The 72,089-nt window shown below is 29.5% G+C and overlaps 3 protein-coding genes and 1 long non-coding RNA gene across 4 annotated transcripts; all 4 read left to right on the top strand.

The window, feature by feature from the left end:
- Nucleotides 1-15,926: 15,926 nt before the first annotated feature.
- Nucleotides 15,927-20,011, top strand: LOC129286344 (agamous-like MADS-box protein AGL21). Its single transcript, XM_054922326.1, has 5 exons — nucleotides 15,927-16,006; nucleotides 16,185-16,415; nucleotides 18,937-19,015; nucleotides 19,471-19,532; nucleotides 19,903-20,011. The coding sequence occupies exons 2-5, from the start codon at nucleotides 16,234-16,236 to the stop codon at nucleotides 20,009-20,011; spliced, it is 432 nt and encodes a 143-aa protein (XP_054778301.1). The 5' UTR covers nucleotides 15,927-16,006; nucleotides 16,185-16,233.
- An 87-nt stretch (nucleotides 20,012-20,098) lies between these two features.
- Nucleotides 20,099-21,061, top strand: LOC129286580 (uncharacterized). The gene is made up of 4 exons (XR_008587486.1): nucleotides 20,099-20,142; nucleotides 20,234-20,314; nucleotides 20,672-20,763; nucleotides 20,875-21,061. It is a non-coding gene; the product is annotated as an uncharacterized LOC129286580 (long non-coding RNA).
- A 21,709-nt stretch (nucleotides 21,062-42,770) lies between these two features.
- Nucleotides 42,771-47,239, top strand: LOC129286579 (MADS-box transcription factor 23-like). Its single transcript, XM_054922525.1, has 4 exons — nucleotides 42,771-42,952; nucleotides 45,965-46,043; nucleotides 46,828-46,889; nucleotides 47,134-47,239. Exons 1-4 carry the CDS (start codon nucleotides 42,771-42,773, stop codon nucleotides 47,237-47,239), a joined length of 429 nt encoding a protein of 142 aa, XP_054778500.1.
- A 7,277-nt stretch (nucleotides 47,240-54,516) lies between these two features.
- LOC129286345 (MADS-box transcription factor 23-like) lies at nucleotides 54,517-59,423 on the top strand. Its single transcript, XM_054922327.1, has 7 exons — nucleotides 54,517-54,698; nucleotides 56,599-56,677; nucleotides 57,840-57,898; nucleotides 58,621-58,723; nucleotides 58,831-58,872; nucleotides 58,955-59,038; nucleotides 59,247-59,423. Exons 1-7 carry the CDS (start codon nucleotides 54,517-54,519, stop codon nucleotides 59,421-59,423), a joined length of 726 nt encoding a protein of 241 aa, XP_054778302.1.
- The last annotated feature ends 12,666 nt before the right edge of the window (nucleotides 59,424-72,089 follow it).

Here is a 72,089-nt window from a genome sequence, read left to right on the forward strand (position 1 = left end):
TAAATTTATTTTTGGCGAAAACTTTTAGCGTTTTACTTTTATTAGAGACTTCCAATTATTACCGCTAAAAGTAGACTTTTGATTGTGACTTTTTTGTTGTCACTAAAAATTGGTTTCAAAAGTCATTTTTTTGTAGTGTGTATTGTATCCTTGTACCACATTCAACATAGCATCAAGCCCTCAACATGCTGAGTCAGTTTCTAGCTGACATTCTAACTAAATTCTTTGTAACGGCTCAAGCAAAATTAGATCGCGCCTCAATAATTGACAAATTTCGACAACTTAAGTCAAAACATATCATTTCTAGCTAGTATTTAAAAAAAAAAAACATGTACTATTGACAGTCCCACATCAAGTAATTCGAGTGCTTAATATTTGACAATGTTGATAATTAAAGCCAACATCAATATGCCAAGCAATGAACCAAAGATTTTGACTTTAAATTAAATGTCAATAATTTTATTAGGAATATGTAGATAATCAAGCTTAATCACTTTGCCCAAAAAAAAAAAATTCAGTGTCGGTGTGAATGCTACTATGAATAAAGGGAAAATAGCAATCAAGGCCAACTAACTAAACTTTATATCAATCAACGAGTAATTGCTGTCAAAACCTGAATGAATAATTGCTAATTCAGGTTAATCTTTTATTAATAAGTATCTATTAAAGTTTTAATAATAACTCATTTTAAATTAATAATAGTTCATTCGGGCTTATTTATTAACAAGTATCTATTTGAATTTTAATAATAATTGATCCTTGACTGATATAAATTTTGGTTAGTGGTGTTCATTGCTATTTTACCATGAATAAATGAGGATGTATTTGACTAACAGTTTAGAAGGCCTAAACTGACCTTTGCAAAACTCAATTTTGATATTTGCTGTTTTGGATAAATCAAAAATTGACTTTTGCAATATGGAACGTTAACTTACAACTAGGCTTTGCAAATTTTTCATTTTTCTTTCTTTCTTTTTTTTTTGGGGGGGGAGGGGGGCTACTTTTAAAGAACAACATTTTCAAGTACACACAGTGGAGTAGTTAATTTATTAAACATAATTAAATAATGGAAAAATAACAAGTTGGCCGGCCGAGTGCAAAAAGTGTCTTGGAATAATAAAATAATGTGAATACATTATTAGAAATACCCATTTTCACAAATGACCAGTGTATAGGATCATTTGTTGATGATTATGCTTCATCGGAAACATTATACATGTAATGTTAATGCAGTGTTAATTCCGTGTTAACTCCGTGTTTTCTCTGTTCTGTTAACTAAAATATTTGATGTTTTCGATTGTTTAAGAAAACAAATCTTCGTCGTGCTGCTACAGCACAGTATCATGTGGACTTACAGGTATTAAACCCAAAAGAGTCGTCATTATTCAAATATAAAACTGCACGTTAGTTGGCTGAGGACTTATCATCAACTAACGTAAGTCATTAGAATTGTGTTTATTAAACGGTACAGTGAGTTATCAGAATTATTTATTTATTGATGGAAGTGAACCCCCGATTGCCTAAAAATTGCAGCCACCCTTTTTGGACCCTGCAAAATACAGTGTCCATGAACTTTATGAGCAGCATGCGGCCATACGGGCTTTTGCATAATGAAGAACAATTATACTTAATCTAATATTTTGGATTTGATTCTTATTAAGAGTTATTAAATGAACATTAATTAATTAAAGTATAACAATTCAAGGATAACGAAACTTTTGGTTCTTCAATTTTATCTAATTATTGATTTGATCTTTGAAGTTTAATCTTTATTTATCAAGATCATAAAGTTTCATAATCATATACAGCTAGTCCTTGTGATATTATTTTCCCTTCATAAGGTTATATTGGAGATTCGAACATTAGTTTATCATGTTATAAAGAGCTAATTCCTTCCACTAACCTAACAACTGTTGGTATATTAAGAGTTCTTTAATGAACAAAAATTAATCAAACTATAACAATTTAGTAAAAATGAAACCTTTGGCCCCTCAAATTTATTTTAGTTATTAATTTGGTCCTTCAAGTTTAATCTCTTTTAATTAAGTGCTTAAAGTTTCATAGTCATACAATTTTAATCCTTACAATATTATTTTCCTTTCATGAGAACTAATTGTGCATGGTTTGGTTGATAAAAATTAAATTTCGGGGACCAGATCAACAATTGAGACAAATTTAACAAACAAAAAATTTTATTATACCAACAATTTATTATACAAACATGATTTTAATTTATTTCAAACATTAACAATACCATGAACGGCTGAACTTCCTAAAAAAAAGAAAATGTGGAACTCTACAAAAGGATAGAAGTCATTACTCATTGGTAAAGAAAATGCAGAATTGCGGAAGGTATCATTAGATCATGTATTCATGTGCCTGTGCTGTTAATCTATTCGTTCATATGTACTTCTTCTATTCTAAATTATATAACACTTTTAGATTAAATCTCACATACTAACAAATCTCATTAATACACTTAACAATCTTTTTTTAAAAATAAAAATATAAACTTTCAAAAATATCCTTCATTTAATATATTAAAAAGAGAGAGCAATGATAATTAAATAGAGAGGGAGAAATAGTAATATTAGAATAAGCCAATTTAATGAAACATTAATCCTCTCAAAGTATTTTATATTTTCAAATGTTGAATCTCTTTCAAAGTGTCTTATAATTCAAAACAATGGAATATCATTTATAGTACCAAACATATATTTCAAATACCATTACCACAAAAATTTGATATAAGATGCCAACAAAAATGGTGGTTAAAAAAAATACGTCATATATAATACATCATATACAGGTGAGGTAGTTGATGGTTAAATAATAAATAATGGGTGTTTTAAAACACCCATCATTTATGTTAAGATAATATATGATGGATTTTTAAAAACCCATCATATAACGTTTTAGTTTCTGCGATTTAAAAAAAACTAAAATATTTTAAACTTTATATAATGGTGTTTATAGAATAATAAATGATGGGTGTTTTAAACCCATCATATAACATTTCAGATTCTAGATATTAAGAAAAAAATTAAACTTTAAATAACCATTGTTTTAGACACCCGTCATTAAGTCATGACAATAAATGACTGGTGTTTCAAACACTCATCATTTATTACAGAATAAATGATGGGCATTAAAATGCTTGTCATTTTTATTGTTTTAAAACTCTATTTCAATTTAATTTTCATTATCATGCCCAATAGTCTCTCTTCTTCTCTTTTTTTCTCCACTTGACACGAAAAAAAAACTCCCACAAAATACCTCCATTGTTGTCGTTGACCATCGTGCATTGCTCCAATGTGAAGCTGCTATTGCCTACACTGTCATTCATCGTCTTGAGTTCATTCTCTTTGGGTTTCAATTCTTTTAAGTTCAAGGTGTGTTTTCTTCCTTTTCTTTCAATATCCATTGATTTCTTAGTTGTGGGAATAACTTATTCATTGTTTTGGATAGTTTTATTGATTGATTTTACTTGTTTAACTTTTTTCTCATTTGTTGTTTGATTTTAAAATTATGGGTTGTCGGAAATGATAATGTTTGAGGTGTTCTTCACTCGACAATGCTAATGGATGATATGGGTAGCCTTAAGATGATTATGAGGATGAAAATGAGTGATCAAAATGGATATTCATGATGATGGTATTTTTCTACAAATTTTTTGAATAATTTTTATTTTAAATTACATGCCTTGTTTGATTAGAGTAATTTTATCTTGAAAACTACAGATTGAAATATACTATGTCAAATTTTATTACAACTAGAGTTGATTTGAGTAACTAAAACTGACAAGCGATTTCTCTAAAAATCATAGCTTTTGTTAAGATTTTGACATTTGCTAATGAATGATATTTTCTTGATTTGAGTAAACTTACAATGATCAATGAGACAAAAATTGATTGGAAATTATGTTTATGGTATTTTTTCTTTTTTCTATGATTTTTTAACAAATTTTAATATAATTTTATAATTTAAATTTCATATTTTATTTGACTTGGGTAATTGTATAGTTGAAAACTATATATTAAAATGTACTAGTGAGCTAAATTATATACTTCCTCCATTTCTATATATAAGAGAATAAAGCTGTATCATACAATTTAAGAAAGTTAGTTAACTATAAAAAGTATGTGTGAACATAAAAAAAATTAGACTAAAATACCCTATATTAATTAACATAAGTATGCATTAATTATTTCTCATTAATATAAATTATGAGGGGTAATTTAAAAAATATATAATAAATGCTTATTAAAATGGTTGATTTTGCTATAAAAAAAATACAACTAAAAGGTGGTAATTTTTCTAACAATAAAAAATAGAGAGACTAATAATTAGAGTTGATTTAAGCGACCGTAATTTACTCACGATTTCTTTGAAAATGCTATTTTATGGGGATTTTGTTATTAAAGATGAAGCTTTTTATATGAGAAATGATCACAGTAAAGATATTTATATTTCAAAGAAAAGAAATACGGTTGCATTCGGATGGGCGAATTTGGGTTGAGAATTTGGATTTGAAATTGCATATTTAAAATCTCACATTTAAAATTGATAGATTCTAAATTATTTATTTGAATGATATTAAAATTTTTAAATTATAATATTAAAATCCTTTGTTTGGATCTTAAGTAAAATTACAAATTTAAATTTCTATGTTTGAATTTAAAAGCAACTCGGATAACGTCGACAGTCTATATGACCGACTTACATTAGGGTCGGACCATTAGTGTCTATCGAGATTAAATGATAGACTTCTACCAAGACCATACCGCCAACAATGACTAAGACCAAACGATTGACTTCTACCAGGACTAAACTGTCAGCACAAACCGAGGCTTGACTGCTGGCGCTGACCAAGACAAGACTGCTAGTGCCAACTAAGATAGGAGTGGAGCCAACATTTAAGACCGAACAACCAACTCCCACTGGGACCAAACTTCTATCACTAACCTAAATTGGACTGCCAATACAGACCGAGACTAAAGTGTAGGCAAAGATGGAGACCAGATGGCTGCCTTCCACTAAAGCCAAACCGCTAATGCTAATTGAGATCAAAGTATAAGAGAAGATTGGGACCAAACAGCTAACTTCCATTAAGACCATGAGATTCTATCTAGAGTTAGGAATATGGATCGAGTTATGTAGGTTGGCCCAAATAACCTGTCATAAGGGTTAGGTTAGGTTAGAAAAAAATAATAATGAGTTTTTTCTTACCCATACCATATAAACAGTGAATCATATGGGTTAACCTTGATGAGTTAAGGTTGTGTCATTTAACCCATATTATTTTTAAAAAAATTGAAAAAAGAAAAAGAAGAAAAATTTATAGATATAAACCATATTAGGCATGATTTACTTAGCTGTATCAATTTATATATTTTGTACAAACATTATAAATTAGTATTTTGGTATATTTAGAATGAATCATGAAAAAAATATCAAATTGGAACTTACTATTTAGGTGTATTTTAAAAAAATTATAAAAAATAAGTTGGCAGGTTAGTCCATTTAACTCGAGGGTTGGGTTGGTTTGAAATTTTTTCAACCCATATAAAAATAGGTTGAACCCATACCGGACCCATATAGGACGAGTTAGGCCATATCCCTACCTTTAATCCTATCATCACCTACACTTTGGTCCTAGTTAACACCTGCAATCCTGTCCCAGTCAGTACCAATAATTTGGTCCCTATCATTGCCTGCACTCTAGTCCCTATCATCCCTGGTAGTATGGTCTCAGTGGAAGTTGGATGTCCGATCTCAGTTGATGATGTTAGCAACTCAATTTTAATATAAGTCAACCATCTGGTCTCGATCGTCTAATTCCAATAGGATCCTGGTCACCACTGGCAATTTGGTCCTATTCAACACCATTAATAAGCTAATCAAATTACAAAGAGATTGAGATAGGATTTGAAATTACAAGGGTTTAGAGAAGATTTTAAATTACAAAGAGATTAAGATAGAACTTGAATTTCTAAATCCATGCAATTTTAATTACTGAAATAATGAATTTGGCTCAAATTCAAAACTAAATCCAAATCTATATGCATCCAAACATAGTATAAAGGAATTCAAGTAAAGAAGGATAGAAAAGATGTAGAACATATAAGGAAAGGAAAAGGAACAACTTAAACATGTGGGTTACTTGTATTTGTGTGATTTAATTTGCTAGATTGCTGTTACTTATTATGTGCTTTGGTTTTCTAGATTATTATTACATATTATTTATTTTATTTTTCCATTTTTGTAATGAAATGGCTTCTGAGAAGTGTGTTAGTCCTAGTGGATCTAGCAATACTAATCCTAGTGTTAATATGAATTACTAGCAAATTCAACAAGAAGCAAATCAAATAATGAGAGAATTGACATTGATGACTAAGGTGAATAAAAGAAGGGCTGCTAAACAAAAATATAAATTTGAATGGAATTATAAAGGTCAACCTATCAAGACTAACAGAAATAAATTCATTATCTACATAGAGATTGTGGCAAAAGTAAATGTGCCTATTATAATTAGGGATTGGTGTAATATCCTCACTAGAACAGAAAAGGCTTTTTACATCAATTAAAAATCACTTTTTACATCGGTTCTAAAAGAAATATTGATGCAGGAGTTGTAAAAAATTAAGGCTTTTTACATCCGTTGTACAACCAATGTAAAATATTATGTTTTACACCAGGTATACAATTGATATAGAAAGATGAAAAAAAAACAAAAAAAAAACGATTCATTTTTTATGTCAGTTATAGTGATAACCGATATAAAAAATAAATTTTTTTCATCGATTATGTGTACAACTGATGTAAAAAATATAGACTTTTACATCAGTTGTGGTCACAATCGATGGAAAAAGTCTTTTTTTTAAAATATTTCATTTGCTTTTACAATTGTCCATCCCTATACATGAAAAATGCCACAACCAGACAGCAAATTTTATTTACAATAATCAAAGTTTTAGCTTAAATCACAATGTTGTTTAATTGTCTAAAAGTAACAACTATCTAATATAATTCATATAAAAGTATCCAAAACTTTATATCAACTATCAACACAACCAAAAAAAAAAACTTGCCTAAAAACTAACAAACATATTAAATTGTGTACAACTACTTATAAAGCTCACAAACTTTCCACAAATGAGTTGCCTAACGTATGTGGATATCTTCAATTTCATCTTCCAAAAATGGATCCACATTGTCGAACATCTAAAATATAATTTACAAAAAAGGTTTATTAACTAATCTCAAATATCATAATAAAATAAAATTTTCCAAAATACATTTACCTCTACTATAAATTCGGTCATGCCCAATGTGATGATGTTGAACATGTGTCTTATCACATATAAGCCACACAAGTTTGTCTTCAATGGTTGATCATAAGAAATCAATAAGAAATCTTAATAATTGAACAAATTCACAAAGTATAGGCTTACTTACCTTAAGCTCGAGCCACGTGGGATCTACGTGTTTTGATATGTTTTTATTTCCCTATGATCAAAATCACCAACTTAGTAACTAATATATTCAAAAAAAATTAAATTGGAATAGTTTTGTACAAGAATACTTATAAATCTATCATCTTCTTCATTTCTTTCCCAATTTTGTAATGGAAGGAGCATACAAAGACAATAGTGTTACTCTTTAATGAAAGAACCAATAGCTGCCAGTGATCCGTACAAAAATATGATGGGTTAGAGTAAATCCACATTAGAAAACTATTAATTGTAAATTGATCCTTACGAATGCACGTATGGATCAATTAAAATGTCCTTTTTGACTTCACATATTCTTTGCTGGAGGTATTCAACCCTTAACTCAGGAGTATTCCCTTTCTCTATCATATGATATGGGCAAAGGAATCCGAACTTATCACCTTTGCCTGATATGATATACAAACGATGGAGATACTTATAAGAACACAATCATCTTTTTTTTACCAAACTTGAAAATTAAGTTAATTATATTAAAGAAAAACATACTCACATCATAAATAGCTTAATGTTTGGTGTAGTAAGCTGACTTCTTGATAGAAGCTGAAGTAAATATTCCTACTCAATCATCATTATCTTGTTCTTCTTACCCACAACGTCCGAATCCATTTCAAAAACTTTGTCTTGGAATGATTTATCATATGCCATTAAGATCATTCGTTGGAGTGAAGACAAAAAGGGTTCTAGAAGTTTTAGTGAGGGATGTTTTAGGTCAGTGAAGGAAGCTATTAATAAAAAAAAGAGTAAGAAATAGTTAATAAAAACACATGTTAGGAGAGAAAATATGTAACAAAATGTAAGAAATTTCATACCCCAACTTGAATTATATTCACAAGTCTCTTAGGCCATAGGATAAAACTGCCAATTGCTTCAGCCATAGCCTTCACCTCATCAGTAGGGAATGGTACCAGTGTGTATGGCACTTTTGGATCGACTCTCATTTAATCATCTTGAATTTGCTTGTGATGAATGGTTGATCCCAAGTCATGAACACTTCTACAAGTGACTAACCATCTATCAAGGTCTTTCAAAAATATCTTGCATGGTTCACCAATATTTTCACCCGAATGACCCTCTAACACATGCTCAAGAACATTAATCCCTTTTGTGCTATGAAATCCAGGAGACGTATGAATTGTCACAGTTGTCTCCTATTGTGAGGTCATCATGCTCATCATCTCCTCTTTCATTTTTAAAAGTCGTGTTTCTATAAGGGCTTCAAATGAAGCTTTAATTTCTTCCTTAGTCTGCCCTCACATTAGATATCACAATATCAAGCTCCTCTCTAGTCACTATACCTCTTGATGAGTTGGGCCGTGTAGGTGTTCCAAAGTAGTCTCTGACGCCCACACCTTGTCCAACATCCCTTACACAATCCTCTCAACAATCTCACAAGCCGTCTTGCTTGTATAACCTCCTTTCTTATATTGATGTCCATATTACATCAAAGTTAGGACCTTCTACTAACCATTTAAGTGTATCAAAAACACTACTTTCATTTAACACTTTCTGTTTAAACCAATCTATAAAAGTTCTATTGTGTTTTTTCAACAACTTTTGTTCAATCATTTTCATCCGACTAATCAATACATGATCAACTCCAACTAATGAGATTGGATTAAGATAGTTAACATAATATCAAGTTTTAAATTATTAAAAAAGTTGGGATCTCAAGTTTACAAAAAAAAAACTATTTTTAAAGTCTTGAAAATGGACAAATTAGAGTTCGTAAGTATGTAAAAACATGGGATCATTACACACATAATTGCATTTGCTTAAGACTTTGAAATCAAGAAATTTTTGAAAAATTTTGCGGCATGTGTCTTAGCTCATCAAACATATGCTGCGGTGTGTTCGCCTCTGTAACATGAGCCACAGCTCGTGGCACCATGCGCTATAGCATAATTGCATGAATTTTGACAGTAAATTTTATTGTCAATTTAATAGCTTTTGAGGCAACTTCCAATATGCCCTAATTCTTTATCAGACATTCGATTGACATGAACTACGTGTTTACAGAAAGCTCTTTTTGAGCTTTAGCTAATGACTTTGATTTCATGATCAAATTATCATTCTAAAAATTTAGACACTCTTTTTCAAACTTGTACCTTTTCAACTCTTTTCACAAAACCAAGTGTCCAATCCATTTACCAAAAGCTAATAGCCATTGATATCAATTTGACCACATGCAAATTATCAATACTAACTTATGCAATGCACCATACTACATTAAATACTCAATAATCAAATTTTCAATACTCAACCCCTTAGTCTCAAAAACATACAAGGGGGAGTTAAGGCACATTTCCATCGAGTAATCCGTGATCAACACATAATACGCTCCAGTCTTACTTGCATTAGCATTTTGGCCCTATCACATATAGCACATATCATAAACTTACTCCTTGAGGCCCAAAATACACTTATAACTTCACAAATACATAATGCAAGTAAGACCAAAAAAAAAAATGGATAAAACCTAGTTCACAACTTAAATTGTCAAATACACATAATAATTTCAAAAATAAAGAAGCATACTAATTAGGATCACAGTCCTAAGCCTTTGGGTGCTTTCCTCTATCTGGATATCTTGAGCTATTTCCTAAAATATTAAAGATAGTGGGGTGAGTACAATCACTTAGTAACCAAGATCCAACTAACCCATACTAGTGCATGTCAATTAGTTTAAATGTAAGTGGCAAATAATGTCCATTCTCCAAGACCATGTAAATCATTTGAGAGTATAAATTCACACTTCCAAGCATAATAGCACACACTTGGGAAATGAAGCCTTTTAGCAATTTTTATATCAAAGGAGTTTTATCACATAATTCAATAACATATAATTGGGAGTGATTAAAACTTAACTCTTGAACATTCTCATTAGGGTCACAATACAGACAATCATGTACCCTTTCTCACTATATGCATGATCACACCTCCCTTATATCCTCCTTATTCCTTTAACATGAAATTTTGGGCTATAACATAATAGGATAGTTTATAATCAATGACTTTTCTAGACTAAATACTTGTGAGACTAAGGCACACCTAACTCACTTATGAAACACAATTTTCCCCATTTCTTACACTACAGGGTGTCATACACCCCAACTAACTTCATTGTTAAACCAGTGGATAGCTAGCTAGGTTCGAGTTCTTTGTCAAAATTATTTTTTTGTAATTTTATTTTCTAAAATACAGGAACTAATATCTTAAATTACTAAAATTATATCACTTGTACTAAGTTAAAGTTTCAAAAGTAAATTACAATCGAGTTAAAATTATAAGAACTAATAAATTACAATGAGTTAAAGTTCAAAACTAAGTTAATTATAACTGAGTCAAAATTATAGGGATTAAGTAATTAATTTTTCCTTAAATATTTTACAACTTTTCAATTATATCTATTAAATATCATATATGAGTGAAATAACAATTCAAATTCCAATGCAAGTTTTTCAAAAAAAAGTATTGAAGAAAATAAATGTAGAATTAAAAAATTATAAAATTACATTAATGCTCTATATTTTAGATGAAGTACAAAGATGTGAAAAAATAACAAGTCTACACATTCGAACAACTAGGGACAGCAGTTCTTTTCCACTTACAAGGATCATTTCGTGATGGATCAATCTTTAATTATTTCGTTTTGGGGCGAGGCATTGTTTGTGTCATGATCGAAAGCTTATCACGAAAGAATATCAATTTTATCGTAGATACTGTTTCTTCCGTCACTTATCAGTTATCACTTCATATGGATCGGGATTCGGGAATGACTATAGTGCTCTGAACTTAACGCAGCAAATTTATTAAATATATTTTTGCCAACAAAAAAATTTATTAAATATATACAACTTGAGAATAAAGAATTGAGAGTTTGTTTAAAATAAATTGAGAAGAGAGCCATACTCAACTTTCAAAACATCTTAAGAATAAAAATTTGGGGAAAAAGATTCTCACATTCAAGGGGGGCCCCATTTAACACAGTGAGATGAGGCTTGAAACTTGCGACTTGAGGGATTAGATCAAAGAGTAAAACTACTGTCTCAACCCGCCTGCCTCATTTTTCCACTTTTGATTTTGCCCCCTGTGACCAGTCTCTCTTAACTGTGCATTTCTTTCTCAATTTTTTTTCTTTCTCTTCTACTCCCTCCGTTTCTATGTATGTTAAAAAAAATTATATCATACAATTTAAAAAAATTTATTAACAATAATAATTATGTCTGAAAATAAAAAAATTAAATTAAAATATCCTATGTTAATCAATATAAGTATGCATTAATTATTCTTCATTAATGTAAATTATGAGAGGTGATTTAAGAAATATGTAATAAACACTTATTGAAATATGTAATTTTACTTATATAAAAAAAATATAAAAAGTGATAATTTCTTTTACAAATAAAAATGAAATAATACTTACACATGTCACCCCAATATGATATAATAAAGTCTTTGATCCTTTATCTTTTTCCCCTTTAGAATATTATGACTAATTTTGTGTGGTTATAAAATTTTAACTATGTGATTGATAGAGTTTGAACTTCAAAGATCAAATTGATAATTAAAATAAATTTAAAAAATTATAAGTTTTATTATCCCCAAAATTATTTTAAAGATATATTAATAATAGATGTTTAAAATAAAAAATAAATTAACATGTTTAGTCATGTAAAATTGGCCCCTTCCAACCTGGAGCTTTGTTTCCTCCCTTGCTCAATAATGCTAATCAAATACTCTGAATTTTCATGTTATCGAGTACACAAAATGCACTAAACTTTAAAATCCCTAGAATATAAATAAGTTTAGAAATGTTATGAAAAAAAAAAGTTTAAGAAAATAAGTGGGGTTGGGCGTTGGTTGATTTGGGGTGGGTTTAAAATACCTGGTTATATAAAAAGTTCATATAATCAAGTTTGATCCTAACATCTCAAGCTTTCAAGTTGATTCGAATACTCAAATTATTAAATTTTATTTTATTTTTAGCCAATTTCAATTTTATTTTGAAAAAAATAAGATTTTCATTTTTATATTATTTTAATTTTATTTTATTAATAATTTTAAAAAATTGGGCATTGAAGTTAAACCTATTTGAGTTCTTGTTTGATCTTTTCTTCAAGTTCATATGAGTGACCCCAGTGCATAAGCTCTTCTAAACTTTGAATCTCGATCTTAAAATTTTTTGAGTTTATTTGAGTTGGTGCAAATTCAACTATACTATTGAATTTTGACTACTGCCAACTGTCACCGCATAAGGCCCCCTCTCATGTAAGGTAGCTCCGCCACTCAGAAAGATTCCGAACTTGGGGGGAAAAATAAAAATGATCATGTGAGCATTATAATTTTGGTCACTTATCTCTTTTTATATGTTTCCAGAAAAGTAATATTTTAGATTACGTTCAAAATTTATAACAAAACAAGGTTTTTTAAATTTAATTCACAAATAATTTCTATAAAAATCCAGACATTGTATGTTTTTTTCAGCCTGACTTCTCCGCAGATCTATCCATGAATTGCTAATAAATTAAATTAAAAACCTTTTTATTTGGGTTCAGATTTGAAATTATTTTTCAAGTTACAAGCCAATATCCTAAGTTAAAAAAAATTACAACCAGTAAAATATTTCATGGTTTTTGTGATTCTCAATATACAAAACTGCAAACACACTTTAAATATTGAGAAATATGGATATACCTAAAAAAGTTAATTAGCTTTGTTTTACAATTTTATTCTAATTAACTATATCAAATGTATGATTAACTTCCAAGAACATATTATGGACTCACATTAAACAAAAAGCGTATGATTGAAAAGTTAACGTGGCAAGGTTATCATTGTCCTATTTTTTCCTTCCAATCTTATTTATAAGCCACTTCCAATATATTTTATTAGAATAAAAAAATCTTAAATCTCATTAATTATATCTAAAAATTCAACAAGCTTCCAACTTTATTCATATTAGATATAAATACTTTAATAAAAATAAAATACTCCAACATTTAATAACTTTACCTGCATTCAATAAAGATAAAAGGATAAAGATAAATACAACAATCATAAGGGTTCCTTACTGCCTTATAAATAGGATAAAAACTAATATTCTCTCTCTACCCTATAAATGAAACCAAAGGAGTATAAAAAAAATAAAAACCTTTGCTATGAAGCATTTATTATTAAAAAAAAGTGTAGTATTTTTTACCCAAAAAAATGCAGTATTTATTAATTATTAAAATCTATAGGTCCTGATCAATTATTAAATCAGGATATTTTAGAAAAAATTATTTTGGTGACATTTATTAAATCCAATTATTTCAATTGCTCATAGTTAGGTAACATCCTATTAAAAATAATTTTATTCGAAATACAATCAGGCACTAAATCCAACCATTTTAACTTTACATTTTTATCTTTGAGAATTAATTATTTCTCTCTTCTTAAAAATGACCGGAGCGAGTAATAATAACTTAGATTTTGGATCAAATATTATGCTTTTAAAAATATGCTTTTTATTTTGAAAATGTACTCATTTCTCCATTGCCATAGTTTCCAAACTGTCATTGCTCAAATTAACTACCAATCTTTTTTCAGATTCATGCTAACCCACTCAGCAAGGGAAGCATTGAAGAAAAATGGTTGATGCTTATGTCAGCTTTACACCAATCACAGAGAAAAGAACAATCAGAATCAGACCATTTACTCCTCCATAAATTGGTAGGGAGTTTAATTTAAAATGGAAGTATTTCTTCCAATCCTATATATAAATATTTTTTAGAAGAAAGTAGCAATTCTGTTTCTAAGTCACTTTTCATGAAAAAATATTAATCTTTACTTATTTTCTTTTAATTTTACCTTTGTATAATTTTCCATGAGTAAGATAAAAGGTTACATATAAAATACAAAGTATTTTTGATGACATGCATTTAACAAGGATGGATTAGAATTTTTTTAAAACAACATTAATAATTTAATTATTCTAGTCTTATTTATTTGGCAAAGAGAGAAGATTAATTTTGGTCTTATTTATAAAGTACTTCATTATTTTATATATTCATATTTACTTTTCTACCCTTATAAAATGCTAAAAAAATTATTAAAAATAGTTTTTTTTTATCTTTACTAGAGGATGGAGGTTAAAATTTATTAAATTTTTTCTTGACTCCGGTTAAATATACTAGAAGTAACTTATAATTAGTAGGATTAGAGAGAGTGTGTATCTTTGATTTTCATTAAATAGTTAGAAATGACTTAAACATGAGGAAGCATGACAAATAAATCTCTCTCGAATGAAAAAAATGACAATTTGGTCTTCCGATATGTGATAACAACAATGAGGTCTTGAGATATTTCTTTGAGATTAAATTTCTGTGTGAAATTACTTTAGTACCCCTTTGCAACTAATTATTTATAATTCACAAGTTTGGTATAAGTTTTTTTAAGTTGGGTGCCACCAATGACTAAAATAATTTAGGAAATTATAATTTCTTATAGTAATTTTTTTTAATCAACAAAGTCAACTAACTTTATATAATTTACAAGTTTGATATAAGTATCTATAAATTTAGTTCCAACAATGACTAAAATAATTTAGAAAATCACAATTTTCTATCAAAAATTTTCTTTAATCAGCAAATTAAAGTCCAACTAATTTTATACAGTTCACAAGTTCAGTATAAGTATTTGTAAGTTTGTTCCACCAATAACTAAAATAATTTAAAAAGATCACAACTTTTTATCAACAAAGTCCAACTAATTTTTTAGCGTTTATAAGTTTAATATAAGTATTCACAAATTTGATTCTACCAATGACTAAAATTATTTAAAAAATTACAATTTTTTTTAAATTTTAGAGGGATAATGAATTAATTTCATCTATAAATTTAATTTCAAAATAATCTCTTAAAATATTACTGTTATTATCACAGTTCATGAAATTAAATTATTAATTTTTTATTTGAGTCTATTATTTTCCCTGATCAATCACCTAGGCAAGACGGGATGGGATAACGCTGGTAAAAATGCAAGAATGACGTCACCATTCGCTGCTCATGGCCGACGGCCAGTCCATTACTCGAAATGTGTGAGGGCTCTCAGTTTTGATCATCCCACGTGTCGCCACGCCATACGTCAGATAATGCCAACCCTGCGTCACTTCTCAGGCCCCACCATTCGAGAATCCCGAGGACTCACTTGTCCACTCGCTGGCACTTCAAGCGACGAACACTCGCTCTCCCTGACAGGCACCTGTCCCTCGCCATCAGTCTACGATCAACCTACGTAACCCTCGAGAGTTTAGGTCAACATCTCGGCCAGAAAACCACTATCGGTTTTTCCACTGCCCAAAAAACCTGCTTTATGACCCCAAAAATCGAGTCAGACGGATCAAAACGGCTTGACAAGAATCTGAATAAAGTATTCAAAGCACATCAATCCTCCAAAGCCTCTCTAGTCAGGACCTGCGCCCAAATATACCTGTCTTCTTCTACAGTTGCTCTGTAAGTTCCAGCTTATCAAGCATATATATGAACTATTTATTACAATTTTTTGTTTTTATTTTATTGATGCTTATCAAGCATATATATGAACTATTTATTACAATTTTTTGTTTTTATTTTATTGATCTTTTAGTTATATGTATGTGTTTTGTTTAAGAGTTCATTTGATGAGTTTCAGCTTTGTTACTGATTTATGTGTGGCTGCTGATCTGAGAAGCCCTAGAGAGATGGGGAGAGCAAAGATTGCGATTAAGAGGATCAACGATTCAACAAACAGGCAAGTGACTTTCTCAAAGAGAAGAAGTGGATTGCTCAAGAAAGCGAGGGAGCTTTCGATCCTCTGCGATGCACAAGTTGGTGTTATCGTCTTCTCTAGCTCTGGCAAGCTCTATGAATATGGAAGCTCCAGGTTCCTTATTATTAAGTTCAATTCCCAGCTTAATTATGTTTCCTCTTTTCGTTGCTTTATCAGAAACTATTATAGTATCTATATAATTTTCAAACTGTTCTTCTGATCTCTCCTTTCATCTCAGTAATATGCCTTTACATAATCTTTTCTGGGTTTTTTTCCTCCCAAGATAAAATGTGATGATATTCTATCTGATACTATGCGGTTATGTTCCAATTTTAGCAACAATCCTGTGTTGTCGTTGGACGTCCTAGAAGAAATTAACATGTTTTCTTTCTTGTTTGTGTGTGTGTTTTGGGGGGGGGGGGGAGAGTAAATGCAAGCTTGATAATTGATGCTTTGGATTTGTATATCTGTTTGGCTATTTTTTCTCATCTTATTATATATACTTGTATATAGGTTTATTGATATATAAAAAAGCTGTGCATGAAATAGTGTATATGTAACATTATAAATAAAAGAAGTCAACTTTTTTGGTTAAAAGTACTTTTACATAGCAAATTTCGTAGGCATGCTCCAAACTCTGAAGAACACGTTAAAACGCTTTTATGCAGGCGTTCACATGCTTGCATGCATACATACATACAAATGTATAACTATATATACCATGATAAAGGTCTATATTAAATTATGATAAGGATGTGTCATGTGCTGATTGTGGAGTGCATATGAACCTGGTCTGGGTTAGTAGTACTTACAAACCTAAAGGGGGAGGGGAAAGAGAAAGGAGATAGAAGGACAGAGAAATGAAGATGGCGTGAAAGGTTTGGAATAGTTTATTCAATCAATTCAAAGTCTAGTAAATACTCTCTCCGGTCCCATTTATAAGTCCAATTTTAGAAGGTGTATTTGGTTCCATTTATAAGTCACGGTGCGTCTTTTTAGGTAATATTTGAGAGGTATTTCCAAAATTACCCTTTATGAGAGAGAAAAAGTAACAGGACATTACTTTTTAGATTTGTTATATAGGGGTATATTTGGAATTTTACTTACTTTTATTCCTTGTACTTTTATTGTATTGGTATTGATGAGGTTGGTAGAAATGATTTATAAATAGGACCGGAGGGAGTATATGGTATGTAAATTTGGGTCAACCCACTTGGTTGAACCTATAAATTGTTAAACCGGTGTTTTCGCTAGCTTTATAAAATAATTTATTTATAGCTAGTTGGATCATGATTCAACTATGGTTTTTATCATTTATTTTTTGAATCAGTGCTTTGACTAATCAGGTTTGCAATATCTTGAGTAAATAAATAGATTGTAGCCTTATTTATAGAGCTTTAACTCTAACATTAACTCTAACTAGCTAAAAATATATCATTTTTAAAAGTGGTGATAATATCTTGTTATCATAAAAAGTAAAGGAGAAACTATCCAAAAGAAAATACAACCTATCTAACATGCATAATGAACAATTATTCAAATAAGATATATACTCAGTATCACATGAATAGGATGAGAAATATATTTTGAACCACGAAGCCCTAGCTAGCACATCCCATGGCCTCAACCTTCTCCTAATTCAGCGTTAAAGTCGCTCATCAACTACTTAATATTATGACCAAATCTATAAAAGCTCTCCAGTTTATCGTTGAAATCCATCAACCTCTAGCTGTCTTAGTAAATGATCTTTGTGATGATGATACGTATCATTTTCCTTAATGCATTAAATAAGGGTAATATGGAAGATATATGTAATAAATATCTCATTTGTTGTCTTATTGAAGGGTCAAAATTAAATTCTCCCTGTAAATGTCTTACAAAAAAGATAGGAAGGAGTATATTATTAAAACAAGCAAAAAACATAGGAAGAATAATCCATTTTAGCTCAAAAACTAAACATGCGTGTTATTCTTTTAATATATGATAAATCAACTGAAAAATTATAAATTATCTTTCTAAATAGCATGAAAAATATTCTAAATAGCATTCAAATATAAGAGTTAAAAACATATAGTCCTTTCAATCCTTATTATAAGGTACTTTCAACCACCTTACTAAAACCAAGCAAGTGTGGTTAAATCATTAACTTTGTTTGAAAATAGAATAAACTTTTAATTTTAACCCTATTCAAATGAAAAAAATTAAATTTACATTATATTCTCACTCATAATAATGTGTTTAAATAGTGTAATATTTGACAACTCGTAATTAATATCTTATGAAGTGTTTTATATTAAAAACAAAAAATTCCTTCCAAAAGTTACCCTATAAAGGGTCGGGAGGGAGTGAGGATGGAGGGAAAATAAGAAGAGAGAGAAAGAGAAAGATCTATTAAATCCAATGCACCAAGCATTAATGCCTTCCCTTGCCTGTGAAAGTTTATCCCAACAATGTCCTCAGGGAGCTTGCCCTAATAATGTCAAGTTCAATAAATATTGTTTAATCTTCAAAGTTTATAATAAATATTGTTTCTCGCAAGTTGTAATTTCCACAACAATGATACGTACAAAGATTCTATAACATGCATTTATATATTTTCATCTTATTTTGATTGAGTTATCTCTGCTTACGGCAGCATGAAATCTATCATTGACCGCTACAACGAACAACAAGCAGATCAATGTCAGCTTCTAGATCCTGCTTCAGAAGTCAAGGTACAAGATCAAAGTAAATACCATTCCTCAACATATTTTTGAGTTTTCTTCATATAGTTCATGTTATAGTTACTCTAGCTAGTACAACAGTCCATCAAATTTTCATACTTCCATTGCCTTTTCAGTTCATCACCAAGCAATAATATTATTTCACAGAAAAATGGGTGAATTAGTTCTGCTGGCTAAGTGTGAAGCACCATGTCATATACATGATCTAATGATATTAACACTATATAACTAGAAACTAGCTATCTCCCATATATGGAGCCATGCATGTCTCTTGACATGACCTCATCGAAACTGCTAAATAATATTCTTGCATCTTCATATTTATATCTTGACTCAGAATTCATGTCTTCTTAATTCCTCATGATTGCATTACGCTTTATCCGACATAATGTTCAAGCTATATATGTAGATATATATTTGATGATATATGTTTTTCCATTTGGTAGTTTTGGCAAAGAGAAGCAACAGTCTTGAGGCAACAACTGCAACACTTGCAAGAATGCCACAGGTAACAAAACTTAATCACTACTCTATTATAAATAAGAAAATCAGATATTGGAAGGGGAGCATTATTATTTTTTTCTGGCAAAATTTTGGTCTCAACATGGGGGGAAAAGGCAAGTGATCGCATGTATTGAGAATGTTCCCCCGTTAGTGCCCAACAGTAACTACTAGAACATGACATAATATTTGTATGCAATCAAAAAAAAAAATGCAAATGAACAGAACAGTGCAATAGACTAACATACTCAACTATCATAAACTCTCTTTTCAATAGCAATTGTTTCTTTCCTTTTATATCCTCTGAATTTAAGAAACTGGAACTACTTAGTAAACCAGAACTCATTTCCTGTTTTGGAAATTAAATTAAAATGCAGGAAATTGATGGGTGAACAACTTTCTGGTTTGAGCATTAATGAATTGCGAAATTTGGAAAATCAACTTGGGATAAGTTTAGGAAGCGTCCGGATGAAAAAGGTTTCATAGATAAATTCAACTCAGATCTTCATTTAATTTAACATGTCTCGCCACTTTTACTGGACAAGCGTTTAATTTGATCATTAAATTATCCTCAGGAGCAATGTTTAAAGGATGAGATTAAAGAGATGCAACACAAGGTATTCAAGAATACTGTTTCTGATCTTGCCTTGTATGAAATGTGTTCTCGAAAATTCTGACTAATTTTATTGATGTGCTATTATATTGCAGGGATATCCAATTAGTCAAGAAAATGTAGAACTCTATAAAAGGATTGAAGTCATTAGTAATGAAAATGCAGAATTACGGAAGGTAATTAAGTTGATAAATTTTTTTTTATCAAATTAGGTCATGTACATGTGCTATTCATCTTTCCATTACATAATTTATCAGTCTCACAAGCGTATACCTGCTTATAAAATCAACAAGCTTGCCCTCAAAAGAGAAAGGATGGAAGATGATGATACCATTTACTGTGCCTACACTATTTATTAAAGTTAAATTAAATGTTTGCCAACACATGGTTGATCCTAGTGGAAGGAGTTACCTCCAATTAAACCTAATAATAATTGAACATGACCCAATCAGATAACCATATCAAAATAAAAAGTTAAACATTTCAAGTTTTCTTTCGAAGACTAAATGGAGTGTCATTTTTCTTTTAATTAGACTTGTGAAGGGTTGCATGCACCAACCTATCTGCGGCTGAGCCAGCCAGAGTCTCAATCTTGTGAGCCACCAACCAAAGCAACGGCACTGGGGTATGTCACTTAAACTGATGATGAATAAACTCACAGTTTGAAATCACACACCTTTTATATGTGTTGTTCATTCTGAAAATTACAACAAAGCACTTGATTCCTATATGACAGATTACAGCTGCTTTAGCAACAGCTCTTTCTTGTAGGAAGACCAAGTTTTCTGCAGAGGAGACAGTTAGAATCAAAACAGCATCAATTCCAAATATATGAAGTTCCATCAGGAATCAGTTATCTCAAGGTTCAGCACAGGGGATATAACAGGATATTTTTCCGTAAAATTGAGATGATAAAACTCTCAATCGTACCTAGTGTTGAATTATTTACTTTGTAGATCTGCTCTGATCAAATAAATGGAATTTGGAGAAATAATTGTTTACCTTTGATGAAATATAACCATTATAACAAACTTCTAGGATTGTCATTATGTTATATCTTCGTCAATCTTTGATCACGAGTCCAAAGTCAAGAGAGAAGTTCAGATTTTTTTAGCTCAAAATTTCTGTGTCTTTTATATTTTTTAGATTATATTTTTGACTAAATAAACAATCTTGATAAATAAATATATAATCCAATATAGCTTAGCAAACAATGTACAAAGATTTGAAGTTTAAATTAAACTTCATCGTGTTAATGGTCCTCTAACCTAATGGCATCATACTCATCATTGGTCGTATTAACTCGCTAGTTCAATCCCACTTGATGCTTGTGTAATCTAATAAAAAAAAAAGAAATTATAGTAGCAGTTAAGTTATTACCACGTATAATGAGTCACATATCAGAGAGCCTTGCAAGATAAGTAGGATTTATAAGTTTAAAGGGCTTTTCCTTTGGACTTGTACTGATGATATTAATATTTTCATTAAGAGGCTGGTATCACAGAAAGGGCTATTCACAAACGGTTTTAACTGGCAAAAGGCTGAATAAATTGTTATAGAGTGGAGCTGTTAGGGATATCGTCTCTTGATGAGGTGACATTGTAATAAGTTTCACATTGAAAAACCTAGCAAGATAACAATAACAAGAGATCGGTTTACTTGGAAAGGGAGTCATATCATCTTAACTAAAAGCCTTGAGTTTAAGACTTGGAAATGCATCAACATTTGGTAGTAGATCAGCTTCTGCTTGAAAGTGTCACAACCTAGCGCGATCCAAATTAGTGGAAGCAATTGGCTTTTGGACATGGGAGGATTCGCTACCAAAAAAAAAAAAAAGATTTGTATATAGATAACATCAATTTCCATTGTTGGAATAATGAGATGTTAATGTTAATGGATTAGGACGACACATTTCATCTGGACTAGTGTATATATCCCATCATTTGTTGATGACCTACATTTGGCCATATTCTTTGCTAAAAATATGATACATAAATTCTTAAATTTTTGTTTTCTCTGATGTTAATTAAAATAGGAAGAATTATTTTAAGGTCTTATTCAAGACAATTAATTATTCCTAGGTTTGTATCGTCATTCTCTTAAGCTCAGTTATCAAAACTTAAGAGTAATTAATTGTTGTGATTGGAACTTATATATAATTCTCCTACTAAAATATTAGAGGGTTTTGATTGTTTCAGAGAACAAATCTTCGTCAGGATACAAGAACCCTGTCACATGGACCGGACCAATTACACACAGTAGTAGATCCAAAAGAGCTAAGAGTTATATTCAATTCAAGGACATAAAACTAAACGTTAATGGGTTAAGCACTTATCAGGTTATCAAGGTTAATAAATGGTATATATCGACGACCTTATTATGAAGAGCATGCGTACGGTATCACGGGCCTTGCATTGAGAAGAATAATTTATCTGATTTAACTTTAATTTCAGGATTTTGTTTTTATAATTTAAGTGTTTACACGAATCATTTACAAGAAATACAGCCTTTCTTGTGTTTTCTTCTCTCATTCTATTCTTCATATAAACTAACTTCTAGATCCTTCGACCTTCGTTATAAATATGATGTATATGATTAATACCTCTTTACCTATTTGATTAGTTTCCAAATCTCCAATACTCTTTCTTTAAGGTAGTCTCGCTACTAAATTTTCAAATATATGAAATTCTATTAATTTTTATATCACAATGATTGGCTATAGTATATATTAAATTCTGTAACTTTATACAATATTTTATTTTGGTCCTTAATTTTATAAAATATATTCAGTTATTTAATCCTAACACCACGTTAGTTTCATCAAGCTAATTTTTTACTTTAAAATTTTAAATATCAATAAAATATTTTTAAATATTGAAATATTAATTTTATTTCATTTGAAACTAGCAATGTTAAATTAAAAAACTAAAAAGATAATTTTCAAAATTAAAAAAATAAATTAAAATTTTATATAAAGTTAGAAAACTAAAAGTATAATTTAGCTCATTATGATTTGAATTCTGAGCATTTAATTGCTCTAGCTAGCTGAACTTTTTTATTTGCTTTTATAATTGATAGGTTTAGAATATTTGAATAGTTTTTTTCTTCAATTTTTAGACGAAAAAGAAAATCCTCGGCCAACCATAAAGCCTACTAATCCTTCTTAGAGTATCAAGTGCATAGAATATACATATCTTCTAACTATATTTGCTTCGTAGGTACCAAATATTAAAAATTGAACCTCCACCACTAACAAGGTTAGCTCCGTTGGTTAGGCACTTAGCCTATAACTCATAAAGTTGTGGGTTTAAATCTCAATACTAATGTGAGGATTTTGTTGGTAGTTGATATGTAAAAACTTTTTGAATTTGAAAGCATGTCATGGCCCTAATAAGCTCCCAAAAACCCAACTTACTTAACATTTTGCTATGGAAAAAAAAAAAAGAATTGGCCCTCCAATTGTTTGCTTTAAAGACATACTCCCTATGTTTCCTATGTTTTTTATATACCAATAAAAAATTGTTATTTAGTGTTGAAAGTATATGAAACCACAACAATTTTTTAATTTTGCTTCTAATAATGTGACAATTAATATGATAATGGTGGTTAAAGCACACAATTAATATCCCTTCCCCTTATCAAGATACAATGAGGGGGAAATTATCTAATTATTTGAAATTACCATGACATGTTCACTGGTTCACTCTCGAATTTTGCAAATGCATGGGTTATGACAAGTAATAAAATATGAGTAAAATATCATTTGCACAATGATTTGTATTGAAAATACAGTCAAAAGATTTCACAATTTCAATTAAGTTGAACACGACACAAGTAGTTGGACAAAATTGATTTTGCCAATTATATTAAAACTAGAAAATAAAAAAAAGGCAAATGATTTTTAGACTTCAATTATGGATTGGGACCTAGGATTATATAGCTCCTTATATTTCATAATACTAAAATTACTTCCTCTTATAAATGTTTTAACGAAAATAAGTGCTAACTTAGAACTATAAAAATACTTAAACAAACTCTTGTAAGTCATAAACAAGTGTTTAATATAATTAATTGCTCAATATCTTATTACAATTAAAAAAACTTAATTTTAAATGTAAAGTTAGCAAGTGTATCTTTACCTTACTTACAAAATCATCCAACTATCAAGAAAACTTCAAATTCTTGCACTATGATATTTTATACAAGTTATATACTCAACCTAACCCTTTTAAGCTTCACCCTAATTAACAAATCATCTATATGATAGCCAAACACTTTAAAAGTACTAAGAGAAGAGTAAAATAATCCATACAATCACAAAAAGAGAGATCAAGAAAATTATGTTATAATCCATACAAGAATCCTAAATATGTGATTATCTTATTCTTAGAAGCCATATTGGACATGGTTATTCATAGATATATAATTTTCTTATCAACAGATATAAGTATAATTTATCTTAAAACTTTTTTAAAATGTAAAACAACATTTGATGATTTATCATATAATTACAAAATAATTAAGCAATTATGATTACATCAAAATTCAAATGGATATAATAAGTTTTTTGGCCAACCAATGGATATACAATTGAAACGCATGAAGGTATTTGGTACTCTCATTTCATATAAAAGATTTCATTTTTGTTTTTCGGGTCCACATGTTTGTTTATTATATAATATAAAAAATTCTTCTATAAATATATTCATAAATAACATAACTTATCAATTAGATTTGTTCAAGATACCTCGTTAATTGAAATAGAAAATGCTATGACATTGGTATTTAGAATGCTTTTTCTATCATCAAATTGTTATGAAAAGCACAACGTGGGCTCACATGCTCTCTCTCTTTTTTTTTAATTTTTTGAAGGAAAAGATAGTGATTATATTATTATAAAAGAAAATAATTTACATGAAGGTTAAAAGAAAGATGTGTGAACTAGGACCACATATCCTTCTTAATTAAGTCTGGGTCACAAGGTGAAAGGAAAATAAAATTAATGGACGATAAAATGGAGCAAATGTCCTCAAAAATGGCTGAGGGAAACATCTTTGGACTATTGAACTTGAAGAAGAAGCAGTGGATGGGCTCACCTCACATGCATGGCAGGCTATTAAATGTTGTACGGATATACTCCTCCCTTCCAAATTATAAAATATTTTTAAAAGAGATTTATTATCTTAAAATATAAGATATTTAAAAAAATTAAATTTTTATTAAATAGATTTATTTTAATATTACTCTTTTTCTCTCTCTATTTAATATTAATTAAATGTAAATTTAATGTTATTAAATGAATGATATTTTAAAAAGTTTATATTCTTATTTTTGATAATATTTAATACATAATTTCAAAAATATCTTCCAACAAATTCTTAAAATATGTGCAATTTTTTAATTTTTAATAAAACTATTCTCACATATCAAATCACTCTTTTTTTAAATTTAGAAGCAAAATGGAAAAGTGAATTATTTTTAGGACAATTTTATTATTTTAATTAACTCATTTTGGTTTTGGTGAGTTAATTAAAATTTAGCAGTGACTTATAAAATGACTGAATTGAGTATAGTGAAAATAGGTATTTGAGCCTAAATAAGAATTTGGATTCATTGAGTTGTTAATTGCAATCAATGAATGTTTCACATGATATAATAATAATTGTTTGATCTACTTGAATGGTTGTAAGAGATTTTGTTATATAACTACTTAGAAAGTATCAAATTTTAAATTTTTGAAATAGATAATTTATATTAAAAGTGTTTTGACAGTGGTATTGTTTTGAATTTTTAAAAGAAAATATATATGAATGAATAATGTTATAAATTCTGAAAACTTTGATTGGAAACTCGAGTAGCCACATGACTTGACTTAAAATAGTTTGCCCCTCCTTCAAGCTTCATATATGACATCAATTTTTTTTTTGGCCAAACATATATGAAATTAATTAAACTCAATATTTTACTCTTTACTATGATTACTACTTTTTTTTTATTTTTTTGTTTTTGACTGTCGTTTTTTGCTATGCTCTATTTTTTAATATTTTACAAAAGTTAGCGTGTAGAGAGGGGGGGGGGGGGGAAGGGGGGCCATGATAAGACATTTTTAATCACTTGTTAGGGGAAGGACAAGAATAAGCACTCATCCTCTTCGCTGACATGATTTGCAGATCAACTTGTATTTATCTATTTATTAACGAGATAATTACTTTAAAAACTCACTTAATATAATTAATTACTTTAAGTTCTTTAACAGTAGATTTTAAAAAATCGTTCTTCCAAATTCAGCTGTTAATAAATTTAAAAATAATTAATTATATTGAGTGATATTTGTATATAATTTTTCCTTATTTGTATTGATTGAAAAGGAAAAAGGGATGTTTTGCTTTAAATTTTGAACAAATATAACTTTTTAATTCAATTTAGAGATGAATTTTAGGCTGTTATGGGCCTAAAAAAGGAAGCCAGACGGCAATTTTTTCAGGATGCATAGCTTCTTTATGTGCATAGCTATATATAATTTCCTATAGACTTTTTTGCCATCAAATTTCCTAAAGATTAAATTGAAAATCTCCTATTTATATCTAAATTCGAAATAATCAAAATATCAGTTTTATTTATATTATATTCATCGCTTTTTATATAGTAGGAAAAAAAAAACTCGTTTTGTTAAAAAAAGATCTTTTTAATTTTTTATAACGGTAGAGAAAAAGCAATATTTTACTCAATTTCGTTATTCAAATTACTAATGATTTACTGTGTGATCTTGGGAAAAAAAAAATTCTAGACAGTCACTTTGCCAGTTTGACTTTTTCCACTGATCTCTGTCCATAAATTACATAGAGAAATTAAATTAAAAGTTTCTTTTTTATTGAAAACAATTTTATTAGAGGTACTGCAAATGTCATTAATGGCTGAAATAGACATTAACCTTAAAGTCAAGCCCAAATGAACAAATTTCAGATTTAAACATACGTTTCAGCCCACCATTGGCAAGCCCAGTTCTTCACCATTTTAATCCTTTTTTTTTTATTTTCAAATTCCAAAATTAGAGTATTTATATAAACTCAAATTAATTCAGTGGCCCGTTCTTAATTTTTTTTTTGGTACAAGGTCCATTATCAACTTAAGTACCATATTTAATGGTGCATTTTAAGCCCAGCCCATCCATCTGGATTGGGTATTAAGTATTAACGAACCAATCACCCGTATCAAAATGTAAGTAAAATTTTAATCATCTAACGGAGTTTAAGAAAATTAGTTAAATATAATAATTAAATCTGAAATTAAATATCTTATACTAAAATATCCTTGTAACTAATGAAATAAGTTTGTTTTGTGAAAATAAACTTTGATCTTTTGAATAGTAATTTGAGAAAATTGTGATAAATACGTTTAAATTTTGTTGTTTTACTTATGAAAAAGAATAAAGCTTACAATAGTTTTCCTATAATAAAAAATGAAGGGAGTACAAAATCTAAAAAACCAAAAAGGTGTGGGAATTAAAAAAAAAAAAAAGAAAGAAAAGGTCGGAGTTTCCTTCCTCTATTCAATTTCATCCACCGTTCATATGTGTGTTTGGATGGCACTTTTGGTTTTTCTGATCATAATTATGCAAATATTGAAAGTTCATCTGAAGAACATTGAAAGTACATTCACACAAAAATGGTGGTTTTTGCATTTGAAATGTGGGAGTTGGACCATTAATAAGAGAATTAAAAATTTTAACTGCCATTTTTCTCCCGTCCCAAATTATAAAATAATTTTAAAGGTATTTTGTTGTTTCAAAATATAAAACAGTTTGACAAAATTAAGATTTAGTTAATAATACTTTTTTAATATTATCCTTTGAGTGCAAAAGATAATTGAAATGATTGTAACTTTAAAATATTATTAAATAAAAGATATTTTTTGAAGTTTATTGAGAAAGTAAACTAGTAAAGTGTCATTATTAAGTTTTCTTAGTATGTGTAATATTGTTTCAAATTGTTTTATAATTTGAGATGGAGGGATAGTGTGCATGATTCAATTAGAATCAAATTATATATCATAAAAAATGATTAGTCATGTTAAATTTTCATTAAAATGTATACAGAGGTATTTACATAATTTTTTTTGTTCAACATATCAAACTTTACATTATTAAAATTTTTATGATTTAACATATCAAATTTATATTATTTATGACATAATTTTTTAGTATATATTCAATATATAAAATGTTATACTTTCTCCATTCAAAAATATAAGGTTTTTTTTTGAGAAATTGAACGTTCAAAAATATAAAATATTTTTAGTCTTTTAAGATATAATCATTATTTTTTTTCAAAAGTGTCCCTATTGATAGTGACTTTATATTTATTGTAAAGTATCTAATATGGATAAATATGAAAAGATAGAGTTAGTTTAAAAGTAGGTAATTATTTTATTGGAGGTGAGATTTGGTTAAAAATACTTTATATTTTTGAATGGAGAGAGTATTGTTTATACATTTTTAATTATATTTTTTTAACAACTACATTCTTATATTGTATAAATTATTCATCCCATTAATTTTTATATGACTTATATATTTTCTTAAAAGGAAAAATTTTATATAATAAAAATAAAAATTGCATATCATAATCCAAGTAAGACTCTTGTGTATAAAAAAAAAAATGTCATGTTTTTTTAGTGATTATATATTTAAAAGTACTTTTCATTATATAATATCCAAACTAGTTCTAATTTAGAAAAAAATTAATCATTTGGTTCTTATAATTTTAACTTAATTATAAATTAATCTCTGAACTTTGACTTATTATAACTCAGTTTTTGAAGTTTTGATTTGGTTGTAACCTGGTCCCTAAACTTTAACTCTTGCAACTTAGTTATTATATTTTTAATCCCTTAAATATTGATCTTTATATCTTAAAAATTAAAATTATGTTAAAGTTTTTTATTAATATTTTAAATTACTAAACCCTTTTAATTTTTATAAATATTAAAAGTTTAAAATATTTTTATAATTTTATTTTTTAAAATATAGGAACTAATATTTAAATTGTTGAAACTATAAGGATTGAGTTGCAACTAAGTTAAAACTCTAAGAACTAAATTACAATGAGTTAAAGTTTAGAAATCGAGTTATAATTTGATCAAAACTATGTGAACTAGATGATTAATTTTCCTTTTAATTTATCCAATTGATTTTTTTTAAAATATATTCAAACATAAATTTGATTATAATAACTAACTTTTATTAAATTAATTTTTGACAAACTAAATTTTGACAAATAGAATTCCCAGCTAAAAACTAAATGCGCTACTATGCTAATGGAGAATATATATATATATATATATTTTTTTTTTTTAAATGGCTCTTGATACACAGACCAAGAGAAAGAGAAGAAGGTTACTTAAGGAGCATGCAAAAGGAAGAAAGAGACAAATCTAAAAGACCTAGATTCAAAACTCTGATAAGGATAGTTTTTTTTAATCATTATTTATGTCTTATAAAAAGCAAGAAAGACATAGGGATAGTTTTTTTTATTTTTTTTATTTTGGCCCCCTCTAATTTAGATAACCATGAGAGGCACAGATTTGAAGCGAGATTCAACTTAGTATGTCTAGATTAAAAGTTGCAAAAATGTAGGTAAAATAAATTGAGATTTATAAATTGAAGTTAATTCCAGAATAAATAACTATAACATAATTTATATTTGAATGGCCTTTTGAATTGCATTTATTATTAAAAACTAGAACCTCATACTTTCAGTTTCCATGTAAATGAATGAGTTTTTAGGCCAAAAGTTATTTTGACTATTTTTTTCATGGTTTTTAAAATCGGATCAAATCGGCTAGTTGAACTAGTGAACTAATAGCCTAGCCATATGTTTGGTTTGGCCATGTCTTTGGATATAAGCGAAGACTTTCAATTTCTTTAAGAACTCTATAATCCTGCAAACACACCAAAATAAAATCAAAGATAAAGAAAACAAACAAATAAACAAAACACAAGTAAAGAGAAAATAAACTCAGGTTGCCTCCCAAAAAGTACTTGGTTTATAGTCCTCAGCTATACTCTCTCAGATCATCAAGGTGGATTAACTAAATAGACAACAGACTTCAATCACTCTATATCACCTCCCCAATAATGCTTGAGTCTTTGTCTATTAACTTTGAAAAATCTATTTGTTCTTTCATCAAGAAACTCAATTGCTATAGAAAGCACTTTGAAAGGGCTGAATTATCAAGATTTTAGCTTTTTCAAGGAAAAAATTTAATGTTGAATTGAAAAGAAGTACCAATTGTCCTGGCTCAAAGGTCCGATGTAAGATATGTTGATTATGCCATCTCTTAGTCCTTTTCCTTAATGATAGAGTTTAGCACTTTCAAAAGCATAGAGTCTAAACTCTTCTAACTCATTCAGCTACAATATCCTTGAAGCACTAGCTTGCTTAGGGTCCATATTCAATTATTCAATTGCCCACAAAGATTTATGCTCTAATTCTATGGGCAAGCAACATGCCTTCACAAAAACCAAATGGTATGGTGACATCCCAATTGGAGTTTAAAAGGTAATGTGGTAAGCCCATAAAGTGTCATCAAACTTGTCTGACCAATCTTTTCTAGTAGGACCTACTATCTTCTCAAGTATCCCCTTGATCTTTCTGTTAGTCAGCTCATAAAGATCATTGGTTTGTGGATGATAAGCAAGGGACATCCAATAGTGGACTCCATACTTTGATAAGAGAGCTTTGAATTTCTTGTTATTGAAGTGAGTACCCACATCAGTGATAATGGCTTGAGAAGTACCGAATCTTGTAAAGATGTTCTTCTTTAAAAATTGGATCATAGTATTACCATCATTTAATTGATACGTTATGGCCCTTGCCCACTTGCTCAAATACTCTATAGCAATGAGTATCTATTGATTTCCTCTAGAAGAAGGAAATGGTCCCATGAAATCCATACTCTAAACATCAAATAGTTCTACTTCTAAAATCCTAAACTGAGGCATCTCATGTCTCCTAAAAATGTTCCTTGTCCTTTGACATCTATCACACTTGGTAACAAATTGGTGAGCATCTTTAAACAAAGAAGGCTAATAAAAACTAAATTTAAGTACTTTAGATGTAGTTCTTTGTCCCCCATAATGCCCCCCATATGTAGACGCATGACATGCATGTAAAATGACTTGTTGTTCTATTTTTGGAACACATTTTCTAATGATCAAATCAGCATGTCTTTTAAACAAAAAAGGTTCATCCCAAGTATAAAAGTCAACATCATGCAAAAAAATTTTCCTTTGAAAAGGCTTCAAATTAGAAGGTAACACTCTACACATAAGATAATTCACAATATCCATATACTATGGTAAATCACAAGTACTAACAATAAATAATTTCTCATTATGAAAATTTTTAGTTATCAACAAGTCATCACCACAATTAGAAACATGAACAAGTCTAGACAAATGATCAACAACCTGATTTTCAATTCCTTTTCTATCAATAATTTTCACACCAAACTCTTGCAGCAACAAAACCCATCGAATGAGCTTAGGTTTAGATTCTTTCTTATTCAACAATACCTAATAGTAGTATGATTAGTATGTACTATAACCTTAGCACCCATCAGATAAACTTTAAATTTTTTAAAAGCAAAAACAATGGCAAATATTACCTTTTCAATAATTGAGTAATTTACCTATGTGCCAACTAATGTTTTGCTTGGATAATAAATAGGATGAAAGATCTTTTCGCGCCTTTGTCCAAGCATTGCTTCAACAACATAGTCACTTGTATTACACATGACTTTAAAAGGTAGTGACCAATCAAGAGCAGCAATGATAGGTGTAGAGATTAATCTACACTTTAACTCTTCAAAGGCCTTTATACACTCTTCATTGAAATTGAAAGGAGTGTCTTTCTCAAGAAGTTGTGATAGAGGGTTTAAAATTTTAGAGAAGCCCTTGATAAATTGATGATAAAAACCAACATGCCTTAGGAAACTCCTCATAGTCTTCACATTAGTGGGTGGTGGCAACTGTTCAATAATTGAAATCTTTGCTCTATCCACTTTAAGACCTTTCTTTGAGACTTTGTAATGTAGAACTATACCTTCAGTCACTGTAAAATGACTTTTTTCCTAATTAAGTAGCAGATTAGTTTCCTTACATTGTTTCAAGACTCTAGCCAAGTTTGACAAGCATTGTTCAAATGATTCTCCAAAAATAGAAAAATCATCCATAAATACTTCTATAATCTCTTTAATCATATCAAAGAAGATGCTCTTAATGCATTTTTGAAAAGTGGCATGTGCATTGCAAAGATCGAACGGCATCCTTCTAAAGGCAAATTTGCAATAAGGACAAGTAAAGGTAGTTTTCTCTTGGTCCTTTGGAGCTATAACAATCTAATTGTAGCTTGAATGACCATCTAAGAAGCAAAAGAACTCCTTATCAGCTAGCATGTCTGACATTTGATCAATGTATGGAAGAAAAAAATGATCTTTCCTTGTGGAATCATCCAACTTCCCTTAATCCATGTAAATAAGCCACCTAATAATTGTTCGAGTTAAAATTAACTCATTTTGCTCATTGGTAATTACTGTCATTCCTCCTTTCTTAGGAGCACATTACATCGAGCTAACACATGCACTATTAGAAATAGGATAGATTATCCTAACATCAAGCCACTTAATAATTTCTTTTTTTACCACTTCTTTCATCATAGGATTCAATCTTCTCTAATTTGGAATAGATTTCTTATAGTCATCTTTTAAGAAAATTTTATGCATCATAATAGAAGGACTTATACCTTTAATGTCTATAATTGTCCATCCCAAAGCTTGCTTGTGATCTTAAAGAACTTTGAGTAACCTTTCCTTTTGATCATCAAACAAAGCAGAAGAAAGGATAATAGATAATGTCTCAAATTGACCCAAATAAGCATAAGTAAGGTGCGGTTGCAAAGGTTTAAGCTCCAAAGTTGGTGCTTGTTCAATTAAAGGCCTTAAAGAAAGAGCTAGCCTAGATTCTAACTTTAAATATTCAAATACTCTTCTTGAATTGAGAAACTTGCTTGAAGTAATTTCTTGCATTCAACAATATCATCATTTTCCACTATATCATTTCCCAATAATACAACATATAATGAGTCTTTCATAATAAAGGACTTTAAAGTCTCTTGAACTACCTCATCTAGAATCTCTACTCTAAAATAAATTTTAGATTCCCTAGAATACTTCATTTCTTTATGCATGTGGAAGCTAACTTCTTCATTATTTACTCTATGTTTAATCTCTCCTCTCTCAACATCAATGAGAGCATGTGCTGTAGCTAAAAGTGGTCTACCCATAATGTAAGATTTTTATCTTCATCACAATCCAAGATAATAAAATCAATAGGAAAGATAAATTTATCAACCTTAACTAACACATCCTAAATTTTGCTTTTATAAAATGCCAAACTTCTATTAACTAGTTAAAGATTGAAGTGGGACTAACTTCACTAAGTTGCATTTTTCTAAACCCAAAAAGTGGCATCAAGTTGATACTTGAGCATAAATCACATAATGCCCTACCTTGAAATTTATCTCCAATCATACAAGAATTGAGAAACTACCTGGATCATGGCATTTTACAGGTAATTTGTTCAAGAGAATAGCATTGCACTCTTCAGTGAGCACAACTATTTCACATTTACCCAATCTCCTATTTTTACACAACATTTCTTTTAAGAATTTAGCATATTGAGGCATTTGTTCTAAAGCATCATTGAGAGGTATGTTAATGTGTAATTGCTTGAAGATCCCTAAGAATTTATTATATTGATCCTCTAATGCCTTCTTTTGAAATCTTTGAGGGAATGGTAGTGGCGGCATCCAAGTAAGATGATCACTAGTCGGTCACTTTTTCTTAATTTCTTTCCACTCCTTAAGGTAATTGCCTTGCACTCCCCACTTCCTTCTCTATAAGGATTAGTCTCCATATTGCTTGGCAATCCCCCTTTATGAAGCATAATCATTGTAATTGCAATTTGCCCTATTTGAACCTCAAGATTTTTCAGAGATGAATTAACTCTTGCATTAATGGTAGCTTATTCTCAATTGCTCTTAATTTGAGAACTTATCAACTTAGCCATTATATCTTCTAAGTCAACTTTCGACTTTTGAATAGGAATAGATCGCTTTTCAACTTGAGCGAAACATGAAGGAATGATTGGATTTACACCAGAAGATGAAGCTTGATTAAGGGTTGTATTATTTCTCCAAGAACAGATAGGATTCTTACCATGATAACCTAGGATTGTAAGTGTTTGAAAATGAATTAACTTGATTATTACCATGATAATTCCTAGCATAAATTACCATCTTGACTTATTGAGAAAGATGGAAATTTTTAGTAGCATGTGCATCTCTACAATAATCACACTGAGCATATACATAAGCTCTTATAAGCCCACTATTGTTTCAATTAACACGCTCTTCTAGACAGTCAAATCTTTTACTCGGAGTCTAAAGCATAACTACCACTTGTAAAGATGAAGATTCATTAGTAACTCTTTCTATTGGTCTCCTAGGTCTTCTCTCATTGTTGTTCTGGATGTAATTAGTAGCAAGATCATCCAAACAATTCCAAACATGATTTATCAGTTGCTTTGTAATCCCACAATTAGTAACTAAATTCGTTTTAAACTTAGATTTAGGTGTCAATCGGCTATTAAAAACTTGAATCAAAACCCATTTCTTTTGATTATGCCTATGACTCTGCTTAACCAGTTGCTTAAATCTTTCTCAAGCTTTATACAAGTGTTCACCAAATTGTTGATTAAAATTGAGAATATTGGCTTTAGCATCAACCATCTTATTATATGAAAAGAATCTAGAACTAAACTTGCTTTTCATTTCTTCCCATGATGAGACACTATCTTCATCCAAATTATTGAGTCAATCCTTAGCTTTCCCTAGTAGAGAATAAGGGAAGAGTCAGAGATGAATGACATCTTGAGGAACTCCATATTACTTGAATGAATCACAAATGTCAATGAATTTAACCAAGTGTCTATTGGCATCCTCATCCTAATTTTTCACAAATTGCCCATTTATCTCAATCATCTTAAGCATGGTTTACTTAATATTAAAGTTGTTAGCTTGGAAGTTAGGCACTTTAATCCCAAATTGGTATCACCTAACTTGCCTACCCAAGAAATCAATGACACATAGCCTATCATTTTCATCTTCAACCATCTCTTTGTTTGTAACCTTTTCACTAGGTAGAGGTTGAGTTTGAGGTGAAATAACTTCTAAGATTTCTTTAAGACTCCTTCTTCTCACAAATGTCTTTTTCGACTTAGCCTTGCGTGGTACACAAAATAAACCTACAAGAACAAAGAAGAAGATTAAGGATCTAACTAGACAAAAAGGAAAAAAATGACAAAAAGAAAAAATGACTTAAGGTCTTCTATTTCTAATCACCTATTGTCTAGATTCCTTGATAATGGCACCAAAAACTTGATGCACACAAATATGTAATGAATTTTGCAAGTGTACAGGTTATAAAAATAGTACATGATAAATCGAGGTCATTCCCACAAAAAATCAAGTTAATTGATAATTAGGCAATAAATTTTTCATTTTCATTTAAGTTGAGCAAGGCAAGATTTGAATTTGAAAATGTAAAATAAAGATTGGAATTAGAAAAATACACTAAAATTAAAATTTTAACAACCACAAATCATCAAGGCAACCTAGGGTGGCTAATCCCTTCTTCAATTCATAGAGCATGTAATTATCTAAATAAATTCACTTAATATTAATTTGTTAATCTAGAGTATTAAAAGAATAATTATCTTTCAATTTACACCCCTCTCTTGAATTAATATGCTATTCCTAACACAATCTTACTCTAATGTGATTATATAGGTCCAATAGGTATATTGATATCCTATTGGCAAATTAGAATAAATTCTAATCCCACATTACTTAATTTTATGGTCAAATTCAAATTTTTGTCTTCCAAGGCAAAACCTAAACCTCTAAATTCACACTCAATGATGGTGGCCAAGCATTAAGTAGACAAATAAGCATAAGATTAAATAAACAAAACTAATATGAAGCTCAAATAAATGGTTCAAACATGCTTTAATCCAAAAATCAGTTCATAGCTACCTTAAATTAAGAGAAAATTAGCTACACATGACTTTCATGACAACAAAATTAGTAATATATACAGTAAAGTAAAAAGAAAAAGGATAAAAAAAGCTTAATTAGAGCAAAGTTACAGCTCTAACTCGATTATTTCCTAATAATTGCTGCACTTTACAAGTCACGTTAATTTGTTGACCAATAGTATTTTGACCCTTAACTACTAAAGTGTTGTAAATATTAGGCATCTTTCCTGGTGGAAAAGCTACCAACCTCCCAAGGCAAAATAGGCACAACGAAAGAGCAATAGACTGAACCAACCTACAAAAACGAAATGGTCCCTTTGTAACCAGTCATCCATAATATCAAATAAATTATTTTCATCTTTGGTAAATTTACCAAGAGCTATAGTCAGAGTAATCCTCCTATTCAACTACTCCAACCATTTCCACATCCCCTTAACCAAATCCACCCATATTGGGATTACTCGTTAATGGTTGATCAAGTTTGATAGATTCACCTTCTGAAACAAGAAGTTTTGGTCCTAGAGGTATAATATCAACCACTTTAGGACCATCTAATGCATCTACTATAGTCATTTCATATCCCCCCTTTTCTTTTCGTATGATTTTGTTTACTATACCTGCTACTATAAAACTTTAACTAGTGTACCTCGTAGCTCGCACTGTTTGTTGACCATAATTCATGAACCCAGTTATTATAAGGAATATATTGTGAATATCTATGAATATTTTGTTTTGTTTCTTTCTCTTGTTTAAGACAAGTTATGAATATAGAATCTTGAACAAAACCTTTGATTTTTTACCAAATCTAAGTTTTTCCAACCTTCTTTTGGCTCGTTTTGCTCTCCTTGGACATTCTCCAACTACTAGAAGTGAAGAATGATTGAAAATGAGGTGCCTAAACCCTAAAAGTTCATTGAGGATTAAAACTGTACATTTATTTAAAATCACGCTTTTCTGTAATGAAATGTGTTTTCACTATAATGAACATGACTTGTTCAGATTTACTTCAATTGACTTGGACTCTAAAATTTTCATCTATAGGCCCATAAATTGGGCCTCCTTACATGCATAAAACTCAGAATAAATAACAGAATTATTCTGCTAACTTTCAATCATATTTTCATGCCCATTTTTGCACACAATCATCTACTTAATCATATTTTTGCTTAAAAATTTAAATAAATGAGTTTCAATTACATTAAAAATACTAATAAATTCAAAAAAATATTGAAAAATATCAATGAGTTAACTCGAGTGATTCGAGGTTAACCTAAAATAACTTGTCTAACTTAGGATTACTTATTTTTAAGTTCCTGACATCTCAAAGCATTTAGGGAAAAAATCCCTAAATCATGGTTTGCAGTTTTACTTAGAGCTCAGACCTTAGAAGATCTTCTTCAGCTCCACTTCTTGCTTTCAGAGTCGCCTTCTCTTCCCAACTCTTGATCTCGTCGTTCTTAGCTCTCTTCTGTCTCCTCCCTTCACCGTTGAGTCTTTCACCGTCGAGTCTCTTGTCTCCCGACCTTGTGAACGCTGTGCATACTACTGCTGTGATTTACTCAATGCCTGCTGGTTAGGTTTGTGGTCTCCCTCCCCCTTACTCTCCTATATTCTTGTTGCTGTTGCTTTGGTGGGGGTTTGAGAATTTTGCCTTTACTTCCTCTGCGTGTTAGCTTTTGGCTTTGCTTCCTTCCCTCTTTTAGATAGACTTGACTAAAGTGCAGTGAAGGGTTTAATCTCAATTTTGAGAATCACAATAGGACTCCCAAATTAATATTTAATTAATTGATGATGCTTTGATGGAGTGAAAGCAGTGGGACTCCCATTTTGACTATAAAAAAATAAATATAATTATTTAACTAATTTTATTATTATTTATTATTTAGATCACAACAATATAATTTATTTGGATATTTAGGTTAAAAAAATTATTATTTATTAATTTTTTATTTAAATTATATTATTTTAATTATGACTGGTTTGATTGTGGTTCGACTTCTTGTTAAACCCCACTCTTGATCTTTAACTTCAGTTGATTCAATGACCAATCTGATTTTTAATACCTTAAGTTTTTTATCTGAACATTCTTTATGCATTTCACCTAACTTTTAAGATCTGAATTCAAGTTTGAACCATTTAAATCTCAATTAAGATGTTATCCAAACATAACTTTATCATTTTATGATAATATGAGATAATTGGAAAGGGGTGAATTTCAAAATCATCTCTATTCTATAAACTCATATAGTTATTTCATATTTGTCATAAAAATGTTAAATTAAATACTAAACAAAAAAAAAGACAAAAAGAATGGCTCTAGAAAATTTTTCTCCAAGAAAAGGAAGCACAAGTTGCCCCTGCATTTCTTTTTCATAGAGTTAATAATTTGAGTCAAGTTGGATGAGCCAGTTCGAACTAGTTCAAAAAATTTAAGGTCAGATCCAAGAAAATAATTTTAAATATTCAGGTCTATTTAAAATATAATAAATTTTAATTAATTCTTTAAGTTTGATGTTATTCTATACTAAAATATCATATATTTGAGTGCATCATTATAGTCATTTTTTAAAAAATTAAAAATATTTAAATTTTCATATGTTTTTATTATTTTTAATCAATAAAATATCTCAAAGTAATATTTGAAATATATTTTAATATTGATTTTTACATTTTAAGACTCATTTTTTTTTAAAAATTTTTTGAGTTCTATACATCATTTGAGTACCCAAAAAAATATATTATATATTTTTTATAAAATACGATAATTAATTTTAAACTAAAAATTTAAATTAAAAATAATTTTAAAAATAAAATTCAGGCACATATGAATTCTTGACTCTACTACTAGATAAACATAATAAATAGAATAATATCCTTAGATAGTTATTTGGTTATCATCTATGCCATGCTAGAATAAAAATTAAGAATAAATTAGAGTAAATATTCCTTATATGTAAGGGTTAAACAATATAAAAGTTAAAAATAATTTTAAAAAATAGTATTTTACTCATAATAAAATAATTTTATATAATATAATTATTACTATTTTTATCACATTATTAAAAATAAAAAGTATAGTTTATCCAAAAGTTATTAAAAATTTTGAACTAATCAAAGTAATGATTTTAAGTTGATATTTTAATCGTGATTGAATTGAGGTCAACTTAATTAGAATTAAAATAATATAATTTAATTAATATATATAAATATTTATATATGACCATGAAGAGAAATCTTTAAACAACTAAGACATTAATTTATAATTAAAGAAAATAGTCATGAATAAATCATACATAATACAATAAAATAGTAATAGAATTACTTAAATATATAAAGTTGATAAGTTATTATTTTTATTTTATTATTTTAAAGTTAAAATAATATTTTATGATTAATAGAATTTTTTTAAAATTAAAATTGATTCAAAAATAAAGAAAAATATTTTTAAAAAATTTTGGGTATTTGGACTAGCTCAAATAAGCTTGAATGTGTGAGGGTTGGGCTTGGCTGAATAAATTTTTTATATGAGAATGAACATTTTATATAGGATAAGATATTTTAAATTCAATCTGAATAAATTCGATTCTCTTAAATTATCAGCTCTACTTTTTTTAGGCCATCCAATCCTTAAACATTCAACTGCTAATTAGGACCGTTTCCACTTTTTTGAGCACACCATTTTTTTTGATCTAGAAGGTTCTTCGTTTTGACCACACCATTCTCTATTTTATTTATTATTATTTTTTGATAAATATAAAATACTTTGCAAAACAATCAATAGTATTATTTTTTCAAAACAAATTTAATTATGTTATAAGAAGAGAATAAAGATGGTAAAAGAAATAAATTGAAGATAATTAATATATATTTATTTTAATTGGAAGGTAATATTAGAAAGTAATAATGATTTATTTTCACAATTTTAATTCTACAAACTAGTTTTAACTATTTTTTTAATTTTAACGAAGTAGATAAAAATATTTTATATTAAAAATGGTATATCACTTGAACAATAAGACATTTTTTTAGCCAAACAACAATAAGACATATTTGATCCCAAAGAAAAAGGACATATTCACTGTTTAATTAACAAAGTGTATCTATAATAACCTTTATTCTAAAATTTATAATTACAATATATTGAAGATATTAATTATTATTAAATGCCTTAAAAATATCTATTTATATATATGATATAGAAACTACAATTCTACAACAAACAACATTATATATAAATTATTATGTTAATAACATGACTTATTTAACAAAATATATGTGTTTATTGTATTAAATTTAAAATAATTTATAATATAAGAATTATGATTTATATTGTATTTTTTGGCCAGATATGCTGTGTACTGTATTAAAATGCAAGAATTATATCAAACATGAAATATACGTCTCAGAAATGAAGGTTATCAAATACTTAGGGTGTGAACGCTAGTGTGAACGCATAATAAATTACATGGACCTCGGGCCGAAAACCGACAAAATAAAAAATAAAAAAGAAACAACGTGTTGCAGTAGAGATCAAAGTCTAATTGGATGCTAATTAAATAAGGGTAATAACTACGTAGAAAGTGTCATTTTCCATTGTTGGAATTATAAGAATACAAGATCATGTTAATAAATTATTAGGGCAACACATTTTCACCATGGCCAAGGTATTCCATCGTTTTCCATCCCCTCACCTATAACGTCCCTTTTGCCACAACATAGATCACTCCAGTTTTCTTCTTATGAACAAACTTCTCAAATCCATCATTGTATAATGTAATGAATATCTCTATCTATTTGATTATCAAGTTTTCAAATTTCTACACTTTCGTATGTTTAGACAGTTATGCAACTCAATTTTTCATAGAATATCTGAACTTTTATTTGTTTTAAATGATAGATTTGGAAGACTTTATGCTTCCCTTATGAATAGTTCAGTAATTTCATCGTTCAATTATTGTTAAAGTTTTTCTTTTCCCCATCTTCTTGATGTTAAGAATCTTGATATGTAACACTTGAAATTGGCATAGACATGATTATTCGTAAATATAATAATTATCAAATTACAAATCACGATAGAATTTTTATTGATATATATTCTATTATATTAGGAAGGATTAAACATTTAAATCTATGATCTATTCATACCTCATTCGAACCCTTATCATTTGATTTAGCTTCATCTTCACAAAACTACATGATATTAATGTTATCAGTTCCACATCACGGAGCCTTACATGAAAAATGAGATTCATAAATACGTCCAAGGGTCTCCAATGGCGAATCATCAAAGAGTCATTTTCCCATTCTCTGTTTCTTACCAAATCCATCACCGACCACTTTTTGTTTGGTTTCAACCTCACTGTATGATGCACACAATGTTTCACTGCAAGTGTATGAGTCAAGGTGTAATATAATAGTGTGTCAAGATTGATCTTGCAAGGAATCAAGCACAATAGCAATCAAGCAATAAAGTTTCTGCTTTCATTTACATTAAGCAAAACCAATTAGAATCGATTGATTAAGTAAAGTTAAAAAGTGAAATGAATAAAATGCAATGAGATTCCTAATCCAACAACTACAAATGTTCAAAACAACCTAGAGTCACTAATCCCTTACTAGCTCCATAGATCTTGCTTTTATTCAATTAATTAATTTTAATTCTAATTTTGTTAATCTAGAGTATTGGTGGCTATAATGACCTTTCAAACCTCAAATAACCCTCTCTCAAATTAATTATGTTATTTTTAATAAAATTATCTAAAAGGCAACTTCAATTCCAACTCACTCTAATTTGATTATATGGGCACTTATATTTCTATCCTAATTTCAAATTAGATAATAATCTAATCCCATATTATTTAATCTAAGGGTGCAAATGACATTCTCCTTTGTCAAGAAAAAACCCCAACATCCAAATTCATATTTGATGGTGGTCAAACATCAAATAGACAAATAAATGTAAGATTCAGCAAATAAAATCAACATTACGCACTATAATACCTTAGCAGCAAGGTAATTAAGTCTGATTCAAAACAACTTGAAAATAAAACCACTAGTGGTGTTAGACTGCCCTAAAACAGTTTTCAATATTTTTTAGTGTTGGATACCAAACCCCTTGAAGCTTCCAAATAAAGGATTCAAAGTTCATCTCAATCATACAAAGCATCTCTCTCTCTCATTAGTACCTTCCCAAAAAGAAGCTGTCTTCTTCTTCTTCATCTTCAACATCTTAATTAAATTATTCTTCCGTACGTTGTTCATACGCTTACAATTTTTCTGTGAGTTGTAGCATTCTTGAGCACACACACACCCGCATATATGCAGATCTTGTTTTATTTTTTTTCTAGGTTTTTATCCATGGTTTTGGAACATATCATTATGATTGCTTTCTAGAACACCTTTGAAGATAATTGCAGCTTTACTGATTTGTTACGTTGTTGATGTGGAATGCCAAGTAGTGAAGAAGCCCTTGAGAAATGGGGAAAAGGAAGATTGCGATTGAGAGGATTGACAATTTATCGAACAGGCAAGTGACTTTTTCAAAGAGAAGAAGTGGATTGATCAAGAAAGCAAAGGAGCTTTCGATCCTCTGTGACTCTCAAGTTGGTTTGATCGTCTACTCCAGCACCGGCAAGCTCTATGAATACGGAAGCTGCAGGTTCCTTTTGTTCCTAGCTTAAATAAATTTATTTTTTATTATTATTAAAAATAATAACATAATATATATATGTTATCACTTTGATGAATTGAATAATTTTCTAAAAGTATGGTATGTTACTAGTGTATATTAGTAGTTATACATGTTTTTCTGGTTATTAGTCCTTTGAATAAAAGGATTATGGAAATTATATTTAAGTTGTTGAGCTTTCAATTGAAATTTTCTGCTAACATATAGAAATAGAAAAAAGAAAAAAGAAAAAGATGTGTGTGTGTGTGTGGTAGAGAGAGAACATTATCCACGCACATAAATTCATGTGTATGAATTGTAATGTTATCAATATAGACTTGAAAGTATATCAGAAACTCCTCTCCCCTCCCGACAATATATATGTATATAGTATTCTTAATAGGCACAGTCTAGTGAAACTTACCTTGTAAAGTTTAAGCTATCCCTTACCATACAGGCAAACTCACTAAACAAAAGAGGAATCTGAAATGTTGAAGTGGCGTCAACATGTTTTATTGTAACTTTTTAAAGAATTTTACTGAGTGTGTTACACTGTCATAGAAATGGAGTGTGCTTGAAATTTACTCTCTCTCTCTCTCTCTCTCCAAACAGAAAAGAAAACCAACTAGCTTGGACTCTAAATATAACTTTTGAGAGCCAGTGCACGAGATAATATGTAAAATTATCGCTAAAATGACTTTCGATGCAATATGGCAAGTTGTGGTTGGTTTTAACTATTAATGCCTTTCAACTTTAAAGATTGGTAGTCTCTTGAGAAGTATTCACAGACCTACATCCTGTAACATTATTGATAGGCATGAAAATTTGTCAATGGAATTTTTGGTCTATTATTCTAACATCATGCTACAAAGTACCCCCTTTTTTTCCCCTGATCCCTGTCTTAATTATATACTTTACATAGTTAAAGAGTGTAATTCAAATAAGTTTTTATTCTTTTCTTTTTTTTCTTTTTTAAATACACACTCTCCAAACTTGCCTATGACTAAACTCAATTCTATTATCATTTTTAGGAGAGAAGAACTAAATCCTCATCTACAATATATATAGGCAAAAATATACTTTTAGATTATATAAGATTTTAATCTGATCCTTTAATTTTGTAAAGGATCTTTTTAGTCCTTTAATTTTAAATGATTATTTTTTGTGTCAAACATTGTTATTTTTTTAAAAAATTAAACTTAATATGTCAATATTTGAGAATGTTTTGTCAATATTTAAAAGTTCAATATAAAAACTTGGGATAAAACTAATAGTGTTTGGGGTTAAATAACTAAAAAGATATTTTATAAAATTAAGGAACTAAAATAAAATATTTTATAAAGTTAAAGGACTAAATATACACTTTAGCATATATATATATATATATCATATAATTCAATAAAAAATATCTTATGTGGATGTATGGGCATAATGACATTTATCCTAGTAAGGGCTTATTTGTCTACGGTTATTTTATTGAAAAAACAACCTTTTGTCCGTTTGATGATTTTAAGAAGTTAAAAAAAAACATATATCTTTTATTATTTTGAGAAGTACTTTCAAGTAAATAGTGTCTTTTTATTATTAAAAATGAACACAAAATAGCTTTTACTTTTCATAAAATATAAAAAAAATAAATTTTTCAAAAATAGTATAAAATGACTAATTTTTTAAGCTCCAACAAAGACTCATAAATTTTTTTTCCCACAAAAATCTTGTCATGAGCCTTGCTTCCATTTTGCCCAATTTGTTTCCCAGATTAATATGAAGCTGGCTATACCAAAAATTGCCAAGTGTGGCTTCCCTTCCTTTTTTCCAATTTAAAGAAAGGTTTCAGATCAATATGAAGTGTTGCAATAAACTCATCATATTCCATATGGATCTGAATGTATAGGAAGGAAAAAGTGTAAAATTTCTCGGATAGTCAAAACTCAAGAAATCAATCATATGATACCAAAGAAAAAGAAAGGGTTAAAGTTCCATCGAGAAGTGTTGGACACCCTGTATAATAAGTAGAGCATTTTTCTCCTTAAACCATTTTCCAAAGAAACAAAAATCCTTCTCTATTAGTGATCTATTAAAGGAGGATTTTTACTCTTTTAAATAATGGTTTAGGGAGAAAAAATGCTCCATTTATTAGTATAAAGTGTCAAGCATTCCTCAAAAGAAAGTACATGAGAAAAACACACTTTAACCCTAATAATAATGAAAATAATATTTTCAAATAAGTTATAAAAATGACCTTATAAAAATTAATAATGGGTAAGTCCTTTAAATATTGTATGTCATTCTTTGTAACTTTTTTGGTCAACTAATGATTTTTTTTCAAAATATTGCACCACTCAAAGTTAATATTTTGATATTTTACAACTTTATATTAAAAAGGAGAAAACAAACCTCCAATTTTAAAATTGAAACTATATTGCATTATGTGAAATTATCAATTAAAAACAAGTGACACTTCAATTCTAAATATCCATTATTTTGATCATTAGTTGACAAACAAAATTACAAAGAATGACCTTGAAAATTTAAGAGACTTAATCAATATTAATTTTCTTAAAAGATCATTTTCTTAATAAATATTAAATATTTTAAAAATATTTATTAAATTGTATTTTAACAAAACTTGAGAATGTCTAGTGCTCTTAGAAAAAGAGTTAAGGGATAAATTAGCATCAAAAGACATGGCATGTCAATAGCAAACGACAGAGTTAATGGATTAGTAATGAAGGAGAGTTTTGCTCTCTAAAAAATTGTTCAGTGGAAAACATGTCCCACTTATTAGTATAGGGTTTCCAGCATTTCTCAAAGGAAAGTACAGAGGGAGGGGAAAATGCACTTTTACCCAAAAAGAAATAATAACACGCTTAAAATGTTATATAAAACCTATTCAATATACAAGTCTAGGTTGGAATTGCATTGAGTAGTGAAGATCATCTGATATTACTTAATTGCATTGAGAAAAGCTTCATTTCCTTATTGATTCTCAGTTTATGACAGCATGAAGTCAATTATTGACCGATACAATAAACAAAAAGAGGAACATCATCCGCTTATGAATCAAGCTTCAGAAGCCAAGGTAAAAGACCAAATACCATTTCTCAGGATTTTTTTTTAATGGTTTCTTCCTATTGATTACTAGACATTCATAAATCATACATAATTCCATGCAAGACTATGCTGCATAAAGAGAGAACCACAGGAGGGGAGGATTAAGAGGCAAGAAAATTACAAAAAATGGAAAAATAATTAATTTTATTATATAGACAACAAAAATGAAATACTTGATCGCTTAGAAACTAGAGGAGAAGCTAGCACCAAGTACAGCCCAGTCTCTCGATATATATACCATTCACCAATAAATCTCGATATGGATATTGTCCCCGAGTATTCTTCTTGTTTTCCTCTATATGCATCTCTTTATAGGGCTAAAAACTATTACCTCACTACTCCTTACTAGTATTAGAGAAAAAAAAAGAATCCATATCTAATAATGAGAAAATAGATTAGGAATATTTGAAATGTGTCTAAACAATGATTTAAATTATTTTGATGAAATAGATTATCCTCAAGTATATTTAATACAAAAGAATTTGACAACTTGCAACTCCATTGGCCTGTCGCCCTATTTACATATGGCCAAACTGGCTTAAATAATTTTCTATCATTTTCTCAAATTTCACGCCAACTTGTCCTCAACTGTATATATTTCCATATATTAACTAATTGATCAATTAATGTGAAAGAATTACAAGTAACTGGTGAATGAAGAGATTTGGACTTGGAAGCATCTTCCTACTACCTTATAATTGGATTCTTCTTTTCTCAATATAATATTTACTATTTGTGCTTGTACTTGTTAGTTTTGGCAGAGAGAAGCAACGGTCTTGAGGCAAGAACTGCAACAATTGCAGGAATTGCACAGGTACAATAATAAAATCAGATACATTGGAGCGAGCATTATTTACTCTGTGATCGGAAAATGTTGATCTCAACATTGAAAATGCAAATGAGCGAGCCCTGCAACACATTACTTCTAAACTCACTCAAATATCATAAACTATCTCTTAAAAAGTGCAATTGTTTCCCTCCTTTTTATATTCTGAATATAACAAACTGGAATATGTAGAAAATCTTAAGTAATTTGTTTCCTTTTGGAAAATGTATAGGCAATTGATGGGTGAACAACTTTCTGGTTTGGGCATTAACGATTTGAAAAATTTGGGAAATCAACTGGAGATGAGTTTGAAGAATGTCCACATCAAAAGGGTATGAAAGATAATTTCAAGTCATATCTACATTTAAATTAACATGTCACCACTTTTGCAGTCCAAGCATATACGATATCAATAACTTGATCATTGATTTGTCTGCAGGATCAAATTTTAACTGACGAGATTAAAGAGCTACAACAAAATGTATTCAAGAATTCTGATTCTGATTGATCTCGCCATGTATGATAGACTTCCAAAAATTTCTGTCAATTAAATTTATTGATGTCATTGTTGCAGGAAAATCAAATTCGTCAAGAAAATGCACAACTCCATAAAACGATAGAAGTCATCTGTAAAGAAAATGCAGAATTACAGACAAAGGTATTTATCTTTTATCTGTACAGAAAATGCAGAATTACAGACAAAGGTTTTTATCTTTTAATTCATATTATTTACTCCAACAAGTACGCCCTGATCAATTACACAAGAGCAAAGGGGGGAAGAGGAAGACACCACCAAGCTAGTGAGCCAGTGTTATTTATTTACTTATTTATGTGTTGTATTCCAGAGTCTATTTTATTTATTTAAAAGCTAAATGTCTCAAGTTTTCTTTCAAAGTTTTCATAGAGTTTTCTCTTTCTTTCTTTAGATTCTTGAAGAAAGGGTTTTGAATGAGGAAAACGGGAATTCTCATCCTAAAAACACTATCAGCAACAAATATGTATCACATGAAGCTATCCAACTTCAGCTGAGCCTGCCACAGCCTCAATCTAGTGAATCACCAACTAAAGCAACGGAATTGGGGTATACCACTTCAAACTGATAAAATAAAGATATACGCAGATCAAACAAACACATTTGTACGTGCAAATGTTGGTCATTTTCTCAAAAATTACAACTAAGCACTTGATTGTTAATGACAGGTTACAGCTCCTTTAGCAATAGCTCTTTGATCAGGATTCTCAACACCATGCTGCCGCCAACTTTCCAGTAAGATGTTTCATCAGGAATCATTTCTCTTCTCATTAAACACATTTTACTTCAACAAGATAGTTGGAATCAGAATAGCATCAATGCATAATTCACTGGATCGTTTATATTGTGGGATTAGAGGATTTATATAATTCATATGTTTTTTTAAGAGTTAACTGAGTTAGTTAATGATGGAATTTGATTTGGATAACGAGGTTCTAATTGTAGAGGTGTGGAAATAGGTGGTTTTTGGTCTTTGAGAGTTAGAGAAATTGACTATACAGACTTTAATTAATAGTTGATTCCTAATTATTCTAAATTATAGATTGAGTTTCAATTTTGATTGTTAGCAAGAGAAATCTTAGGATAGGTATTACGCTTTAGATTGAATTTGTATGGTTTCAATTTCAATTATGCATGATTTTCACTTAATTCCGCGTTATTTTGGTACATGCTCATTGTAATTTGATATGTGTAAATGATTACTACAACAACAACAAGCCTTTGTGTAAATGATTACTATTCTTGAGAAATGAATTGTTGTTCTATGAATGGTAAATCTTATTTTCTAAGTAGGACATTCAACTTAGATTACCTTGTTATGGAAAATATGACTTGAGAAATTGTTATTTATGATTTGATATTGTTTCTTGCATATATTGTTTGTTCTGGAATTAGGCTGAGGTTAGATGTGATGAAATGATGATTGGTGGATAAGTTGAATCCTTTATGCAATGTAATATGCCACCATTTTGGATATCATTAATTGGCTCATTCTTAAGGCCCTTGCTATCATTATTTCCTTTGGCCAGGATGAGGATAAGTACTTGGGACATTGTAACGCCTATCTAATTGTATGTGAAAGAGAGGGAATCCACGGTTCATTTGTGAGCTTTGCAGCCGAGTAGTCTAGGATCAAATGGACGAATTCTATTGTATAACTAGTAGCCTGTGGGTTCAATCAGAAGTAATAAGAAGAGTATGAGAAGAATTGAGATTGTTCATGCATGAGTCGTTTTATGGAAAGGTTTTTGAGTTTTATAAAGTAGGTTTATTAAAGGTTTTCGACTTCTCAACCCACTTAACTATCTCATAACGAATTGAATATACTAGCTTATAAACTATTGTGGGTACTGAGATTAGAACTAGCTAGTCACCTCTGTTGTTTTGATGTTTTTCAGGAGAGGGTTCGATAGAAGCAAGGGGGAAGATATCTTAAGCTTGAGGCTATTGTCTTTAATAAAGCCTCATCTCTTATGCTTGTGCTGAACATATATATCGGTAGATAATTTAGGACATTCTGAGCATATACTTTAACGCATCAAATATTATGTTATTTGACGAAAATAGCATAACATTAATCCAAATTTTTTATGCTTTTTGATAAGGATAACATGCATGGTTGATGTTTTTGGAAAAGGAAAATGGGCCCAGTGTTTGAAAGAGGTTGAATTACTAAATTTAGATGAATGTTATTATTACTTTTTTCCTGAGCCTTGATTCTGCCTTTGCCCACTAGTATTATTATCTGGGAATTGGAACTTCTGTTGATACCTTTATATTTAAAGTTCGGTTTGGTTGAAATTGTCCATTTTAAGGGCTGTAATGTTGGTGATTGTGCTGTAGGCTCGTAGGATAAAAGTGTTGGGTTTCAATTATGCCATGTTGCACTTAGGAGTGTTCATGGGAGTCTCATCCCAATTATTGGAATTATTAATTAGAGTCCGCTTGGTCCTAAAGGGTCGTCTCTTAAAGGGCTTGGCCTAAATAGGCTTGTCTTGATAAACCTGATTATATTTTTGGATTTCATTTTGCAAGGCATGGCCCTAACTGTTAGGGTTGAAGGCCTCAATCCTATTTTCTTTCAATATAAAAACTTAAAAAAAACATATTTATAATCATGAAAAAAGTTATACATGTGAGATTATGTTTAGGAAAATAAATTTAAGCCAATCCACACTATAACAAATATGTAAAACTTAAAAAACATCCAAGTTTAATGTCAAATAGTAACATAAAAATTAACACCAATATGTGAAAATTAGACTTTGCAAACAGCATCTATGAAATCTTAATGAATGAATTAGGAAGGAAGGAATGAGTCCATGATTTTTCTTTTAATTAGATACTAAGTCTTTTATTTTTTTCAGATTGAAATTTTAAAAAAATAATAAAATAACTTGAAAGGGCCGACTCTTTTATTTTCAAGCTCTTTTAAGCCTAAATTACCATCCTCTACATTAAAGTACTGGCCTGGCCCTATCCTAAATGACAGCTCTAGTCTCGAATCACTCATCTTTGATCCAAGTATGATTATACACAAGTACACTATTTAAAGTCCATGCTTGACATGAGACTCATGAAAATATTATTCACGTACAACCATAAATGATCAGATCCTCCATATGAGCAATACCTATGTTAATATTTTTCAATTATCATTTTAAAAAATTGAATGAAAACATCAACAATGCTAGTGATATCAATTATAAAGTTATTATTATAAAAACAAAAATATTAAAAATATTCATGACTTGTTCGATCGGTCTCAGACAATCATGTTTCTTTTCTAATATCAATCCTTAAAGTAAGGGTCAAGCGAAAAGCTACTATTTTTATTCAACCAAGAAAGAAAGGTCTCTTACAAAGAAATAAAGAAAGAATTGTTAAATTTAAGTTTTTGGAAAATTTCACTGCACCCCCATGACCAAACTTATTTAAAGTCAATCCTCAAAAAATTTTGAAACATCATTTCAATCCCTATGACCCCAGTTGGGATAAATTGAAATTAAGTTTTTTAAGAGAAATGATACAAATAATCCCAATTCCTTCCATCAGTCATATAAGGAACATGGACAACATTTGTATGGAAAATGAACAGTTGATGTAAGGGGAATTTGCAACTCCCTCATTAATAGGATAATATCACTAAGAATATAAACAAGTGAAGTTAGGTACATGAACAACTCATATATAAAAAATGAACAATTGATGTATGAAAAATGAATAATAACATAGAGGGAATTTGCAACTCTCATCAACAATATAACACTAATATGAATAAAAACAAGTACAGCTAGGCACATGAACAACTCTTGTAGAAAAAATGGCCAATTTTACAAAACGAACAATTGACATAGATGGAATTTGCAACTTTCATTAACATTATACCACTATGAATAAAAACAAGTGCAATGAGGTGCATGAACAACTCATATAAAAAAATGAACAATTAATATATGAAAAATGAACAACTGATGTAGAGAGAATTTGCAACTCTCATAAACAACATAGCATCATTATGAATAAAAACAAGTAAAGCTAGGCACATAAATACCTCATGTAAGAAAAATGGCCAATTGATGTATGAAAAATGAACAATTAACGTAGATAAAATTTGCAACTCTTATTAACAATATAACACCATTGTGAATAAAACCAAGTAAAGCTAGGCACATGAATAACTTGTATAGGGAAAATGAACAATTACTGTATGGAAAATAAATAGTTGATATAGGGGAAAATAAACAATTGCTGTGTTTTTCACGAAACTGAAGAAAGTTTTTTTTTTTCTAATTTTAAAGAGGGTTAATTTTGTCATTTCTTTTATCATTTTAATTTTAGTTCAGCCCTCTGCTGAGCAGTGAAGTTTCAGACAAAGGGGTTATTCTTAATTATGTTTAGTTAAGGGGATGTAGTGAAATTTACCCTCACGTTTTCATTTACGTTCGCCTATTTTTATTTCGTACAAAGAAAATGAGTTTAAGGAAAATTCCAAATACAATAACTTCAAATATTAGATGAAAAGAAAAAACCAAGATCACACTGCATTACCTAATTGACAGTGTATCCTCTATTTCTATTCCTAATACAATTAGGAAACCTTAATCTATAATCAACGACCACTTAGAAATTATTAAGCACACAATTACATAAACAACTGTGCCATTAATAAAAAAATCCTAGAAAAATATTTCTAGAGCAGACAACTGAAACGCACTGTTCTAAAATGCCATATATACAACCTAATACAAACCTCCATTAAAACAAATGTAAAGGAAGGAATTAGATAGGCAAATACTCCCTCCATCCAAAATTATAAGATATATTTAGAACTTATTTGATATTTTAAAATATAAGATACTTTTACAAAATTATCGATTCATTGATTGTACTTGTTCCAATGTAGCTCTACCCTCCTTATTATACTTTCTCTATCTCTATTTAATGTTTCAAAAATAAGGTTGTATTAAATTATAGGCATTTTTTGAAATGTATACTTATATTTTAAAAAGATAAGATTGCAAAATATATTTAATTAATTTTATTGATATACATAATTTTATCTAAAAGTGACTCATACGCCTGGATGAATGGAGTATATGACTAGGATAGAACGCACAAACCCCAGTTCCCAAAGCATTTTGCAACTACACGCTTTTTGCCTCTCAATGTCCAAAATAGTCGGGAACAACGAATGAAAATGTCACCAGCCCTATATATATAGACTCTAGAAGGCCCCTACAAAACAATAACTCTTCATTAATTAACTGACAAACTATCTTAAGTAAAAATGAGTATACATATATACAACCAAAACAAGTATATTTACAGTGTATTCCCCATTGAGTGCATATCTTTCAATATTTAACCCATTGAACAACGCAAGTAATTAACTCTTTAGATTACACACTAAAACATGAAGAGCAAAATATTTCAAATAACATGAGTATTTAAGAATTGACAATGTTGATTGATGAAAAAATCGATGTAAAAGACAATGTAAGATTTAAAATTTTAATTAAACTTCAATAGTTTTACTGGGAACACAAAATATACGTCTCAGAAATGTAGGTTATCAAAATACTAGTGTGAATGCTAGTGTGAACGCGTAATAAATTAGATGGACTTCAGGCCGAAAACCGACAAAATAAAAAAAAATGAAACAAGTTGCAGCAGAGATCAGGTCGACTTTTTTGCTAATTAAATATATAAGGGAAAACGAGTAGGGATGGTCGAGAAGTTACAAAGAATAGCTATATAGAAAGTGCCATTTTCCATTGTTGGAGTTATAAGAATACAAGATAATATGTTCTTAAATTATATTATTAGGGCAACACATTTTCACCATGGCCAATGTATTCCATCATTTTCCACAGCGTATATAGATCACTCCATTATTCTTCTTATGAACAAACTTCTCAATCCATTGTTATATAATGAGGTGCATGTAATGAATATACCTCTATTTTGATGAGTCTTTAAATTTCTACACTTGCGTATGTTTTGACAGATATGAAACTAATTAAATTTTCATAGAATAACTGAACTTTTATTGGTCTTAACTGATAGGTTTGAAGGTATTATGCTTCTGATATCAAGTTCATTAACTTCATTGTTCAATTACTATTGAATTATTTAATTTTTTCCATCTTGTTGATGTTAAGAATCTTATACATATAACACTACTTTGAAATTGTCGGGCCTTGAGTATATATAGATGTAATTAGTAGAACAATTGACATGATTATTAGTAAATATAATTATCAAATTATAAATTATATTAGAGTTTATATATATATATATATATATTATATTACGTTGGGAAGGTTTGAACCTTTAAATCTTATCACTTGATCTAGTTCAACTGTATGAAACTACAAGATGTTAATATGTAATCAATTCCACATTGAGGAGCCTCCCTTGAGATAAGCGAGATTCATAGGTCTTTTTTTTTTTTGGGATAACAAGTGAGATTCATAAGTCAAAGGGGCTCTCCCAGCGCGTCGTTAAAGAGTCAGTTCTCCATTTCCCATTTCTTATCAAATCCAGCACGACCCAAAAGCAGACGCTTCTTGTGTGGTTTCAACCAGAGAATTAATACTCAAAGCGTCAAGGTAATTAGGTCCGATCCAAAACATTTTTGAAAATAAAACCACTAGTGGTTTTAGACTGCACTAAAACAGTTTTCAAGGATACCAAACCCCTTGAAGCTTCCAAATAAAGGATTCACAGTGAATCTCAATCATAAAAAGCGCATCTCTCTCTCATTAGCACCTTCCCATAAATAAGCTGTCTTCTTCTTGTTCTTCACCTTCTTCTTCAACATCTTAATTAAATTCTTCTTCCATACTTTCTTCATACGCTTACAATTTTTCTGTGCGTTGTAGCTTTCTTGAGCATATATATATATATATACACGCACAATTTATCACAATCTTGTTCAATTTTTTCTAGGTTTTTATCTATGGTTTTGGGACATATTATTCTGATTCCTGTCTAGAACTCCTTTGAAGATAATTGCAGTTTTACTGATTTGTTACGTTGTTGATGTAGAAGGCCAAGTGGTTAAGAAGCCCTGAAGAAATGGGGAAAAAGAAGATTGCGATTGAGAGGATTGACAATTTAGCGAACAGGCAAGTGACTTTCTCAAAGAGAAGAGGTGGATTGCTCAAGAAAGCCAAGGAGCTTTCGATCCTCTGTGGCGGCCAAGTTGGTTTGATCATCTACTCCAGTACTGGCAAGCTCTATGAATATGGAAGCTCCAGGTTCCACTTGTTCATAACTTCATCATTATCGTCATCATCATCATCATCATCATCATGATCGTTTCCTATGTTTTATCAGAACCTACTACAGCAGTTTCTGTGGTACTCTTTCTTGATCTAGATATACATGTGTGTGCGTACGCGCCCTCTCTAGAGTAGACTTTAAAAAAAAAAAAAACCTGAGAGAGAAAATAATCTGCCTTGAATATGATGATATTCTGTCAGATTGATAATCCAACTTGTGTCTATTAAAGAGCATCTACGTGCTTGAAATTGATGCAATAAAAACTGGTGTCATATCTCTATTTTTTCTTTCTCTTGTATTGGTAATTGTATTCATCCTTTTTCATTCTTGTTTTCCCCCTCTTTTATATTTTATTTGAATTTCGAATTGAATAATTAAAGTAGTGCTTGTTAAAGTAATTATTTTCCCGTTCTTATTAGTCCTTTGAATAATAAAAGGATTGCGGGCATTATTAAGTTGTTGATCTTTCAATTGATGTTTGCTGCTAACTTAGAAACAGAAGAAACTATAAAGACATGAGTGAGTGAGTTTGTGTGCGCGTGCATGTGCCAGTGAGAGAATATTATCCACATGCAAGAATGCGTTTGACTTGTAATGTTATCAGCATATATTTGAAAGAATATCATAAACTACTGACAATATATATATATGTAACATGCTTAATCAGTTCAGTATAGGGAGACCCCCCCTTTAAAGTGTAAGCCCCCCCCACACACACACAGAGTCTGAAAACGTGGCTCAAAAGCCAAGGAGAGAAAGAGAAAACACTCTCACTTTGATAAAAAAACTTGTATTATTCTTTCGTGATCTGAACACAATGGAATGAGGGTAACTGGAGAGGTTATGAAATAACTTAATTCTAAATAGAGGGGGTTATGAGATTTAAAAGTATTTAAAAGCACTTATTAGGAACTTATGGAAGTTACAAACACTTATTATGATTTATGGATAGAAAAGTTATAGAGCAAGTAGGGGTTATGCGATGAAGCATCCAATTCTATCTCAAAAGGAATCTAAAAGGTTGAAGTTGCGTCAACAAGTTTTATTACAACTTTTAAAGAAGTTTAGTGAGTGTGTTTTTATACTGTTATACAAAGAAATGGAGTGTGCTTGAAATTTACTGTCTCTCTCTCTAAGCAAACAAGAAAACTAGTTAGCTTAATCTAACTAAAACTTTAAGAGGATGTGCATGAGATAATACGTGATTATTTGGCTCAACTCTCCAGTTAAGATTTTCCAGATCAATATGAAGCTAGCTAAAATGCATATGTTTAGCTAATCTTCCGGTGTATGTCATGTGCACGGTTATTTGTTGATATTGACAACGTAGGATCCTCTGACATTGCGACTATTAAAGTTAAAATTGTTACGTTGACCATAATATGTGGTCGTGACTGCTTTGCAATGCTTGTTCCTTTGTTTGATTTTACATCCTATTTTAATTATTGAATAGCTGAATAAAAAATTCATGTGTTTGTCAGTCATATTGGGTCAAGAAAAATACATTCTAGACGTGCTAGGCTAAGTGAAATTACATTGGTTGAGTTATAGCTTAGACATTAGAATAAGAACCAAGGATTTAAACCCATAATGTCCGTATGGGACTAAATGAATAGAAAGAAAAAACTATAAAGTTTTTCAGATAGTAAAGACTCAAAAAATTCATCATATGACACCGAATAAAAATAAATAATAACATGCTAGCTTAAAATGTTCTATGTATAACACGTTGTGTTCTATAACACACTCAATGTACAATATGAGTCTAAGGGGTGGAACTGCATTGGCTAGTGAAGATCATCCGATATTACTTATCAATTATACAGAGAAAAGCTTCATTTTTATCTTATTGTTTGAATTCTCTGTTTATGACAGCATGAAGTCAATTATTGACCGCTACAATAAACAAAAAGAGGAACATCATCCGCTTATGAATCAAGCTTCAGAATCCAAGGTACAAGACCTAGTACCATCTGTCAGATTTTTTTTTTTTTAATGGTTTCTTCCTATTGATTACTAGACATTCAAAAGTCATACATAATTCCAGGCAAGATTATGCTGCAGAAAGAGAGAACGATAAATGGGGCGGGAGGATTAAGTGGCAAGAAAATTTTTGGATAAATTGGCTCACTAGTCAAAATGAATCTTGCGTCCAGAAAATAGGAACCAAATTTTTAAAAATGTAAGAGTGCAGCCAATTCACATTAATATGTAAGGGATTTATTATTGATATACAAGAGGTTTATTATTGAAAATTTTAAAATTTACAAGGAGTTTGTCATTGATATACAACGGTATATCATTGACAAATATAATAAACTAGCACTGATGCAAAATATAATAAATGTTAGGCTATTTGCTTGATTTAGTCCTATAACATGGGCTATATCTACAAAAGCCCTAATTTTTTTTAAAAAATGAAAAATAATTAATTTTAGTATAGACAGAAAAAAAAAATGCAAGCCTTGATGAGCTTAGAAACTAAAGGAGCACCAACTCACAACCTACTATTTTGATATACCATTCACCAATAGATCTCAATTGATATTCTCGAGTTTTCTTCTTTTTGTCTTCCTCTTAATCTCTTTATACTAACATATGTCCTAGCTACTCCCTAGCACTTCCATCAGCCTTGGCCATGTAAGCATATAACAAAATCATCTCAAACAATTTTTTTACTATTTTCTCCTAAATAAATGTCATACCTACTTGTCCACAGCTTTCTATACATAGATAGATTAACTAATTGATCAACTAATATATAAAAAGGACAATATAACTTTTAATCCCTAAACTTTCATTTAATTATTGATTTAGTATTTGAACTTTGACTCATACAACTCAATTCTTATGGTTTGAGTTAAGGAATTATAGAAACTGGATTATATCATATCAAAAAACTATGAGAATTGGGTTATTTCGAGTCAAAGTTTAGAAATTGAATTGATAATAAAAAAAGCTTAAGGACTAAAATTTATATTTTTCCCAAACAGAAAATAATTACAAGTAACCGTACATGAAGAGATTTGGACTTGGAAGCGTCTTCCTACTTATATCATGCCTACTTCCTTACAATTTATTAACTAATATTCTATATATGTGCTTGCACTTGTTAGTTGTGGCAGAGAGAAGCAACGATCTTGAGGCAGAAACTGCAACACTTGCAGGAATTGCAGAGGTAAAATAAGAAAATCAGATACATATTGGAACGAGCATTAGTAATTACTTTGTCATAACAAAATGTTGATCTCGGCTTGGAATATGCAGATGACCAAGCCCTACAACTCATTACTTCTAAACTCACTCAACTATCATAAACTATCTCTTCAAAAGCACGATTGTCTCCCTCCTTTTTATACTCTAAGGTAATGTTTGAGAGTTTGTTTTAAGATGGAATAGAATGGAATGTGGTAGCTGGAAGCCTTGTGTCATTGTTTGAGAGAATTTTTTAAAAGAGGGTGAAATGGCTTAGGGTAGCCTTCTAACTCATCCTTTGCTATTCTAAACTCATTTTTCTTGACCCCATAATTCAATGGGTCAAGGATAGAATGATACAATATAAATAACACTATTATCAAATTATCTTCATCCTTCTCAACCTCTCTCACTCTTTCACTCTCTCTCATCATTAAATTGAAAAATATAATTATATCTAATTCAAATTTATTAATTTTATAATTATTCTAAAATAATGATTAAATAAAATCATTTATTCCTTTAATAAAACTTCCAAACAATGAAATGTCCCTTTTTGTTCCACCCTGTCCCTCTTTACCTCATTTCATTCTATTAATGACTGTTCCTTTTTATTCCATCATATACTCTCAAACATACCTTAAATAAAACAAACTGGAACATGTAGAAAACCTCAAATAATTTGTTTCCTTTTGGGAAATGCTGGCAATTGATGGGTGAACAACTTTCTGGTTTGAACATTAATGAATTGAAAAATTTGGAAAATCAAATGGAGATGAGTTTGAAGAATTTCCAAATCAAAAGGGCATGATAGATAATTTCAACTCATATCTACATTTAATTTAGCATGTCACCACTTTTGCAGGACAAGCATATATGATTTCCATAACTTGATAATTGATTTGTTGGCAGGATCATATTTTAACTGAAGAGATTAAAGAGCTACAACAAAAGGTATTCAAGAATTCTAGATTGATTTCGCCATGTAAGATAGGACTTCCAATAATTTCTGTCAATTTTATTAATGCTATTGCAGGAAAATCAAATTCGTCAAGAAATTGTACAACTCCATAAACTGATAGAAGTCATCACTAAAGAAAATGCAGAATTACAGACTAAGGTATCTGTCTTTTCATTGTATAATTTATTCCAGTCACAAAAGCATATATGCATGTATACAATAAACAAGCTTGCCCTCATTTACACAAGAACAAAGGAGGGAAGAGGAAGGCATTACCAAGCTTGTGAGCCTGTGTTATTCATTTAAAAGCTAAATGTTTCAAGTTCTCCATCCAAGTTTTCATAGGATTTTTTTTTTCTTTCCTTAGATTTGTGAAGAAAGGGTTATGAATGAGGAAAATGGGAATTCTAATCCTACAAACACTATCAGCAACAAGTATGGATTACATTCACCTATCCATCTTGAGCTGAGCCAGCCACAGTCTCAAAGTACTGAATCACCAGCTAAAGCGTCGAAATTGGAGTATAATCCATCAAACTCATAAAATAAAAATATACACAACTCGAACACACACATTTGATTGTGTAAATGTTGTTCATTCTCAAAAATTACGACTAAGCACTTGATTTTTATGACAGATTACAGCTCCTTTAGCAATAACTCTTTGACCTGGATCCTCAAAACCATGCTGCCACCAACTTTCTTGTAAGAGATGTTTCTTGAAGAATTATTTCGCTTCTTTTTAAGTATATTTCACTTCAACAAATTAGTTAGAAATAAAATAGCATCAATGCTTATATGATATGGGTGGTTCATTTTATTAGGAATCATTTCTATTATTGTTAAGGTCAACCATATTGGATATGCATGTTCCTATAAATTTTAGACAATTTCTCTGGTGCAGAAAATATTTTTTGCACCTACTTGGGGCACCACTTAAAATGTAACTGGTGTTAAAAGTTTGACTGGTCACAATTTTGTATATAAGGTGCGAGAATGCAATACTTTTTACACCAGTTCCTAAAGCAATCAATATTAAAAACTTTTTACACCGGTTAATAAGACCACCAGTGTAAAAAGTTAATCAAAATTAAAACAAAATTAATTTAACTTATTTTCTGCACCGGGTTTGTTAACAACAAGAGTATAATGACTTATCTAATTCAAAAAATATTGTTGCTGTTTCTACACTTGTTTCGTTAATAACTGGTGTAGAAACTTAAATATAAATAAAAAATAATTTATATTTTCTTTCCACACTTGGTAATTTATATTTACTTTGTTTTATTGTACAATAAGTTGTGTATTTTAGATGTACAATAACTTATGTGTTTAATGGATTAATTAGTATGAACATAAACTTGAGACTGTTGATTTTTTGCTTCTGGATTCTGTTGTTTCTGTAAGTTCATGTAAACAACAAGGTGGAAGCAGAGGATAATATAGCAATCCTTTTCCTAAAAACCACTATTGGCACCGGCTGTAGTCATAAACAGGCTAAAACCAATGCCACAAGTTTAATATTTTTTAAAAATTGTTACCCTTTTTTTTTTTTTTTACACCAATTGCGTTCACTTTCTAAACAGGTTATAGAACAACAGGTTGTAAAATGTAACTTTCTACTCCCTCCATTTTTATTTATGGAAGAAACTATCACTTTTAACTTTTTTTATATAAACAAAATTATATTTTTAATAGACATTTATTACAAACTTCCTCAATTTTATCATTCATAGTCATAGAAAACAATTAATGAATGCTTAATAAACACAATTAATAAAAGATATTATAGATCAATTCTTTTATTTTTAGATACAATTAATATAATTAATTAATTTTATTAAATTATGTGATACAATTTTTTTTTTCTATCATAGAAACCAAGGGAGTATACTGCAGTAATTCAATAACCAATGCTGAAATATACTTTTTTAAATTATCATCACTTTTTCGTGCCACTTGTAACTTTCTACCCCAGTCAAATAACTGATGCTGAAGTCAGAGAGCCTTGACTTTTTGTACTGGTTGATTCGGCATTGATTCCTAAACTAATGTAGAAAGTCACCTTTAACGGACACTGAAAGTGCCCTCTGTACTTGGTATATAAAGCTATAAACGGTGCCAAGTGTTGAATTTTTTTTTTTTTACTTGATCTTTTGCAGTCTATTCATTGGAATTTAATTTGTTTACCTTTGATCAGATTAAATTGTAAAGTTAAATAAAATAAAAGGACATGTGAACCCTTGCCTTGCAATAATCATACAAGAATAATGTTTCTCAAGGAAATTAAACTTTCTGAAAGAATATATACACTAGATGAATTTATATGATCATAAGTGATAGAGATTTCATTAGGTTTGGCTCAAAAAGGGATTAATTCTCTCTGAAACTATAGAAATCAAATCAGTTTATGACATTTTTTAATTGTAAATATATACATGTTTGAAAGGTCATATTTGTGGCTCCTTACGAAATCTACTTGTTTGGGATTTAAACTGTTCCTGTTGAAGCCGCAAGCCGAGATATAATAGTCAACAACTAACATAAAGGATATGTTGGTTGCACTGAATAAATGATTATTACACTGAATCTATATAGAGAAGTCATTTGGAGCATGCTCAGTTTATTGTTGTTCAAGACCAACTGAAAGTTTGTTTAGAGTAGGCATATCTGTCACTTTGCAAGTTCAATTTTTATACAATCTATTGTGAAAATGTTCTTTTAGTATAATCTAGAATGCAGTAACTTTCACTTCAAAATATTAAATATTTTGTGAGATTTAATAAAATGAGTAATGAAAGTAAAATAAATGGGTAATTTGAAGAGGGAATTTGATTTGGGTGATGAGATGTTCCAATCATATATAGAGGTAAAATTTGGAGGTTTTCGGTCTTTGGTCTTTGAAATTAGTAGGCTTTCATCCTGATTGGTGAACTTGGAGTAATCCAATTATATGATCAAATCCTGCTATGTGATTTGTAGCTAGCCCATGGGCTTAGTAAGAAGAAATAAGGTGATTTATTAGGACAATTGAGGTTGTTCATGCATAATTCTATTCATGAATAGGCATTTGAGTTTTATATAGAGAGTATGTTTATAAAAGGTTTTCAACTTGTGAACCGATTTAGCATTATCATAACCAACCTTATATACTCATTTGTAAATTGTTCTATGATTACTCATATGATAATGTCTCACCGTTGTGATTTCAATGTTCTCCAGCAAGGGGTTTGATAGAAGCAAAGGATCGAAGACATCTGAAGATTGAGGCCATTATCTTTGTAGTAAACCCTCATCTCTTATGCTTGTGTTGAACATGTATATTGCTAGATTTAGGGCATTTTGAGCATACTGGAACTCATCAAATATTATATGTTATGTTTTTATGCTTTTGTCATCAAGGATAATGCAAAATGGTAATTAATGGGCCTCTAGCACCTGAAGGAGGTTGAATTACTAAATTAAGATGAATGTTATGACTTGAACCAGGTTGTTTTGTGGGATTTGAGATTGGACTTGGAATTTGCTGATGTCATTACAGGATTTAAAGTTTGATTTAGTTGGAATTGTTGATCTTAAAGGTTGTGATGTTAGTAATTGTTGATCTTAAAAGGATTAAGGTTTCATTAAATATAATTATTTTAATATTACTATTTATCTCTCTATTTAATTCTTTTTCTTCTCTCTTTTCAATATATTAAATAAATAGTTTTTTTGAAAGTTTATATTTTTTTTTGAAAAAGGCTAAAGTACACTTTTAGTTCTCTAACTTTATGTAAAGTTTTAATTTAATCCTTTGATTTTGTAAAATATCTTTTTAGGTCTTTAACCCTAACATCGTTAGTTTCAAATAATTATTTTTTATCAATCATTGTTATTTAAAATAAACTTAATATATTAATGTTTAAAAATATTTTGTCAATATTTAAAAGTTTGATGTAAAAATTTGTTAGGATAAAACTAACAAAGTTAGGATTAAAGGACTAAAATGTATACTTTGGCATTTTTTTTAAAAATAAGGTTATTAAGTGTATTAATGAGACTTCTTTGTATGTAAAATTTGGTCTAAAAGTGTTTTCTAATGTGAGATGGAGAGAGTACATATGAATGAATAGATTAACAGCACAGGCAATTGAATACATGATCTAATGATACCTTCCGCAATTCTGCATTTTCTTGCTAATGACTTCTATCCTTTTGTAAAGCTCCACATTTCTTTTGTAGAAGTTCAACTGTTCAAGCTAGATAATGTTAATGTTTGAAATAAATTAAAAACATGTTTGTACAATAAATTGTTGGTATTTGTCTCAATTATCAATTTCATTCTTGAAATTTAATTTTCTTTTTCAACCAAGTTCTTAAAGTTTCAAAACCATACATAATTAATTCTATGAAAGGAAAATAATATTGTAAGGACTAATTGTGTATGATTATGAAACTTTAAGGACTTAATTAACAGACATTAAACTTAAAGGATCAAATTGATAACTAAAACAAATTTAAGGGGCTAAAGTTTGATTATTACAAATTTTTTATAGTTTAATTAATTTTTGTTAATTAAATAACTGTTAATAAACCGACAAATGTTGGGTCTAGTGCTTGAAGGTGGTTAAATTACTAAATTAAGATGAATGTTCTAACTCAAACACGAGTCTTTCATGTTTTCATAGCTTAGGCTTCATTTGATTAGTTATCTTCATAGGCTGTGTGTCCACTTTTGTTAATTATTTTGTTAAGTCCTCAACATTTTGAACTTTTAATTGATTTGTGTATTTAAATTTTATTGGTTTTAGTTAGCAAGTATGTTACCTATTCTTCTCTTTTATAAATCATTTGATTCCTCAAGAATAAAAGAGAGAGTGTTTTAGTTAATGGTTTCTGATTTTTGATTCATGATTCGGTGAGCATGTTATATTGCATCATTCTCTTTCCACTTATTTACATAATTGCTGAAGTTTATTCAATCTCTTCTTTTAAATTCTATCATTATTGGAACGTTATTCATTAAAAATTATTATTTTGATCTTAGATATATTATTTGCTATTGTATCTCCTGCTAACCATTGAGGAGCTATAGTATTCAGTTGCAATGAAGAATTGTAGATCAAGCTTCTTATAATATAAACTTAAATCCATGTATTATATTTTATAAATCTTATGTCAAATACAACACATAAACTATAATTAGGGTCCTCGTCCTCATTATTTATATTTTGCTAATAAGAGCAAAGCTCCTTACTGTTGTTGTTGTTATCTAAAACTGTTATAGAATTTTTGAAAGGTTCTACTTTCAAGGGAAGTTCTATCAAATTTTTTACAAAAATATTGAATCTTCTATTCATATGATTCGTCTTGAAAATGGTTCAAGTTTCCATCAAATATCTTTATTGTTTATAAATTAAAGTTTCTAAGTTAAGAATTTTGGGATATGAGTTTTGTTCCAATATCTTGTGCCCATTATATCTTATTTTAGGAGTGTGACATGTATTTTCTTTGAACTCCCTTATTGGACCACTTTAGATGTTAGGCATTTTCTTAATGTTATGCATATTAAGAAAAATATTTATAAGAGTCTTATTGGTACTTTACTCCAAGTATCAGGTAAAATAAAAGATGGCATAAAGGCAAAGTTTTATATGGTTTCTTTATGAACAAGAGAAGAATTGGCACTATAAGATAAAGGAAATCATACATTTCTTCCTCTGACAATTCATACTTTATCTAAGAAAGAGAAAACTAGATTTTGTGAGTTCAATGATGTGATTAAAGTTCCTAAGAGCTATTATTCAAACATTAAAAATCTTGTGTCAATAAAAGATTTGAAGTTGAAGGGTTAAAGTCTCATGACTGCCATGTTTTGATGGAGGATTTCATTTCAATGATTATACGTGCAATTTTACCACTAAAATACAAGGAACAACCACTAAGCTATATATTTTTGTTTTTTAAGGTTGTAAACCCAAATTGTATTAACACTATATGAGCTTAAAATATATTTTACTCTAACACTCTTTAATATTATGATACACCTAACCATTTACTTGGTTAGAAAAGTTCAAATGCGTGGGCCTACTTATTTAAGATGGGTGTACCCGATTGGGCGTTACATGAAGATTGTCATGCTTCAAAATAGAAGGTAATTGACATAGGGTGTGAAATATGTCACACATACCATAAGTCTTAAATCAAGAAATTTTCCATTTTCAAAATGTAATTTTATTTATATTGAACTTATAATATGCTTGAGCATTTTTGTATTAACAAAAATTTTAATATTTTTGTAAAAATTTTGACAAAACCTTCTCTGTAAATAGGACCTTTCAAAAATTCTACAATATAATGTTTTACTCAAAATACCAAATCAATTAGGAGCTTAGCTCCTTCCAGTTAGCAGACAAAGTATATAACAACATAAAAACCTTAGCTATAGCCTAGGTGGAGCACTTAACAAATTCTTCATAATATAACACGTAGATTTTATCATTACATCAAAAGGGGTGTTATCAAAATAATTATCCGGCTAGCTCAGTAGTAAGCCATAGTTAGCAAGAGGTTCAGTGTTAGGTAATTTATCTAAGATTAAAAATAATTTTTCTAGTGAATAATGTCCCAACAATAAATAAATAAACAAAAATAAAAATAATAAGAAAAAATACTACTTTTGATCCCTACACTTTACTAAAGTTTTGCTGTATATCCCTACTCTTTTTTCAGTATTATAGATCCTTAGACTTTCCTTTGTTTGCAATGTTGGTTCCTACAATTCAAAGAGATGTTGACGTGGCACAAACAGTATTAATAATATTAACATGTTAATTAATATTATTAATTTTTTACTTACATGTCAAACTAGTGCTGACATTAAATTTTTAATAAGCAAAAATTTAAAAAGAAAAGTCTATAATGGAATTTATGCATTTTTTTGATCATTTAAAAAGTCCATATCAGCCTTTTTATTTCATCTGATGTAGGCTTTTTTTAAAAAATTTCTCTTATTAAAAAATTCTATGTCAATATTAGTTTGACACATAAGCTCAAAATTAATGGTGTTAATTAACAAGTCAATATTATTAATACTATTTTTCCCACATCAACATCCCTTTGAAATTGTAGAGACCAATGTTACAGATGGAGAAAAGTAAAGAGACTAGGAACATTGAAAACAAAGTATAGAGATATATACCAAAATTCAAGCAAAATATAAGGACTAAAAGTAGTGCTTTTCCAAAGAATAGTTTGGAATGATCATGTAAGCTAAAGAGACAATAATTTTTATATAAAATATTTAATAAATTTTGGAATTAAGAGGCTCTATATAATTGTAAATAAAATCTTGAACTATTAAATTTTCGTATAACATATTATTATTAATTGCTTTCAAGAAAACAAATAAACAGAATAAATAAATATAGCAAAATCATTGATCAAAATCAATGGAATATAAAACCACCAAATATTCAAAATTTATGTTTTTGGAGATTTATTAGAACAATTAACAAATATGGACTCACAGTTCAAAAGGGTGAATAACCAAACACACTTATGCCATGAAGACAAATATAGAAACCTAATCCATGAGGATAAGTAACTAAGTACAATTGAAGTTATCAGAACAAACGTGGACATATAGTCTATGAATAGTAATACAAACCAAACACAGCTCAAAACCAAGAGAATAAATGAAAGTATTAGACCCATGAATAACAAACGTGATAACAAAGCTCATGAAAATCAAACTAGCTAGTTATTGGCCATGATGCATGAGGACTAACAGGACTACCATTAGCAATCAATGTCTAGTATAAGGTCCCATCTAAATTCATTTTCCAAAACCATTTTCACACATACAAGAAACTAGTTACTATCAAGGTACATCTTTCATTTTCAGTATCAAAATTGCATGTATCAATTCAAGCATCAATATTTACGAAAATAAAATTTCATCATTAATGTCCATACCAACATTTATTGATCAATAAAAAAATTACCAAAGCTAGTGAAATAATTTTTATCAATTTGAAAGAATATCTCACAAGGAATAAAACTTTCATATGCTACAATTTAAATGTTCTTCACCACTTTCTTATAATTTTGAAATAAAATAATTTAATTAACAAAATATTCAAAACTCAAATAATAACAATCTACATAAAAATATAATATTTCAATAAAATAATTTTGTTAATAAATCAGTTGGGACACTATACACTTACCTAAAATTTTTAGAGTTTAATATTCACTGCTTAACTTCAATCAAATTTCTTCCCTTCCCAACATCCTATAAAGTATATTAAGGTTTTATTAAACTCTCAACTAGTACAATAGTACCTTTTCCACATCATCCCTACCAATATTAAACAATAATGGATTTGAAACTTTAAAACAAGACTTTACACTTTAAAAATTTCTCATTAGAATTATCTCAAAACATCAAATATATATCATTTTCAACCCACTTGTAAAATTTTTAACATTCAAATATTTTCATCAACAAACCATTCATTTCCCAAAAAAAAAATTCAAAAGATTTGCATATCATTAATTTCATAGTCAAATCTCCCTTGCCAATTTTCAAGTTAAGTTCATAGATCAATAACACCCAAGCTAAACATACTTCTCACAAGAATCAATGAAATTTCAAAAATATTCAAAATCAAGTACAACTTCTTCTAGTAGATTTTTTTTTTTCAAATACCTTACATGCATTAATCCTCAAACTTAAACCAAACCTCTTTTCTTCAAATTTCATTTCTCAATTTTTTTTTGGTCCATAGTTGAAAATAATCCAACCCTCCCATTACAATCATTTAGCAAGAGTAACTTTAAACCCAATGAAAATTGAATCTATCCATCTTCATCAAAGACATAATAGTATAATTTCAATTTAAATCAATTTCTCCTCATTACTCGAGCAAGCACAGTAACACGAGGGAAGCTAAAATGCCAATAATTAAACATTCAACCACATACGCAGAGAAAGAGGGAAGGGGACTTGAATCTTCTATATCAGATTAACAATGACAAAGAAGGGAATAAGAAGTCAGAACTATGGCTGAACAAGGGAGGCAAATATGGCACAGCATAAGGAAAAGGAAGAAGAAAAGAGCCAACAAACTCAAACCAAGTAGCAGAGATACTCACAAGTAGCACCTTTGTTCTGTGATTCAGCTCTCGCGCCCACCCATGACACAAACACCAACGACAAGAACAGAATGGCATATGGTGAAGACAAATAGAGACAGGGAGGATGATGGAGGACCTAGGTGTTGCAAGGTGTCAACTGATGCTTACCACAAGTGTACGGGTCGTAGCAAGTAATATAAAATGAGTAAAGTATCGTTTTCTCGAGGATTTATTTAAAAACTATAATTAAGCAAAAGACTAAGCAAATTCAATCAAGTTGAGCTACATATAGTTAGGTGAAAATGATTTTGCAAATGAAACTAACACTAGAAAATAAAGAAAAGTGAGTGATTCACAAACTTCAAACACAATTTAGGATTTAAGATTATTTATCCCCTTTTATTTCATAACACCAAAATTACCTCCTCTCATAAATACTTTTAATGAAAATAAGTGCTAACCTAGGGTTCTAAAAATACTTAGACAAGCTCTCTTAAGTCATGAAGAAGTGTTTAGTTAAATTAATTGCTCAATCTCTTGTTATAATTAATAAAACTCAATTTTAAACACCAACCCTAATGTAACTATGTAAGGCTAGCAAGTATATCTCTATTTTACTAGCAAAACCATCCATTCAACATGCAAATATCAAGTTCTTACACAACTTTACCTAAGTTTTACACTCAACCTAGCCCTCTCAAGCATCAATTAAGTGAACCCAACATCTAAATGGTGGCCAATCACTTAAAAGCATTAAGGAAAGAGTAAAATAAACACATATATATCATTAACCATAAAAAGAGAGGAGGAACATAGTGTTAATCCATATGAAGGTTCCAAATAATCCTAGAATAAAGGGTTTAGCTACTCATAATCGTCCACAAGCTATAAATATACAAAATAAGTGGACCCATTTTAGATTACAAGAGAGGAAAGGGAAGAGGAATAGAAAAACCAAAGAAAATGAGCTTCAAATATCTTCAAAGCTTCAATCTCTTAATCCCAACTCTTTCAATGCTCAAACCCTAACACAACCATGCTCCAAATATGTTTAAAAGTCTAAAGAATGTGTTTTGGGTCGAGCTCTTAACATATATGTCCTAGCCAACTAATTTCTGATAAATGAAACGCAACGTTTTTATGACAGTAACAAAAGTCGTGAACGAAAGTCATGACTTTGGAATGACTTTAGCAGTTTTACACTGTTTTTGCAACTAACAAAAATCATTCATTTTGCTCTTGATTTCTTCATCCAAAAGCCTTCCAAAAACATCCACAATGCTCCAGAAATACTTCTAATCAAAACTTCAATCAAAATAACATGAAATTAGGTTAAAAATATCAAATTAAAGCCAAGAATACAAGCCCAAAACAAAATGCACATTTTTCTAATTTGGGCAATAAAAACATATACAATTGAGCTAAAATAGATTAAAAAATTAGAAAAATATGATGAAATAACATGAAATTCTAGAGGTTAACATGCCCACTATCATTGTTGCCGAGGACAGAGTAGCAGTGAGGAAGTTAGAGTAAGAGACATAAGATGGGAGATCTAAAATTTTCCTCTGCCTCTGATGTGAAAATGCGATTGAAAAAGGAAGAAGGAGAAAGGAAAAAAATCTGATGAGACGAAGGTTCTCTAGTAATTTTGAAAACTGAAATAGGCAATAATCAAAAATGATATTCCTACTTTGTGCCCTCTTAGGATCAAACTCAAGACCATATTGGTAAGGTGTGAGCTTAATTTTCACTATGCCAGTTCTCCCTCTTAGTAAACCTATTTTAATATATTTTTTAATTTTAATTAAAACTTGGGGTTATTTTTTAATTTTCACTATGCCAGTTATTTTTTTAATAAAAGGCCATAGAACAAAACTGTGCAAATAGGTAACCTAAGTCGTATCAGCGTAAAAAATATTCCTACAATTAGAGGGCGGATTATCAAAATTTGAACATTTAAATTATCAATAAAAGCTTGATGAGCTATCCAATCCATGCATTTATTAGCTTCTTTAAAGACATGGTCAAATGTAACTGTCCAGTCTCTCATAATAAGCTCTCTGATTTGGTTGATAATTGCAGCTAGGGAATGATTAGCGGAAAACTTGTTGCGTATTAGCATAAGTGCTTCTGTAAAATCAAAGTAGACATTAACTTTGTTAAATTTCTAAGCCTAACAAATGTTAAATCCTTTCAAGATGTCCGTAAGTTTAGCTACTGTACTAGAGTGATAACCAAGATATTTAGAAAAACCCTCGACTCGGTTGCCTTGATAGTCCTAGATGAGATCGCCACAAGCAGCTACACATTGAATGTTTACAAAGCTATCTATGTCAAGTCTAACCCATCCTTTTTTTTCCAAGATAACCATTATCTTTAGATTTATCAGTCTATTGAGACAAAAAATTGATTCTACATTGAAGGTATTGATTATTGAGAATATCTTTGATGCTAGTGAAAGCAATGTCTTTGTCAGGTGTGTTTCATCAAAGTAGATGTTTTTGCATCTTTCTTTTCAAATATTCTAACACATGTGAGCAAAAAGTCTTTGCCAAGAGGTATTCCTTGCTTTGGCATTACTCGCATCTTTTTTTGCATTTCAAATTATCCAATCCTATAAGGAGAGAGAAAAGAAAGTGTTTATTTCAAAATGTTTGACTAATTTTAACCAAACTCTCTAGATTTTTTGCAATCTCTCAAGATATGAGCATTAGAATATAAAGAGTTACAACTAAAACGGCAAGTTTTAAGACAAAGATTAGCTCCATTAGAGTAAGTGAATTTAGGTTGGAGACGATCCCAAGTCGCTTTCCAAAAGAAGAATTTAATTTTCTCATAAGTTGGCTACTTCAACTTTGGGTTATTACAAAGATACTAAAAGGCTATGTGAAAAATTAGAGTTGACCAGAGGGTTGTATTATTGAACAGTATATTTGTAAAGAGGCTATTACGGCAAACCAGCTCATTTGAAGTCATCCAAAATGAAATTTTAAATGACATCCTTAAGCACGAAACGGCAAACACCAGTTTGATGAAATTCTATATGAGGTAATTCTTTAATAATGTTTGGTTAATTACTTGAATTGTATGTATGTATGTATATATGTATGTATGTATTAATAACCTGTTTATTTTTATATCTAAGTCACTTTTATACCTCATTTGTGATTCCTAACAGCTTCGAATTGAGATTCAAGATACTTAGTCCCCACAACATCTCTCCCTACAAAAATCAAGCAAAAAAGCTTTCAAATTGACTCAAAGATAGGGAAGCAGATAAGGACATTTACTTTATTTTTTGCTCCTTATTATTAAGGGTGAGCAACTTTCTAACTACTTTTGATATAAATAATGTTTTTTTTTATATTTACTTTTTTGCAAGTTGGCCGGCCGAGTACAAGAGGTGTTGTATTCCTTTGTTGGAACAATAAAGTAATGTGAATAAATTATTAGGGCGACCCATTTTCACAAAATGACCAGTGAATCGGATCATAATTTATTGATGATTGACACTCGGCTATATGCTTGATTGGAAACTGTGATGTTAATTCCGTGTTAACTCCGTGTTTTCTCTGCTCTGTCAACTAAAATATTTGAGGTTTTTGATTGTTTAAGAAAACAAATCTTCGTCGTGCTACTACAACACAGTATCATGCGGGCTTACAGGCCTTAAATCCAAAAGAATCATCATTATTCAAATACAAAACTGCACATTAATTAGTTGGCTGAGGACTTATCATCAACTAACGTAAGTTATCAGGATTGTGTTTATTAAACGGTACGGTGAGTTATCAGAATTATTTATTTATTGACAGAAGTGATTTCCCATTGTCAAAAAACTGCAACCGCCCTTTTTGAACAGTGTCCATGAACTTTATGAACAGCATGCGGTCTTACTGGCTGTTGCATCGTGAAGAACATTTATACTTCATTAATCTAATATTTTCGAATTTGATTCTTATTAAGAGTTATTAAATGCACATTAATTAATTAAACTAAAACAATTCAAGTATAACGAAACTTGTGGTTCTTCAAGTTTATTCAGTTATTGATTTGGTTTTTAAAGTTTAATCTTTATTAATTA

The sequence above is a fragment of the Prosopis cineraria genome, unplaced genomic scaffold, assembly GCF_029017545.1.
Source record: "Prosopis cineraria cultivar Desert tree isolate PC_DT_omini unplaced genomic scaffold, ASM2901754v1 PC11, whole genome shotgun sequence".
Lineage (NCBI taxonomy): Eukaryota > Viridiplantae > Streptophyta > Magnoliopsida > Fabales > Fabaceae > Prosopis > Prosopis cineraria.

Coding starts and splice junctions, on each gene's coding strand:
- LOC129286344 (XM_054922326.1), top strand. CDS start 16,234: ATGGGGAGAGCAAAGATTGCGATTAAGAGGATCAACGATTCAACAAAC. Junction 16,416..18,936: donor TATGAATATGGAAGCTCCAG/GTTCCTTATTAT, acceptor TGCTTACGGCAG/CATGAAATCTATCATTGACC. Junction 19,533..19,902: donor CACTTGCAAGAATGCCACAG/GTAACAAAACTT, acceptor ATTAAAATGCAG/GAAATTGATGGGTGAACAAC.
- LOC129286579 (XM_054922525.1), top strand. CDS start 42,771: ATGGGGAAAAGGAAGATTGCGATTGAGAGGATTGACAATTTATCGAAC. Junction 46,044..46,827: donor ATCAAGCTTCAGAAGCCAAG/GTAAAAGACCAA, acceptor TGTACTTGTTAG/TTTTGGCAGAGAGAAGCAAC. Junction 46,890..47,133: donor CAATTGCAGGAATTGCACAG/GTACAATAATAA, acceptor GAAAATGTATAG/GCAATTGATGGGTGAACAAC.
- LOC129286345 (XM_054922327.1), top strand. CDS start 54,517: ATGGGGAAAAAGAAGATTGCGATTGAGAGGATTGACAATTTAGCGAAC. Junction 56,678..57,839: donor ATCAAGCTTCAGAATCCAAG/GTACAAGACCTA, acceptor TGCACTTGTTAG/TTGTGGCAGAGAGAAGCAAC. Junction 57,899..58,620: donor CAACACTTGCAGGAATTGCA/GAGGTAAAATAA, acceptor TTTTGGGAAATG/CTGGCAATTGATGGGTGAAC.